We start from the raw sequence: 72,089 nt of genomic DNA on the forward strand, positions 1-72,089 counted from the left end.
ACACTGGTCCAGGCCAAGAAGAAAAATAAATAATGGCATACTCCTATTGCACCGTCCTCCCACCTATTGTTATTCTTCTCAATATTCTTTCTTAATTTTGTAATAAGTTATGTACCTATTGGGGCTGCCCCCAATAGGTACATAATTAATGCTTTGTTCGTAATTGTGCGCAGTCCTGTAATTTTTTTTAGCTTGTGACGAACCCTAATACATTAAAAAAGTAATAAAAAATTTAAAAGAAAACTCCCCGGAGTATAAACCTGGAACCCCTACCTTTTTCACCCCGAGCCAGTTTGCATGCCTGAGATCGGGGATTGCCTGATAGTCCACAGTAGAAACAGGCTCCTGCGCATATACGACGTTCCCTCTCCTCAGGGGAGAGATGTGTGGGTCCGATCTGCATCGGTTCGGGGGAAGGGGACTGCACATAGCGGGGAGGAACGGGAACCGGGGGGAGGGGCTGAGGTGCAGCTGGAGGCTCGAAAGGGGGAGTGGTGAACTAATGTGAACCCTTCTCTCTGCCGCATTCACGTAGGCGATTGTCCATGCGGATTGCGAGAGCAATCAGGTGATCCATTCCGAAGCCTCCTCCCAGGAGGTCAACCAGACCTTAAGTTTGCTGCTAAGCGCGTTCTGGAAAACCCCCTGGAGTGCCTCCTCATTCCAGCTGCTCTCGGCCGCAAGGGTCCGGAACTCGACCGCGAAGGAGGAGACGCTGCGGGATCCCAGGCGAAGCTGGAGAAGACGTTGGGATGCCTCTTTGCCCTGGACCGGATGATCGAATACCTTCCGCATCTCCTCAGTGAAGGCCTCATAATCATAACAGACTGCGGAACGGCATTCCCACACAGCCGCTGCCCATGCGAGAGCCTCGCATGGGGAGAGATCCAAGATCTATCGGTAGGGTAGGTCTGGGGCTGCATCTCAAACACAAGGGAACACTGGAGAAGGAACGACTGACAGGATCCCAGGTCCCCTTCGTAGCGTTCGGGGGCTGGAATGAACGGCTCCCGGGCGGAAGCCGACGAACCCGGAACTGGGACTGGTGGTTCTGGAGTGTCGGGGGGCTGAGAGGACAGCTAGGGTCAACTCACTGAGGGAGGAGGTGATCTCTTGCAGGATCTGGTCATGTTGGCCCAGGAGAACCCCTTGGCGGGAGATCAGTACTCTGAAAGCCTCTGCGTCAGCTGGGTCCATGTTGGCCAGTTCGTACTGTTAGGGAACAGAACGTGGGGACCCAAGTGCTGGACACAGGGAGGCGGAGACAGGGTAAGGGCAACGGGATTTATTGGTACAAGCAAGGCGGGTAGTCAGGCAGGCGGGGGGTCTGGTGCCGGGCAGGCGATTGGGTAGGCAAGGGCTCGACGATGGACGCGCAGTCAGGCAGGCGGGGGCCAGGTACCGGGCAGGCGATCGGGTAGGTAAGGGCTTGACGATGGACGGGCAGTCAGGCAGGCGGAGGTCCGATAACGGGTAGGCAGGCAGGCAGGAGGAGAACTAGAGAGGGGCAGAGGGGATTACTAAGGGAGCAAGGAATTGGAGCAAGACTTGACAAAGAGCTGGTTGGACGACACAAACTTGTTGTAGTAAACGACAAACTGGCGCCGGCAGGTTGGAAATCCCAGACCGAAGAAGGGAATGATGATTAGCATATTACCGTAGCAACAAGCCTTAATTAAACCCCTTCTCTTCTGTTTGCAGAAACTGGAAACTTCAGAGTATATTTTATCTGAAGTTAGAAAATCTTTTTTGTTTCCTCATCAAATCCCGGTCCATCATGCTCCTCTATTTGTCTGCCGTGCCACCATCATGCCTCATGCATCACCTCTCAGCGCCCTGCCCAGCTGCATCTTATTCCGTTACTCCATGTCTTTCCAACTCTCACAAAAGTGACAAACACGCTCCACCCAAGTGTTTTTAATCTTTTATTAATTGTGGCCTGAAAGGTGTCCATCAATAAAAGGCATTTTATGATTAGTTTTATTAATATAACATTATGGCTCCAACAAAAGCAATGTACACCTGCCATTTACAGTTATCATTTATACTATCCTAGACATCTTTAATCTTATTTACATAGGCCTACAGTAGGCCTGATTTCCTCTCCATGTCAGATCCCTGTCCATCATACTCCTGTTGTTGTCTTCCTGCACACCTGACTGCCTCCTCCATCGATTGCGGCCACAACCCTCTCCCTGTACAATATTTCATGTTCAATATATTTCAGGATCAAGTTTGAGAATCAATTTCGGAATTACTTGTTTTGGAAACCTGACGTGGGGCTGGCACCATCATATCTGTCTTATTTATTGCACCCACATAGGTCCATGATACCATGTGGGGTCATTTCAGACTCCTTTACTTCCTAACACCTTGTGAGTTCCCTGGGTACACCAGCTGATGGGTCTGTGTATATATTGTGCATTTTATTCTCGTTTCAGAAACAGAAATATATAAAAAAACGAGTGGTAATTATGATTTCTGTTTAAACATTCAAAAAGGTATATACAAGGTGCTTTTCTTCTAAAGTCAAAAAGGGGCAAACTAATCTAAAACGATAATTGTTAAACATATAGAGAATCATCCGGGGGATTAGTAACCTGTACTTCCATGGTCGGTAAACAATGCGACTGCGATCGCTCAGACCTCTCGCTTATGATGCTACAATGCTAACAATGCTAAATTGTTGGAATGCATCAGGTAGATCATGAAGTAGGGCTTGGCTAGGCTCCCAGGATGCGGAAGCATATCTCTCCAAGATGTTGCCCTGAGCCATTGAACAGTTTACATAGGAATGAATGGGCGCCATTTTGGAATCCGGTGTCCATTTTATAATATGTCCATTGGATATATGAGCGGCCCCACGTTTAATGGCATGACCCTAAAGACACGTCAGACAGAGAAAGCGAGCAAGTTCGTGGTTGGCTGCTTGTTGTGGCACTCATGGAAGGCAATAAGAGAAAGGAGAAAGGGAGGGCTGAAAAGGCCAGAATAAAGAAGAAGCGGATGCTGGAGGGGGATGCATCTAAGTGCTCAAAAATAACAGATTCATGTTTACATACAAATGTGTATGTGCTGGCTGGTATATTACAGACAAATTAATGACTTAACTGATCTTCATCTTTTAATGGATGGAGAATATGTTAACAGATTTGGAACATGTAGGCCTATCTGCCTAAGCCCACGTTGAAATAATTTTGATGTTGAATGTTGATGGCGCAGTGGTTGCAATAAACAGATTGATTTCATACAAATCATGAAAGACTCTCCCATCTTCATTGTGTGTGCGTGTTTAAGAGGTGCTTGCCAGGTTCTGGATTGACCGATTTTGACATTATTATACGAATATTGAATAGTATTTTTGCCAGAAATGCACATCCCCATTTAATACTAGTATAAATTCGATTTTTCATTGTTAAAGTTTGTTTTTGTTGCGTTTAAGATATAAGAAACAGAACATTGAACAGCACCTGAAATTCATTAGGCAATCAACATTCCAGCTCATTAGTTTCCAAGAATCTGACTGCCAAGACACAGTATGGCATTAAGGGGAACTTCATCGTTGACCATTTATCCTTCATAATATTCATCATTAATATTTCTTCGGTTAGTGTTCTTGACAACAAATGTTAAATTTTTCAGACTTTTCAGGTATTTGCTTTTAAGGAAGCCCTTAATTCATTTGAGAAATGTTTGCTTGGAGTTTTTCTGGATGGTGGTGCTTATCAATAGACATTTTCAACATCTGAATGAGGCTACTTTTCAAGTTTGCTCAATGGGATAATGCCTGGCACTGGTGATCCTTAGTTTGAGAGTTCGAATCCCGATTAGACAATTATGCTGAACATGACATTCGGCCGTTGTTCTGCAGCCCCTTCACCTGAAAGCCGAGGTACAGTATGGCATTAAGGGGAACATCAACATATTTCCTTCATAATTATATGTCATATTTATATATCTTCCATTAGTGTGTTTTTGAATTATCATTTTGCTTGGACCCCATTAATCACCGGTTGTGGTTATATTTACTTTTATAATTTGTAACGGACTAACTACTTAAATTATATAGTTAGCTTGCTGCTTACTATTTCAATTAGTAAAACTCTTCTAAAACCTTTCTAGCTGCTATGCTAATCATTACAACTCTTACAACTTACTCTTGTTCACATGAACATTAAAAAAAACGCATTGTAGGTCGCTCAGAATAAAAGCGTCAGCTAAACGCACTAAAATGTCAAACGCAAGCGGACGGCAGCCTTCAAAGTGCTGCCCAAGTATTTGGAGAAGGCTCTGATATCCAAATACAGGATCCCATTAGTCTGTTCCTTGAGATGATGGCGGGTGTTTTCTCAACTGGAGGGTTGACTCTGAGCATTCCTAGACTGAGGATTGGCTGGAGCTCTGACATAATGTTCTTTCATTTTATTCCTGGAATAACATGTTTGGACCAAGTGTGAATGTGGAGAAGAGGACTGCCTTGTCTGCTCCCTACTACCCAACCAGTGCAGCACAAAGGATCTCGTAGTGTTTAATAAAAACGGTAAGGACTGTGTAAAGAAATGGGAAACTGTCACATAGCCAACCAGCTTCAAATGGCGCGTTTCCACTGCAGGGTGCGTTACGGTTCGGTTCGCAAAGGTGCGGTACGGATTGCGTTTCCACCGCCAAAAGTGGGCGTGACCCGGACTGAGCCATACTCGTTTTGCCCTCGTCTTAAGTACTCCTCCGTTGGGGTACTGAGACGCCTGAAAGGGTGCCAGACAATTCGTGCTACACACCCCCTCCGTTGATTGGTCGACAGAATCGTCACTTCCGGGCGACGTGGGGATAAAAACAAACAAACAGTAGCCTCGAGGTATTATTCTTTCAACATGGTCTCACAGGAATCCGTGAAATGACTACGGTCGGACGCTTAACTCGAAATCCGTGGCCACATCACGGAAACACGCCAATATCCGTGTGTGAGCCACGGAATAACAGTGTCATTTACTTGCATTGGAGCAAATTCCGTGGCCACATCACAGACAATTGAAGTGATTCCGTCAGACCACCACGGATTTTGAGTTAAGCCCCCGCTGTGGTCAAATGTGGCACACACACAGATTGAAACGGGAGCACACACACAGATTGAAACGGGAATCTGTGTGTGTGCCACAGAATATCATTGTCATTTACTTGCATTGGAGCAACTTCCGTGGACACAACAAGGACAATTTAAGTGTTTCAGTGAGACCACCCCGGGTTTTGAGTTAAGCCCCCGTGGTCGACTCGCTCGTTGAAACGGGGATCCGTTTGTGAGCCACGGAACATCAGCGTCATTAACTTGCATTGGAGCGAATTCCGTGGCTCACACACGGATATTGGCGTGTTTCCGTGATGTGTCCACGGATTTCGAGTTATTCGTCCGTAGTCATTTCACGGATTCCTGTGAGACCAGGTTGTATTCTTTACAATGAACATGTCGCGTAAAACGCTTGCTTGGGAGGTGGAGACGTTCCTCTGCATTCTTGGGGAGGAAGACGTGCGTTCAACTTTTTCATAGTTTTTATTGAGCAGGCTAAACTGATTTCACGATGTTTACGTAGCTGCCGCGGCGATCGACATCCGACCTACCATAAAGGGTACTGTCAGCGGTGGAAACGCGACCTCCGAACTGAGCTGGGCTATACCCAAGGGCGTCAGTTTGTTTTTAGAAGTGGTGGGGACAATAACCATAAGCTTGAGTGTGGTTTGAAAAGTGCTGGGTACCCTTACGTCAGCTATTCATCCATTCCAGCATTACAATATGCTCTACAGGTGTATTGTCAGGTGTTGAAAATCCTATTCGAACAATAAAAGTTGAAAACCACAGTTTGTGTTTTGGCTTGTTTTGCAAAACGGCGTTGGAAACACCAGTATGGAAGCATATATGTAGCAAAATTCAAATGGCAATGCAATTTGCAATTACATTATGCAATTGTATAATGTAATTTGTAAATACGTTCATCAAAGTGTATTTTAATATGCAAAGTGACAATGCAATCCTCAATTACATTTGCAAAAGTTATAACAATAAAAATAGAATAACATTTTGTCAAATTCTTTGAGTTCCTTTATTCAAATTGAAAAGCTATAGCGTCCCCGTGATTGCAATCCACTTCGCCACGCTCCGTGTGTTGCGATATTCAAATGACATTTCAATCCGCAAAACGAACGCTTTGCAAAAGATTTGGCAAAACCTTTTCCAAAACGTAATCCAAAACGTTATCCAAAAAGTCAATATGCAGTGTCAAACGTATCAGCCAATCAGCGTCTGGGTGGGAACTACGTCACTTGCTCGTAATTTTCTTGTTTATTGATACGCTCCGAAGTTTGGCCGATGATGTGGAGAACAATCGTGTTGAAGACACAGATGCAGTAGATAGAGTGCGTGTTCTGGGAGATAGGATAGAATAGACGACTTATCCTCACTGTTACGTTTTGACGCCAGTGTGGTAAACACAAAGCTTTCCCAAGTGCTACAGGCACTGCGAAACATAGGGTCGGGAGACCCACCGTGGAGATACCCTTGGAGGCAATTCATAAGGTTCACGTGACGTCACTGTAGCTTTGCGCCACCATCTTGACGACCGATCCCACCCACTGACCTACTGATTTCAGTGGTAACTCAGCACCAACAACAACACCTACGACCACAATCAAACAATGAGGATGCGCTCTTTAGTGCAGGTAATGAAAGGTTCTGAAAGATGGCGTATCCATGTAGCTTACTAATGAATAAAATGCATACAAAAAACGTTGACATATGACCCACTATGTTCTGCTCCATATACCCAATGTTGACATCGTCCCAGCCAAAGAGTATTGGTATTAATACGTCATTCATTGTCCAAAATAATCCATAATAATTCAAATCGGGTTTTGCTGTGGGTACAAAATGAATCTTGAAGAAAACTAAGCGTCCCCGGCGAAATAATCGTCTATGATTTGATGACTGATTTCAACGATCAATGATAGTAACCCACCACAAACTGTTCACAAGAAGTCACAAATATATAGTACTTAACTTTGCCCTTATCAGATAAAGATTATTGGTGGCCAAGTGCCTCACTTTAGCGTCCTTCACCCATCCAGCCACAGCATATTGGTAGGCATCAGTGCTCTTGAACGCTTTCAAGATATCTCCACTGTATGGGGAGGGGTTGTGGACTAAATAAATATGTATGTCATGAAGATTGATTTGAGGCAAGCATACTAATGGACAAAAAAAAACTAGGGATAAAAAATAAGGATCGGAGCCTAAAATCGATAATATCTCTGTCTCTCTCTGACATTCAGATGAGCGGTGTGGGCGGCCATACTTGGCGAGATCGGTCATGCAAATGGCGGCGTTCCAGAAAACTTGACGTAGATGAACCGTATGAATAAAAAGTGATGTAGTTCCCGCCCAGACGCTGATTGGCTGATACGTTTGCCACTTTGCATATTGACTTTTTGGAAAACGTTTTGGATTATGTTTTGCCAAATCTTTTGCAAAGCGTTCGTTTTGCGGATTGAAATGTCATTTGAATATCGCAACACACGGAGCGTGGCGAAGTGGATTGCAATCACGGGGACGCTATAGCTTTTCAATTTGAATAAAGGAACTCAAAGAATTTGACAATGTTATTCTATTTTTATGGTTATAACTTTTGCAAATTTAATTGAGGATTGCATTGTCACTTTGCATATTAAAATACACTTTGAATAACGTATTTACAAATTGCATTATGAAATTGCATAATGCATTGTCAATTGCATAACGTAATTACTTATTGAATTGCAAATTGCATTGCCATTTGAATTTTGCTACATATATGCTTCCAAACACCAGGGTATTGGCTCGGGATATGTAATTCTAATACACACAGGACAAAGAACAGTGTTGGCAATTTAACACTTATCTTGACATCAACAAAGTTTACCAGACAAACAATGCCAGACTGTAAAGGGGGTACGAAATGAAACAAGGTACTGAGCATCAGCCTTTTGAAGACGCGCAAAGGCTGCTGGTAGCATATGTTATGCTGCAGTAAAAAAGTAGAAAAAAACAAGCGCCCAGAGGAGAATTGCATCTGCCAAATCCTGACCACCAGTAAACACTTGCGAAGGACCAATGTAGACTTCACTCGTTCCAACATCATAAGCAAATTGCCCGCAAATAAAATCCCCTACAGTTTAGGATAATCACACAGGTTATGCGAGAACATATTTATGTCAGGATAGGCCTACCAGGCTCCAAGTCGTCACATATCTCAATCAGACAAAACAACTATAACCATATTGGCATAGCAATCGCACCGTGTGTAGCTGCTACTAGCTGCAATCTATATATACAATGCATACTAGCTGGAGCACCAACCAGAATCAGATCACAATCGCTTAGGACCGTGGGTAATCTTTGGCCAGGTCATCACGAGCAAACAGAACCAGCAGCAAAGTTTACGTAAACCAATTTCTTACCTTATGTGGCCCTCCACATGCAGGCTAGATGATGTATCCATATCGTTATCCAGTATCACAAACATGCTTTTTATAGGAAGCAAAAGGACCGGCTATTTTCTGAATACAAATGTCAATTTTGGCTGTCTGTCTTGAAACTTCTCCAGTGCGTTCACACCAAACGCAACGGGGCGACAAGATCCCATACAAAGTGAACGTATATACGCGTATCGGGCGGATTTTTTTGATTTGTCGCGCCACACTTTCGCCGTGCACAGGCGAGCGCGTTCACAAGGATTTGTGGCGCGACAAATTCGCTCGAGTTGAAATATTTCAACTTTGACACGAATTTTGCGTGATGACAGCCAATCAGCGTTTAACAGCGTGGCCACTGAGTGACATGTGTAACGTAACAGCCAATCAGCGTTCAACCGTCAAACTCAGTGCAGTGCAGTCCGGGGTGAACTGCATCATGGAGAAGAAAGTGATTGTTGCCGTTTGCGACTCTCGGAGCTCTATATATAATAGTATATAATATAATATAATTGTATATATAATATCACGGCCAACAGCTCTGTGCGCCTCCGGATGGCCGTAGCGCGGGGAGCTCATAGGGATTGGGCTTCTCGGGAGTCGGGGTTTGTTTACCGGCGTTGCTATGGGTTCCGGTCTTGTGTGTTCCAACGGTTTATTAGGTAGGCCTATCTAATAAATGATGTCTTCGTGCGCACCTATCGCATGATTTTAGACTCAACGATTTCGGTTGAGTATGTGGGGATTTTTTCAGTCGCAATTTGTTTGTACATTTTTAAAAGTGGTGGGGACAAAATTCGTATTTCAAATAGTGGGGGGGACATGTCCCCCCCGTTCCCCTCGTAATCGACGCCTATGGCTATACCGCCCCCTCCCTACTGGACTGAGGCGAACAGAACCGTACCGCACCCTGCAGTGGAAACGCGGCAAAAGACATGAAAATAAGTAGAAGTTACATTCAATTACATCCATACTATTTATGTATCCCTTAATCACAGTTCCGCTGTCAAAGGGATTAACAGGAATATTGCCATTGAGCAATGGCACCCATTGCCCCCCCACTCACCTTCTCTCCCCTCTCTTTCTCCCCCTCTCCCACCTCCCTCTAACTCCCCACCACCTCTCAACCTTTCTCCCCCCCTCCCTGTCTCTCTCTCCCCCTCTCTCCTTCTCCTCTCTCTCCCATCACTCTCTCCATCTCTCTCCCCTCTCTGTGTCTCTCTCTCTCTACTTCTCTCCCCCCCTCTCCCTCTCTTCTCTCTCCTCTCTCCCTCCCCCTCCTTTCAATTCCCCTCCCTGTCTCTGTCTCCACCCCTTTCTCTCGCTCTCTCACTCCCCCCCTCCCCCTACCCCCTCTCCCATTCATCTGTTTTAGTCCTTCTGTACCCTCGCCAAATACGGTCCTAAGATCCTGAGCTCCGACCGCACTCCTGAGGAGAGGGGAGAGAGCATCTTCATCATCATCACCGAGAGGAGGAGGGGGAAGAAGTTTGAGGTTGAAAGAGAAAATTAGGTCGAGGAAGGAAAATAAAAAAACTGACACAGAAGGCTGTGCATCATGGGTGGGGTGTGTGTGTGTGTGTGTGTGTGTGTGTGCGTGTGCGTGTGTGTGTGTGTGCAAGAGAGATGATGAACAGGGTGTGTGGTACTAGGAGAGAGAGAGAGGGATAGAGAGGCAGATTGAGAGAGGGAGAGAGAGATGGAAGATAGATGGAGAGATGAGCAGGTAAATGGGTTTTCTCACTGTGATTAATTATGCAGGTGGCAATTCTTCTGACATGCCGCCTTGAGTTCTCCTCGCAACAAATGGAGCGCTCACAACCGCCCGACACCCCAACTGCTCTCTCTCTCTCTCTCTCTCTCTCTCTCTCTTGCTCTCTCTCTCTCTCTCTTGCTCTCTCTCCCTTTCTCAATCTCTCTCTCTCATCCAACTCCCTGCCAGTCTCTACTCCACGCTCCACAAATCACCCATCTTTCCTCCCATCTCTCCCTCTCTCTCCCCTTCTGTCTCTGTCCCTCTCTCCTCTCCCCCCCTCTCCCGCCCCTCTCTCTCTCTCTCCCCCTCTCCCCCTCTCTCTCTCTCGCTGCTTCATTTACCCCCTGCCGTTCACCTGAGATTGATGCGCACCGTCCCTGATTGTGGTAATTACCCTCCCCTATCTCCCCCCTTCCTCCCCCTCCCTCCCCCATTGTTAGGATGCATTATGTATGAACAGAAGCCCCCCCCCCTCCAAAACATGAGGACCAAGGCCGGCTCTGAGCCCACCATTCATCACGGCCCCCCAGTTGCATGCTGGGACACCACGGCGGCGGCGCGAGCAGCTAACAGAGGAGCCCTCCTTCCTGTTTGCTAACTTAGTGCTGGAACACTGACTGCTTACTGCTAGCACATTGCTAACTCCTGGTACGTATTTTAAGAATCTAAGCTACCCACACATAGACCCAATGAAGCAGGACCAAACATATAAGCCGTAAATACTATACATAGCCACAAGGGGAGCAAGACCTTATTGGAGGCTGCTCCAGCCACAGATAGCAGCACCTTTATATATACGAAGAAGCCGAAGCCATTACGGCACCCCGGCCACGCCCACTAGGCCACGCCCACTTGACGGTCTCTACCTGAGCACACGAGGTGGGGAGCGCCAGAGATCAATAGGTAGACGGCGCAGAAAGCCACCCGGGCCTAAGCCCGGGGGGCTTGAAGTAGATCACGGTATTTTCCTCTCACTCGTGTTAGATACAATTCCCTCCGTATAGCTTCAGTTACCATACCGAAACATGCCTACTTTATAATAAATGAAGTCAGTTAAAAGCAACCCGGGATTGGACAACTTTCTTCAAGAATATGCAACACTCCCTGCTAAATCAGAGCTAACTTACAGCAAGTACAATGCTAACTCCCTGCTAAATCACAGCTAACTTACTGCTAGCACATTGCTAACTCCCTGCTAATTCACAGCTGACTTACTGCTAGCATTGCTAACTCCCTGCTTAATCTAAGAGAAAGCTAAGAGAGAGAGAGAGAGAGCGAGAGAACGAAAGAGAGTGAAAGAGAGAGAGCGAGATAGAGCGAGCGAGAACAAGAGAGAGCCCGAGAACATGATAGAGCGAGAGAGAGCGAGAGCCAGCCAACAAATAAACAAACCCTCTGCTAATCTCCCCCACGTGACTGAGATCAAGCGCGCCTAGCATCTGTAGTGCTAATGCCTGTGTTTGACCCTAAAAGGCACCCTTAGTCGCAACACAAAACCTCCCACCTTGATCGCACAATTACAACCTTGGTTCCTTTTTTCATTTTTTTTTGCCACATTGCAATTTACTAAAGATCATTATCAGCACATTTAAAAAATTAATGTATGCGTTTCGTCTCCGGGGTGTAAGAGTGGAGGTTTCTGTGGCTAATTACCCTAGCGCATAGCTCTTTTCTTCTTCTTCTCCTTCTTCAGTTTTTTTTCTTTTTATTGCGGCAGGAAGTGAAAAAAAAAGGATGGAAAATCGACGACTCATCAGGATTTTCAAACGAGGGTCGAGGGGGGTGGGGTGAGTGGGGGTCGTTTAGAAACTTGAATCTTGTTAGCTAATGAGTTCTCCCCCGGGATGACCTTCACAGGGTTGCTGGTTTGCATCCTTGGGTTTCCCTACCCCCTACCCCCTCTACCCTTCCCCCTCCCCCGGGCGATGTTAAACACTGAGTGGTCCTTGAGCGAGACTCAATGCTAACTCAACACTTACTCACTCCCGACTCACTGGTATTTCAAAGCTATATGACTACTAGCACAATGCTAACTAAACACTTACTCACTCCTGACTCACTGGTATTTCAAAGCGAACTACCTGCTGAGTCACATATAACCTAGCCTACTGCTAGCACACTGCTAACTACCTGCTAAATCACAGATAACTTACTGCTAACTCACCCCTTACTCCTGATTCACTGCTAGCAAACTGCTAGCTCACAGCAAATTCACTGCTAGCAACCCGTTAAATCATAGCTAACTTACTGCTAAATCACAGCTAACCAACCGCTAACTCAGTGATACCGCACAGCTAACTCCCTGCTAAATCACAGCTAACTCACTGCTACTACACAGCTAACACACCGCTAACTCACCACTTACTCACTCCGGACTCCCTGCTAAATCACAGCTAACTTTGGTGAGGTGAGTTTTTCTCTTATATTTTCGCTCCTTCCTCTCTCCCCATCAAACCAACTCATCTAAAGAGGTCTCTTCCTCTCTTAAAGAGACAACAAATGTAAGTATTACTGTTTCATCGAAAGACTACAAACATTAGAATAAGAAGAAGTGCTGAACAGTTGATGAATCACAATCATTTTCTAAAACATTTCTTCATTGTGTGTATTGTTCATTAAACATACATACAACAATACATAAAACAAAATTAATTACAAATTGACACACTAAAAATTGTAATTGATTCAGCTCTGGTCTACAAAATACAGAGCCTATGTAACATTGTATCTTTAGAATTCTATAAACTTTATGTGGTCTGTGCTCCCCATTTACATTTACATTTAGGGCATTTAGCAGACGCTTTTATCCAAAGCGACTTACAATAAGTACATTTGTCATAAGAAGTGCATCAATATATCGCTGTCGGTACAGAAAGGATGTTCATAGAACCAAGTGCAAGTACCACAATCGCTAGGCTAATCAATAGGCCTATGTCACACTTCCTGCTTCCGGAACGCGTAGTAGGGTAATCCAACTTCCGGTCGCGTCTAGCAGCAACAACAATGGCAGCTCCCGTTCGCAGTTGTTCTTGTCCATCCATGGTACTAGCGGTCTGGTGCTTTTTACCTATGTATTCAGGCTAAAATTAATTGACTGTCTGGTGCCTCATCATTGCATACCAGCCATAGAGTATTAGTATTAATATCTCATTCATTGTCCAAGTCAGGCTGGCACATCATACAAAAATAATCCACTACGGTGCCGCAGAGGGGACATCTAGTCACGACTGAAAAAAGGCGAGATAGCGATACAACCAAAGCCCGACATTCTCTGATCCTACCTAGTTAATAATACAGCAAAATGTCAAAAAGGAGTGGACAGGACATCAGAGCTTTTTTTAAAGCCAAGCAATTGAAGCTGACATGCACAGTAAGTGTGCTAGTGTCTTATGAGCTCAGCTAAATTAATATTTATTCTAGAAATATATTGTAATTATTGAGGTTTTTTTAGCTAGCTAGCTAGCCTCTACCAGCGCGACACACTGTTGGCTAGCATGCCTGGTGCTACTGGAGTGTTTTGCCCTATGTGCTTTAACGTTTAGCTTTCCTATTTAAATTAATTTTGAATTTACAACAGTACAAATTATTTATTTTATTTTCACTTCAATGACGTTTCGTTAGCAGTTTTCAGACTCCCCACTAGATGGTCGTAAATCATCCATATTATTTGTACCAAGTAACAACCATGGTACCAGGCAACCGCACACTCCAAACCTATATTTTGTCAAAAACCAATGACAATATTGATAACATATACCACAACCAACATACCGTCATAGTGGTCATATCATTACAATAAAGGTTACAAGACTTTTGTTTGCACACCACATAAATCTCATAAAATAGAGGGCATAATCAATTGAGTTAACACATTTTTATTTATTTATAAGGAACAGGAACCAAGTGCATCAGAGCTTAAGGCAGGAACTGGTAGATGGCAATGAAGAGGCGAGTTGGCAGAAACAAGTTCCTAAAAGGAGAAAACACTGCATTTTAAAATAAATAAATAAGACAGAGCTAAATCAATTAAGTTATCAATCTTCTGTCTTTGTTTACATTTGATCAGGGAGAGGAACTAAGTCAATCAGAACTTAGTGAAGCTAATGTTGGCTATAGCTTCAACGTCAATGATAGAACTTAGAAACTATCAAGATAAATCGTTCGCTGCCCTCGGTCAAACTACGACAAAGGAGTTAGTACAGATTGTCATCATCATGAATAAATATAGATACGTTACGTTACCTCCTCCGGACCTCCTCAAATGCATGAGGCTGCAACCGCAGCAGATTGGAAGTGCGCAGGAAGCTGTCAGGTTCAGATTACACAGAGAAGGAGCCGCCCACCGTACCACCCACCCCTCCCCCATTCTAGAACTACTCATCCAAATGTTATAATTGTTGCAAATTGTTGACGGCTGTGTGCCGTATCCAGATGGATTGGTTCGCATCTGTCTCGCGCTATTAACATTCATTTTTAAAAAACTGCATTCAAATTTATTTATTTTTTTTTCTGGTGGGGACAAAATGAGTCTTTACGAAAACTGGTGGGGACGCGTCCCCGGCGTAATCGACGCCTATGCTTGTAGTGTACCGTGTTGCTCTACATCAGGACGTATACAGCCATACATCAGCTTCCACGCTTTCCCGAAGGACAAAATAAATCTTGGTTGAGATAATTTTTTGCCCAGTACTGTCCTAACGTGCGAGTGATTCTAGACTGCACAGAAATCAGGTGTGAGGCACCCTCATCACTCACCCTCCAGTCTGAAACATTCTCCCACTACAAGAATACCAACACCTTCAAAGGTCTGATTGGCATTGCTTCATGTGGAGTTATCACCTTAATTTCTAAGCTGTACACTGGTTCCATATCAGACAGAGAAATCACACAGCAGTCAGGAATCCTTAGTCTACTTCAGCCAGGAGATGCATGCATGGCTGACAAAGGCTTTGTCATCGACAAGATGCTTTCTGAAGTTGGGGCCACCCTCATAATGCCGCCATTTAAAAGAGGTTCACCAGTGAGTATCGCCCAATTTAGAATCTTGGTGGAGAGGGCCATCAGAAGGGTCAAAGAATATCATATCTGGGACACGACCATTCCTCTGACTCTTTCAGGCTCTGTCAATCAGCTGTGGGTAAATTGTTGCTTGATGTCTAACTATCAAGGTCCTTTAGATGTTAAGGGTGATGTCCCAGTGTTACACATTAAAACACACATGACGTCACATGACTATTTTCAAACGTTTATTAATGTTCTTTGTTTACATTTAGCAGAAAGAATTTAAAATGGTGTTTGTTTCCGTCCGTCCTTTTCAAATGTTTATTTAATGTTCGTTTCCAGTTATTTTTTTTAAATATAAATGTACATATATACATATTTACATTTAACAGAAAGAAATGACATGTTCTGTGTGTTAGGCAAGGCAACTTTATTTATATAGCACTTTTCATACACAAGGGCAGACTCAAAGTGCTTCACATACAAACATTGTCATACAATAAAATAGATAAGTAAAAGAAAAAATATGCAGAGAAATTAGTAAAATAGAAAGTTAAAGGCATTTTAGTATTAAAATAGAAAATAAAGGCAAAGTTAAAAAAGCTTTTTAGAAAGTGCAATGTATTTAAGATGTAGCTGAAAGCTAATGCAAACATAAAAGTCTTCAGGCTTGTTTTAAAGGTGCTCAGAGTGTGTTACCTTAAACAAATGTTCAGGAATGTTCGTTTCCAATTCTTTGATTGAAATATTTACATATATACATTTAACAGAAATAAATAAATTGAATGGGGTGCGTGTATCCCTCGGCCATATTTACTTGGCATTCAGGAGGTATGTGTCCATGCATGTGCTAAAATAAAACACCTAACCCAAACCTTGGGTTTCCTGACCACAAGTTGGTCAGTGGGTTCCGGGCGAATCCCCTGGAGCAAAAAGAAAAAATATGTCAGCACATAAATCATATTGTCAGTGTAGCAACACTTAAGTCAGTGTTAGTCGCGTCTGTCTATATACAAGAACTTCGAATACTATTATTGAGTAGACTATACAGGATGTTTGGCTAGGCCTGAGGTATACACATAAACCTGTGTCCTTGGTCCACGACTGCAGAACACTGGTGCACGACAGAGGTGTTGGCACGCTTTTCTCCCCTGTGAAGTGGTAGTCATGTGTCTGGAAGAGCACACTGTAAAAACTGGGACTGGTGTTAATTAATATTCAATAGATAAAAGATAGCAACCTTTATGTAATAAAAAAGACTTTGTGCAGTTTTGAATCACATTGAGTGGTTTTCAATACCTTTTGTGTTTTTATTAATTGTTTTTTACTATTTTTTGATGGAGTAAAATCAGCTGTAATTCCCTTAGTAGTATTTAATTGTATTTTATGAGGACGATCAAAGTTCCATAAAATCTATAAATTTGACCCATTCAGAGATCTTTGGTTTTAATCATTTTACACAGTAAAAAAAAAGGGAATAGGTTAATTCATATTTGATAAATAAACAGTAGCAACCTTTACATAATAAAAAAGACTTAAAGCAGTTTGGATACACATTTAGCTGAATTCAATCAATTTAATGTTTTTTATTAGGTAATTGTATTTTACTATTTATGTCCGAAAAAAATCTGCTGTGATCCCCTTAGTAGTATTTAATTATATTTTATCAGCACTGGTCTTTGGCTCTTATAACCTTACACTTCCGCCAAGCGGGCATTTTGCGCCACATGGACGTCTGTCAGCACATGCAGTCAGTACATTTCTGGGACTGCCACTTCCCAAAAGGTAAATAACTTTTCATTATATTCGTTAACAGATACTGTTAAACCAAGATGCAGTAGCATGTGAACATTGTTTCGCGTTTGTTACCAATAATGTCAACCTTACTCTGCTGTAACGTCAAAATTAAGCTTTGTTGCTGTGATTCGAAGTCAGTACTACGACTACGAGTATTAGGGCCACACGTGAAGAAAAAATATATTTTTGCCGTGACGAGATTAAAATTGACGCGTCGACTTTAAAGTCACGTCGACATTAAACTCGAAATGTCGAGAATAAAGTTGAAGCATCATATCGACTTTAATCTCGACGTGTCCATTTTTCGTTCCTCTGTCAGCACGCAGACGCTCCGGGCATCCTCCCAAGCGTGCAGCGGATGACACGAAGTAGTCGGCAATAACCCTGGGGTCATTGTTTGTGGTGTAGGCCTCCATCCAAACAATATAGCGACTAAAACCGTCAATGCAATTCGTGTCATCCGCTGCACGCTTGGGAGGATGCCCGGAGCGTCTGCGTGCGGACAGAGGAACGGAAAATGGACACGTCGAGATTAAAGTCGATATGATGTTTCAACTTTATTCTCGACATTTCGAGTTTAAAGTCGACACGTCGAGATTAAAGTCGACATGACATTTCAACTTTATTCTCGACATTTCGAGTTTAATGTCGACATGATGACTTTAAAGTCGACGTGTCGATTTTAATCTCGTCACGGCAAAAATATTTATTTTCTTCACGTGTGGCCCTAATACTCCGTCGTAGCCTACAATACAGAGGCCGGTTTGCCTCGACCAAAAGGACAAAGTGGTCTGCTCAATGCGACAATTATGTTGAGCTTTTGAACTATTTTCCTGTTATTTAATGCTCTTTTAAGACACGTCAAATGATCTACTTATACTAATTTTCCTTCCTCGCCCTTCCCTCTCGCTCACCCATGCCCTGTATCACGCAACAACCACGTTGGCTAGCTAGCTAGCAAGGAGCTAATCTCAGAGACCAAAGGATTCTTGCTTTCAGAGGTAAGCCATTTGCACGGTTTACTGTCATTGGGCCCTATTTTAACGGTCTGAAACGCAAGTGGAAAACGCAAAGCGCAAGTAGCTTTGTGGGCGGTTCTACGGCGCTATCGCTATTTTACAGGCGGATAAATGACACTTGCGTCGCGGCGCAAGTGTCAAAAGGGTTTGTCTGAAGCAGCCTAATTACCCGTAGGTGTGGTTTGGGCGTAACGTCCAACAAACCAATGAGAGTGCCAGCTCCCATCCCCTTTAAGAGCCATGACCGCATTTGAATCGGACGAGTTGATATTTTGACAGCGCGTCTGCAGTCTCCGATGAGACAGATGCACATGAATTTCAAACTGCAAATGGCTCAGTTTATTGCCAAATAATATGGCCTAATTCACACATGGAATAAGGGGTTTTCTTCCACAACTTCAGAAATACTGAGTCCTCAAATAAATTTCGCCAAAGAAAACGTAAATAATATAACATATGATATGCGGTAACTGATCTATTTAATGAAATACGCAATACATTATAAACATTGTTTCTTATCAGTATTGTATGCTATCCTAATATGCATGTGTCTCCGCGGTAATATACATTGCCATTTTTTGTATTATGCGTTACGTGTTTAGTTTGCGTGTGTTTAAACAGAGCACACACGCGCGCCCGCATTCATTCATTCTTTTTAACACTCACTCGCGGTAAAACAATGTTTTTCACGATCAAATACTCATCAATCCTAAAAGTTATGGGCATGTAGGCCTATACGATGTCTGTGTCAAGAAAATATGTGTTTGCTGTACGGTGTTTGCAGATGCATTGATTTAAAAGTACAACTTATTACCGCTGCATCAGCTGTTCTTTCCCAAATAATTTACCAAGAATGTGCGGCTAGGTAGATGAGAGAAGCAAAGTGTATGCGCGAGGTGCACAAGCAATCCGTATGCATCGCATGCGCATGTAGGCTATGCATCCGCCCTTAAAATAGCATCTGAACAACGCGCCACTGACTTTAAACCAGGTATTTCCTGGTCAGTAGCGCAATGGTATTCAGCAACGGCAAAATAGCGTTTGCGCCAGAACACGCCTCCTCCTTCCGCCGAACCGCCCCTTGGGGCGCATGATCAATCCCTAATTTACCGGCGAGTGGCGCTGGTGGGAAAAGAACGCTCTGCGCCAGTTGTAAACTAGCAACGACACATGCGCCAGTGACTAAGTCACTTGCGCCGGATGCAAGATAGGGCCCATTGTCTCTATTAATATTTTATTAAGGCCATGGATTTCGTTACATTTCAAAACAATGTTTGTCTGTTAGCTCGTTCTGTTTGATCAATTTGGCCTTATTTTTTTTATTGGAAATAGTTTTGTGTTTGGTGCATATTCAACAAGACAGAAACAGCCGTGTCCAGGATCAGAATACAATCATGGTTTTAGGTACGGGCGAACCAGGCAGCCGCCCGGGGCGGCATATTTGTGGGGGGCGCCAAGTCACATGGGGGGCGCTGTCACGTTAAAATTGTACCGGGGGCGAAAATTGTACCGGCCTACGTCATCGTTTGTTTACATCCTGACAACCTGCCCGGCAACAGACTACGCGATGCAGAAAACATGTTTCCAAACGACGAAATAACATAATACAGATAGCGGATTGCTATCTGTATTATGATAGATAGCGATAACAATTGTTTTTACTTTATATTTGTATTGTATTTAATTGTTTAATCGAAACAATACAAAAATTTGCCCGCGAAACGGGCGATCGCATCAAATGACAAATGTTTTGCCCGCGAAACGGGCGATCGCGTCAAATGACGTAGGAAGGTTCTTGAAACATAATACAGATAACGGATCGCTAGATAACACTTGTTTTTACTTTATTTACTAGCTAAATTCGATTAAACAATTCAATACAATGCAAATATAAAGTAAAAACAAGTGTTATCTAGCGATCCGTTATCTGTATTATGTTTCAAGAACCTTCCTACTTCATTTGACGCGATCGCCCGTTTCACGGGCAAAACATTTGTCATTTGACGCGTTCGGCAGTTTCGCGGGCAAATTTTTTTATTGTTTCGATTAAACAATTCAATACAATACAAATATAAAGTAAAAACAATTGTTATCGCTATCTATCATAATACAGATAGCGATCCGCTATCTGTATTATGTTATTTCGTCGTTTGGAAACATGTTTTCTGCATCGCGTAGTCTGTTGCCGGGCAGGTTGTCAGGATGTAAACAAACGATGACGTAGGCCGGTACAATTTTCGCCCCCGGTACAATTTTAACGTGACAGCGCCACGAGCAGTTAAAAAAAAATCGCGCTGCGTAGCGGTTATCAATGAAGTACTACATAACATTGTGTGGGGAATAGGTATTTTGGCGCCCCCTCTGGCTGCAGGCGCACATCTGCTCGTTGAGAAGGTGCCGTGCGCAGACGGAGTGAAACCCCCACTGAAGTCCGTAGCTTGACGATACAGTTAAACTGTATCGTCAAACCCCAATTCTTAACGTTCATTAACAATATGTCTTCATATTTATTTATAATAGAGATCAGCCAGAAAGGACATTTCCATTTTGTTTTAGGTCTCATTGCCGTGAGCGAAAAAATAAATGATCTGTGGTGCTTACAGTATGAAGTTGGGGATTATGCCCCAGTCTAGGGGTGCCTAGGGCCTAAGTAAGGAATAATCACAGAGAGGCCGGGCAATAAACAGTTTGATATGCCCGGCTCGTGGACGGCTTACCGGTAACCTTCCGCGAGCCGGGCATATCAAACTGTTTATTACCCTGCCTTGAGGTGATTATTCCGTTTCTTCGCGCCGGCCAACATAATAAAACAATTCAAATACTTTAATAATTAGCCTTTTTCGTATTCGTATTGCATGCTTATTAAATGTATACTCTGTTTAAGTTCATCTCCCTCGAAAAGTAGTTCCCTTTAGAACTACGGTGAATGACGTTAGCTCAGCTGTAGGTAACTCGTTTCTATAGCAACCACACTAGGCTGGATCTGATCACTAGTTTAATAACGTAGTTGCTACATTCGTATCAAGTCAGTTTTAATGACGATCGATCAAACATGCACTCCTTGGTTTATTTTTACTATGGACCTCATGTTGGAAATGTATGTGATAGAAAACGATGCAAGCGGCGTATTGATTTACTGTGCTCAGTCAGCAGCAAGTAGAACCGACAAGTCAGCGGGCAATATGCCGGATTAATGCACCCCTCCCAGCCAATCAGAATCGAGCATTCTTAAATGAAGTAGAATAATGCTTATTTTTTCATTTCAGGCTCCAAGCAATCGAAGCATCCACGTGACAAGAGATGTTGTCATTCGATGTTTGATGGTGTACCTTGGGGAATCGACAGATGAACTCTTAAAAGAGTATGATGTAAGTAAAAGTACATGTTGAAATACAACATGTAAATACACTTTGGCAATTTTAAATTACTACTGCAGAAATACGTTTTACTTAAAACTCCCTATCTCTTTATATTCTTCCTGAGAACTCACAAAACAGTTGAGAGACATTTTTACAGAGAGACTGAAGTAACCTCTAAAATAAGTTGCTTAGGATGACTTTAAGCTTCAAGAATGAGCTCACAGTGCTATATCATTTGTTAATAAGCTGGTTGGATCCTTTTTTAACTAATCTTGGATAACAATGTGACAAATGGCAAAATAGACGGACAGTCTTGCCTTTTAATTGTCAAAGGGTTTGAAGCATTTTAGGAGATGTTCAATTTGGTCATTAATATTTTGCTGTAATGTGTTTGCTATTTCAGGATGCTGATGAAGACGTTGTGTCACAGGACCTTGCTCTACAAAACATGAAAATCTACAATTTGAAGACTAGTACATCGGAAGATCCCAAATAACCATACTAATTTCAGGGGAGTGGCATAATGTTTTTTACTTAGAGTTGGCAAAGGCCGTTGTTCTTAATCTTTGTTCACTGTAAAGGAATGCAAATTGAAGCTGTTTGTAAAAGATATTGGTCCTGATGATTTCGTTTGGCGCATGTAAAAATACACTCTGCAGTTTGTTAAATTTCTGCCTTTTTCCAAATAACCCCTCTTTCAAAAAAAATAGATTTATTGCACCTGAAAAATGTTAGATAAACATGTTCAGACAAAGTTCCAGAAATAAATGTTAACATGCTTTTATGGTTATACATGTGTATCTTTTGACCCCTTCTTTAGTAAATGCATGATATTGAGTGGATTATGCATAGAAAAATTATGGCAACAAAGTGACAATTAATACTATTGAATAGATTTCTATTCCTGTGATGCCAATTGATAGTGGAATTAAAACATTTGGTTTAGGTATGGATCAGTAACTATAGCAGTGTAAATGTGTTGAATTGAGTAGAAATGTGCTCAAATATGAGTCGACATATTTTTTATTCAGTAAATATAAAAAGATTTCCACCAGATATTCAGTGAATATAAATCAATTTTAACCAAAAATATAGTAAATGTAGATCAATTAACACCAAATATATAGTAAATGTAAATCAATTTACACTAAATATATAGTAAATGTAGATCAATTTACACCAAATATATGGTAAATGTAGATCAATTTACCCCAAATATATAGTAAATGTAGATCGATTTACACCAAATATATAGTAAATGTAGATAAATCTACACCAAATATATAGTAAATGTAGATGGAAATTAATTTAGATTTACAAAATATTTTTGTGCTATATTGCTATGTATTTGGCAAGTTATTACTAAATCCAACAAATTTTTTGTTATCACAATTTACTTACTTATTTAGTTTGAATATAGTTAATTTATTCAATACTTATTAATTAAAATTGTAGCAATTAAAATCTATTCAATTGTTTTACGTGTCACTTTGTTGCCATAATTTTTTTAAGTAACCAATGGTCACATTTTTTAGAGTGCAGATATAAAACAAAACATGACAATCTGCAACAGCAGACATGAAACAAAACATTATCATCTGCAACAGCAGATCTGGAGAAAGAGAGAGCATTTTGGAACAGCAACAAGAAACAATAATAAATATAGCTGCGAGCAGCAATGTGGGTGTCAAGCATAATCGGACTCGGTAGGCTAATTCTGCCGGATGGACGCAATCGGCCAGGGGGCTACATGACGACCGTCTCGGAAATCGGCAATACCGACAGCCGGTGGGATGAGTAAATGGGAAAAGGACCCCACCTAGAGGTAAGGGCGCAATACAGTCTACCTGACAGAACAAATGTCACAAATACATAGGGGTATTCGGAAGAATATCCCTAAAAAAGACACAATGTAAACAAACATCCCCTCTGGAGGTGGTTCTTGAAGCATCTAATCCAATGGGAATTGCAGTTTATATTTTAAGTGGGCGGAATGGTAAATATAGTCATTGTTGCATTATACATTAAGTACCGCTTGTCGCCACACGAGTGCAGTGTCTACCCATTAATGAGCGCCACTCGAGTGCAGTGTCTACCCATTAATGAGCGCCGTCAAGTTTGATTGGCTGTAAAGGCCAAACGGTTTTTAATTTGAGATAGCTGTTTGACACATTTGTTCAGCTTGGTGTGAAGATCATATATGCCAAGTTTCATGAAGATTGGACATAATTTGTGGCCTGTGGAAATTTACAACTGATTTTGACAACTTTCAACATGGCGGCCAAGTTCTGATGTTGCCATGAGAAATGATTCATAAGCTATATAAGGAGATCTGGCAGTATCATCACACATTAAAAATAAGTTTGAAATGTACTCATGTGAAGAGAGAGGAGTTAAAACACGTCTTCATTAATTATAGCGCCCCCTAGAGGTCAATGGTCACAGAATTCAGTGAGTGTCCCCATGATGATGTTATGGGTCTATATATCAAGTTTGGTTATGATATGTCAAAGGGCTGCTGAGATATTGGCGTGTTTCCGGTTTGGGGGGTTCGCGGTCGAATATCATTGGCTTTCGCGGATATTTCTGCAAGAAGTAATATATGAGCTATATGGGGAGGTCTGATAGTATCACCAGACATTAAAAATAAGTTTTAAATGCACTCATGTGAGGAGAGATGAGTCAAAACACATCGACATTAATAACAGCGCCCCCTAGAGGTGAAAGGTCACCAAATTCATTCAGTGTCAGCTTTATGGGGGCATGGTCCTATATACCAAGGTTGTTTATGATATGTCAAAGGGCTGCTGAGATATGGGCTTACATCCGGTTTGGCGGCTTAGCCGCCAAATTTGATTGGCTTTAGCGGGCAAACGGTTTTGAATTTGACAAATCTATTCGATGTTTTTCATCAAGGATGGCCAGAAGATCATGTGTACCAAGTTTCGAGATGATTGGACAAGATTTGTGATAGAAGTAGCATTTTGAGGGTTTTTGACATAAACCAAGATGGCGGACATATACGTCATGGCGCAATGACGTCATAGGGTGTTTTGAACTGGGCTTGGTTCAAGGAATCCAATGATACCTGGTTTGTGAAAATTGGTCGAATAGGTCGAAAGTTATGAACATCAATGCATGCCCAACTTTGACCTGTTGGTGGCGCTAGAGCTGTTGGGCTAGCGCCCTGAGATTCGCTCAATAGGCTAATGGGGCTGTTCCGAATCAGTGTGCCAAATTTCACAACTTTTCGCCAAGCGGTTCTATGGGCTGCCATTGACTCCCATTGAAGGATAATAATAATAATAATAATAATAATAATAAATATAGCTGCGAGCAGCAATGTGGGTGTCAAGCATAATCGGACTCGGTAGGCTAATTCTGCCGGATGGACGCAATCGGCCAGGGGGCTACAAGACGACCGCCTCGGAAATCGGCAATACCGACAGCCGGTGGGATGAGTAAATGGGAAAAGGACCCCACCTAGAGGTAAGGGCGCAATACAGTCTACCTGACAGAACAAATGTCACAAATACATAGGGGTATTCGGAAGAATATCCCTAAAAAAGACACAATGTAAACAAACATCCCCTCTGGAGGTGGTTCGTGAAGCATCTAATCCAGCGGGAATTGCAGTTTATATTGTAGGTGGGCGGAATGGTAAATATAGTCATTGTTGCATTATACATTAAGTACCGCTTGTCGCCAAACGAGTGCAGTGTCTACCCATTAATGAGCGCCACTCGAGTTTGATTGGCTGTCACGGCCAAACGGTTTTGAATCTGAGAAAGCGGTTTGAGATATTTGTTCAGCTTGGACGGAAGATCATATATGCCAAGTTTCATGAAGATTGGACATAATTTGTGGCCTGTGGAAATTTTCAACTGATTTTGACAACTTTCAACATGGCGGCCAAGTTTTGATGTTGCAATGAGAAATAATTTATGATCTATACAAGGAGGTCTGGCAGTATCCTCAGACATTAAAAATAAGTTTGAAATGTACTCATGTGAAGAGAGAGGAGTTAAAACACGTCTTCATTAATTATAGCGCCCCCTAGAGGTCAATGGTCACCAAATTCAATGAGTGTCCCCATGATGATGTTATGGGTCTATGTATCAAGTTTGGTTATGATATGTCAAAGGGCTGCTGAGATATTGGCGTGTTTCCGGTTTGGGGGCTTCGCGGTCGAATATCATTGGCTGTCGCAGATATTTCTGCAAGAAATAATATATTAGCTATACGGGGAGGTCTGATAGTATCACTAGACATTGAAATAAGTTTTAAATGTACTCATGTGAAGAGAGAGGAGTCAAAACACATCGACATTAATAACAGCGCCCCCTAGAGGTCAAAGGTCACCAAATTCATTCAGTGTAACCTTTATGGGGTCATGGGTCTATGTAACAAGGGTGGTTATGATATGTCAAAGGGCTGCTGAGATATGGGCTTACATCCGGTTTGGCGGCTATGCCGCCAAATTTGATTGGCTGTAGCGGGCAAACGGTTTTGAATTTGACAAATCTATTCAATGTTCTGTATCAAGGATGGCCATAAGATCATGTGTACCAAGTTTCGAGATGATTGGACAAGATTTGTGATAGAAGTAGCATTTTGAGGGTTTTTGACATAAGCCAAGATGGCGGACATATACGTCATGGCGCAATGACGTCATAGGGTGTTTTGAACTGGGCTTGGTTCAAGGAATCCAATGGTACCTGGTTTGTGAAAATTGATCAAATAGGTCGAAAGTTATGAACATGAATGCATGCCCAACTTTGACCTGTTGGTGGCGCTAGAGCTGTTGGGCTAGCGACCTGAGATTGGGTTAATGTGCTAATGGGGCTGTCCTGAAGCTGTGTGCCAAATTTCACAACTTTTCGCCAAGCGGTTCTATGGGCTGCCATTGACTCCCATTGAAGGATAATAATAATAAATAATAATAGGAATTCGTACAATAACAATAGGTTGTCTCGCAACATAGTTGCTTGACACCCAATAATAGGAATTCGTACAATAACAATAGGTTGTCTCGCAACATAGTTGCTTGACACCCAAATATAGCTGCGAGCAGCAATGTGGGTGTCAAGCATAATCGGACTCGGTAGGCTAATTCTGCCGGATGGACGCAATCGGCCAGGGGGCTACATGACGACCGCCTCGTAAATCGGCAATACCGACAGCCGGTGGGATGAGTAAATGGGAAAAGGACCCCACCTAGAGGTAAGGACGCAATACAGTCTGCCTGACAGAACAAATGTCACAAATACATTGGGGTATTCGGAACAATATCCCTGAAAGAGACACAATGTAAACAAGCATCCGTTCTGGAGGTAGTTCGTGAAGCATCGAATCCAGTGGGAATTGCAGTTTATATTGTAGGTGGGCGGAATGGTAAATATAGTCATTGTTGCATTATACATTAAGTACCGCTTGTCGCCACACGAGTGCAGCGTCTACCCATTAATGAGCGCCACTCGAGTGCAGTGTCTACCCATTAATTAGCGCCGTCATGTTTGATTGGCTGTCACGGCCAAACGGTTTTGAATTTGAGAAAGCTGTTTAATACATTTGTTCAGCTTGGTCGGAAGATCATATATGCCAAGTTTCATGAAGATTGGACATAATATGTGGCCTGTGGAAATTTACAACTGATTTTGACAACTTTCAACATGGCAGCCAAGTTCTGATGTTGCAATGAGAAATAATTCATAAGCTATATAAGGAGATCTGGCAGTATCATCACACATTAAAAATAAGTTTGAAATGTACTCATGTGAAGAGAGAGGAGTTTAAACACGTCTTCATTAATTATAGCGCCCCCTAGAGGTCAATGGTCACCAAATTCATTGAGTGTCCCCATGATGATGTTATGGGTCTATGTATCAAGTTTGGTTATGATATGTCAAAGGGCTGCAGAGATATTGGCGTGTTTCCGGTTTGGCGGCATCGCGGTCGAATATCATTGGCTGTCGCAGATATTTCTGCAAGAAATAATGTGCTAGCCATACGGGGAGGTCTGATAGTATCACCAGACATTAATAATAAGTTTGAATTGTACTCATGTGAAGAGAGAGGAGTCAAAACACATCGACATTAATAACAGCGCCCCCTAGAGGTCAAAGGTCACCAAATTCATTCAGTGTAACCTTTATGGGGTCATGGGTCTATGTAACAAGGGTGGTTATGATATGTCAAAGGGCTGCTGAGATATGGGCTTACATCCGGTTTGGCGGCTATGCCGCCAAATTTGATTGGCTGTAGCGGGCAAACGGTTTTGAATTTGACAAATCTATTCAATGTTTTGTATCAAACATGGCCAGAAGATCATGTCTACCAAGTTTCGAGATGATTGGACAAGATTTGTGATAGAAGTAGCATTTAGAGGGTTTTTGACATAAACCAAGATGACGGACATATACGTCATGGCGCAATGACGTCATAGGGTGTTTTGAACTGGGCTTGGTTCAAGGAATCCAATGATACCTGGTTTGTGAAAATTGGTCGAATAGGTCGAAAGTTATGAACATGAATGCATGCCCAACTTTGACCTGTTGGTGGCGCTAGAGCTGTTGGGCTAGCGACCTGAGATTCGCTCAATTGTTTAATGGGGCTGTCCTGAACCAGTGTGCCAAATTTCACAACTTTTCGCCAAGCGGTTCTATGGGCTGCCATTGACTCCTATTGAAGGATAATAATAATAATAATAAATATAGCTGCGAGCAGCAATGTGGGTGTCAAGCATAATCGGACTCGGTAGGCTAATTCTGCCGGATGGACGCAATCGGCCAGGGGGCTACATGACGACCGCCTCGGAAATCGGCAATACCGACAGCCGGTGGGATGAGCATTATGTGGGAAAATGACCCCACCTAGAGGTAAGGGCGCAATACAGTCTGCCTGACAGAACAAATGTCACAAATACATAGGGGTAATCGGAACAATATCCCTAAAAGAGACACAATGTAAACAAGCATCCGTTCTGGAGGTGGTTCGTGAAGCATCTAATCCAGTGGGAATTGCAGTTTATATCGTAAGTGGGCGGAATGGTAAATATAGTCATTGTTGCATTATGCATTAAGTACCGCTTATCGCCACACGAGTGCAGTGTCTACCCATTAATGAGCGCCGTCAAGTTTGATTACCTGTCACGGCCAAACGGTTTTGAATTTGAGAAAGCTGTTTAACACATTTGTTCAGCTTGGTCTGAAGATCATATATGCAAAGTTTTATGAAGATTGGACATAATTTGTAGCCTGTGGAAATTTTCAACTGATTTTGACAACTTTCAACATGGCGGCCAAGTTCTGATGTTGCAATGAGAAATTATTTATAAGCTATATAAGGAGGTCTGGCAGTATCCTCAGACATTAAAAATAAGTTTGAAATGTACTCATGTGAAGAGAGAGGAGTTAAAACACGTCTTCATTAATTATAGCGCCCCCTACGGGTCAATGGTCACCAAATTCATTGAGTGTCCCCATGATGATGTTATGGGTCTATATATCAAGTTTGGTTATAATATGTCAAAGGGCTGCAGAGAAATTGGCATGTTTCCGGTTTGGCGGCTTCGCGGTCGAATATCATTGGCTGTCGCGGTTATTTCTGCAAGAAGTAATATATGAGCTATATGGGGAGGTCTGATAGTATCACTAGACATTGAAAATAAGTTTTAAATATACTCATGTGAAGAGAGAGGAGTCAAAACACATCGACATTAATAACAGCGCCCCCTAGAGGTCAAAGGTCACCAAATTCATTCAGTGTAACCTTTATGGGGTCATGGGTCTATATACCAAGGTTGGTTATGATATGTTAAAGCGCTGCTGAGATATGGGCTTACATCCGGTTTGGCGGCAACGCCGCCAAATTTGATTGGCTGTAGCGGGCAAACGGTTTTGAATTTGACAAATCCATTCGATGTTCTGTATCAAGCATGGCCATAAGATCATGTGTGCCAAGTTTCGAGATGATTGGACAAGATTTGTGATAGAAGTAGCATTTTGAGGGTTTTTGACATAAGCCAAGATGGCGGAAATATACGTCATGGCGCAATGACGTCATAGGGTTTGTTGAACTGGGCTTGGTTCAAGGAATCCAATGATACCTGGTTTGTGAAAATTGGTCGAATAGGTCGAAAGTTATGAACATGAATGCATGCCCAACTTTGACCTGTTGGTGGCGCTAGAGCTGTTGGGCTAGCGACCTGAGATTCGCTCAATGGGCTAATGGGGCTGTTCTGAACCAGTGTGCCAAATTTCACAACTTTTCGCCAAGCGGTTCTATGGGCTGCCATTGACTCCCATTGAAGGATAATAATAATAATAATAATAAATATAGCTGCGAGCAGCAATGTGGGTGTCAAGCATAATGGGACTCGGTAGGCTAATTCTGCCGGATGGACGTAATCGGCCAGAGGGTCATGACGACCGTCTCGGAAATCGGCAATACCGACAGCCGGTGGGTTGAGTAATTGGGAAAAGGACCCCACCTAGAGGTAAGGGCGCAATACGGTCTGCCTGACAGAACAAATGTCACAAATACATAGGGGTATTCGAAACAATATCCCTAAAAGAGACACAATGTAAACAAGCATCCGTTCTGGAGGTAGTTCGTGAAGCATCGAATCCAGTGGGAATTGCAGTTTATATTGTAAGTCGGCGTAATGGTAAATATAGTCATTGTTGTGGTATACATTAAGTACCGCTTGTCGCCACACGAGTGCAGTGTCTAACCATTAATGAGCGTTGTCAAGTTTGATTGGCTGTCACGGCCAAACGGTTTTGAATTTGAGAAAGCTGTTTGATACATTTGTTCAACTTGGTCTGAAGATCATATATGCCAAGTTCCATGAAGATTGGACATAATTTGCGGCCTGTGGAAATTTACAACTGATTTTGACAACTTTCAACATGGCGGCCAAGTTCTGATGTTGCAATGAGAAATAATTAATAAGCTATATAAGGAGGTCTGGCAGTATCCTCAGACATTAAAAATAAGTTTGAAATGTACTCATGTGAAGAGAGAGGAGTTAAAACACGTCTTCATTAATTATAGCGCCCCCTACGGGTCAATGGTCATTAAATTCATTGAGTGTCCCCATGATGATGTTATGGGTCTATGTATCAAGTTTGGTTATGATATGTCAAAGGGCTGCTGAGATATTGGTGTGTTTCCGGTTTGGGGGGTTCGCGGTCGAATATCATTGGCTTTCGCGGATATTTCTGCAAGAAGTAATATATGAGCTATATGGGGAGGTCTGATAGTATCACCAGAAATTAAAAATAAGTTTTAAATGCACTCATGTGAGGAGAGATGAGTCAAAACACATCGACATTAATAACAGCGCCCCCTAGAGGTCAAAGGTCACCAAATTCATTTAATGTCACCTTTATGGGGTCATAGGTCTAGGTACCAAGGTTGGTTATGATATGTCAAAGGGCTGCTGAGATATGGGCTTACATCCGGTTTGGCGGCTTTGCCGCCAAATTTGATTGGCTCTAGCGGGCAAACGGTTTTGAATTTGAAAAATCTATTCAATGTTTCTTATCAAGCATGGCCGGATGATCATGTTTGCCAAGTTTCGGGATGATTGGACAAGATTCGTGATAGAAGTAGCATTTTGAAGGTTTTTGACATAAACCAAGATGGCGGACATATACGTCATGGCGCAATGACGTCATAGGGTGTGTTGAACTGGGCTTGGTTCAAGGAATCCAATGGTACCTGCTTTGTGAAAATTGGTCAAATAGGTCGAAAGTTATGAACATGAATGCATGCCCAACTTTGACCTGTTGGTGGCGCTAGAGCTGTTGGGCTAGCGACCTGAGATTCGCTCAATGGGCTAATGGGGCTGTCCTGAACCAGTGTGCCAAATTTCACAACTTTTCGCCAAGCGGTTCTATGGGCTGCCATTGACTCCCATTGAAGGATAATAATAATAATAAATATAGCTGCGAGCAGCAATGTGGGTGTCAAGCATAATGGGACTCGGTAGGCTAATTATGCCGGATGGACGTAATCGGCAAGGGGGCTACATGAGGACCGTCTCGGAAATCGGCAATACCGACAGCCGGTGGGATGAGTAAATGGGAAAAGGACCCCACCTAGAGGTAAGGGCGCAATACAGTCTGCCTGACAGAACAAATGTCACAAATACATAGGGGTATTCGGAACAATATCCCTAAAAGAGACACAATGTAAACAAGCATCCGTTCTGGAGGTGGTTCGTGAAGCATCTAATCCAGTGGGAATTGCAGTTTATATCGTAAGTGGGCGGAATGGTAAATATAGTCATTGTTGCATTATGCATTAAGTACCGCTTGTCACCACACGAGTGCAGTGTCTACCCATTAATTAGCGCCGTCATGTTTGATTGGCTGTCACGGCCAAACGGTTTTGAATTTGAGAAAGCTGTTTAATACATTTGTTCAGCTTGGTCGGAAGATCATATATGCCAAGTTTCATGAAGATTGGACATAATATGTGGCCTGTGGAAATTTACAACTGATTTTGACAACTTTCAACATGGCGGCCAAGTTCTGATGTTGCAATGAGAAATAATTCATAAGCTATATAAGGAGATCTGGCAGTAACATCACACATTAAAAATAAGTTTGAAATGTACTCATGTGAAGAGAGAGGAGTTTAAACACGTCTTCATTAATTATAGCGCCCCCTAGAGGTCAATGGTCACCAAATTCATTGAGTGTCCCCATGATGATGTTATGGGTCTATGTATCAAGTTTGGTTATGATATGTCAAAGGGCTGCAGAGATATTGGCGTGTTTCCGGTTTGGCGGCATCGCGGTCGAATATCATTGGCTGTCGCAGATATTTCTGCAAGAAATAATGTGCTAGCCATACGGGGAGGTCTGATAGTATCACCAGACATTAATAATAAGTTTGAATTGTACTCATGTGAAGAGAGAGGAGTCAAAACACATCGACATTAATAACAGCGCCCCCTAGAGGTCAAAGGTCACCAAATTCATTCAGTGTAACCTTTATGGGGTCATGGGTCTATATACCAAGGTTGGTTATGATATGTTAAAGCGCTGCTGAGATATGGGCTTACATCCGGTTTGGCGGCAACGCCGCCAAATTTGATTGGCTGTAGCGGGCAAACGGTTTTGAATTTGACAAATCCATTCGATGTTCTGTATCAAGCATGGCCATAAGATCATGTGTGCCAAGTTTCGAGATGATTGGACAAGATTTGTGATAGAAGTAGCATTTTGAGGGTTTTTGACATAAGCCAAGATGGCGGAAATATACGTCATGGCGCAATGACGTCATAGGGTTTGTTGAACTGGGCTTGGTTCAAGGAATCCAATGATACCTGGTTTGTGAAAATTGGTCGAATAGGTCGAAAGTTATGAACATGAATGCATGCCCAACTTTGACCTGTTGGTGGCGCTAGAGCTGTTGGGCTAGCGACCTGAGATTCGCTCAATGGGCTATTGGGGCTGTTCTGAACCAGTGTGCCAAATTTCACAACTTTTCGCCAAGCGGTTCTATGGGCTGCCATTGACTCCCATTGAAGGATAATAATAATAAATATAGCTGCGAGCAGCAATGTGGGTGTCAAGCATAATCGGACTCGGTAGGCTAATTATGCCGGATAGACGCAATCGGCCAGGGGGCTACATGACGACCGCCTCGGAAATCGGCAATACCGACAGCCGGTGGGATGAGTAAATGGGAAAAGGACCCCACCTAGAGGTAAGGACGCAATACAGTCTGCCTGACAGAACAAATGTCACAAATACATTGGGGTATTCGGAACAATATCCCTGAAAGAGACACAATGTAAACAAGCATCCGTTCTGGAGGTAGTTCGTGAAGCATCGAATCCAGTGGGAATTGCAGTTTATATTGTAGGTGGGCGGAATGGTAAATATAGTCATTGTTGCATCATACATTAAGTCCCGCTTATCGCCACACGAGTGCAGTGTCTACCCATTAATGAGCGCCGTCATGTTTGATTGGCTGTCATGGCCAAACGGTTTTGAATTTGCGAAAGCTGTTTAATGCATTTGTTCAGCTTGGTCTGAAGATCATATATGACAAGTTTTATGAAGATTGGACATAATTTGTGGCCTGTGGAAATTTTCAACTGATTTTGACAACTTTCAACATGGCGGCCAAGTTCTGATGTTGCAATTTGAAATAATTTATAAGCTATATAAGGAGGTCTGGCAGTATCCTCAGACATGAAAAATAAGTTTGATATGTACTCATCTGAAGAGAGAGGAGTTAGAACACGTCTTTATTAATTATAGCGCCCCCTGGAGGTCAATAGTAACCAAATTCAGTGAGTGTCCCCATGATGTTGTTATGGGTCTATATATCAAGTTTGGTTATGATATGTCAAAGGGCTGCTGAGATATTGGCGTGTTTCCGGTTTGGGGGGTTCGCGGTCGAATATCATTGGCTTTCGCAGGTATTTCTGCCAGAAGTAATATATGAGCTATATAAGGAGGTCTGATAGTATCACCAGACATTGAAAATAAGTTTTAACTACACGCATGTGAAGAGAGAGGAGTCAAAACACATCGACATTAATAACAGCGCCCCCTAGAGGTCAATGGTCACCAAATTCAATCAGTGTCACCTTTATGAGGCCATGGGTCTATATACCAAGTCTGGTTATGATATGTCGAAGGGATGCTGAGAAATCGGCTCACTTCCTGTTTGGCGGCTACGCCGCCAAATTTGATTGGCTTTAGCGGGCAAACGGTTTTGAATTTGACCAATCTATTCGATGTTTTTTATCATGCATGGCCGGGAGATCATGTGTGCCAAGTTTCGAGTTGATTGGACAAGATTTGTGATAGGAGTAGCATTTTGAAGGTTTTTGACGTAAACCAAGATGGCGGAAAATCCATCATGGCGCGAAATGACATCATAGGGTTCGTTGAACTTGGCTTGGACCAAGGAATCCAATGATACCTAGTTTGTGAATATAGGACGAATGGGTCGAAAGTTATAAACATGAATGCATGTGCAACTTTGACCTGTTGGTGGCGCTAGAGCTGTTGGGCTAGCGATCTGACATTGGCTTAATGGGCTAATGGGGCTGTCTTGAACCAGTGTGCCAAATTTCACAACTTTTCGCCAAGCGGTTCTATGGGCTGCCATTGACTCCCACTGAAGGATAATAATAATAAATATAGCTGCGAGCAGCAATGTGGGTGTCAAGCATAATCGGACTCGGTAGGCTAATTATGCCGGATGGACGTAATCGGCCAGAGGGTCATGACGACCGCCTCGGAAATCGGCAATACCGACAGCCGGTGGGATGAGTAAATGGGAAAAGGACCCCACCTAGAGGTAAGGGCGCAATACAGTCTGCCTAACCGAACAAATGTCACAAATACATAGGGGTAATCGGAACAATATCCCTAAAAGAGACACAATGTAAACAAGCATCCGTTCTGGAGGTAGTTTGTGAAGCATCGAATCCAGTGGGAATTGCAGTTTATATTGTAGGTGGGCGGAATAGTAAATATAGTCATTGTTGCATTATACATTAAGTACCGCTTGTCGCCACACGAGTGCAGTGTCTACCCATTAATGAGCGCCACTCGAGTGCAGTGTCTACCCATTAATGAGCGCCGTCAAGTTTGATTGGCTGTAAAGGCCAAACGGTTTTTAATTTGAGATAGCTGTTTGACACATTTGTTCAGCTTGGTGTGAAGATCATATATGCCAAGTTTTATGAAGATTGGATATAATTTGTGGCCTGTGGAAATTTACAACTGATCTTGACAACTTTCAACATGGTGGCCAAGTTCTGATGTTGCCATGAGAAATACTTCATAGGCGATATGGGGAGGTCTGACAGTATCATCAGACATTGAAAATAAGTTTGAAATGTACTCATGTGAAGAGAGAGGAGTTAAAACATGTCTTCATTAATTATAGCGCCCCCTAGGGGTCAATGGTCACCAAATTCATTGAGTGTCCCCATGATGATGTTATGGGTCTATGTATCAAGTTTGGTTATGATATGTCAAAGGGCTGCAGAGATATTGGCGTGTTTCCGGTTTGGCGGCTTCGCGGTCAAATATCTTTGGCTGTCGCGGATATTTCTGCAATAAATAATATGCTAGCCATACGGGGAGGTCTGATAGTATCACCAGACATTAATAATAAGTTTGAAATGTACTCATGTAAAGAGAGAGGAGTCAAAACACATCGACATTAATAACAGCGCCCCCTAGAGGTCAAAGGTCACCAAATTCATTCAGTGTAACCTTTATGGGGTCATGGGTCTATGTAACAAGGGTGGTTATGATATGTCAAAGGGCTGCTGAGATATGGGCTTACATCCGGTTTGGCGGCTATGCCGCCAAATTTGATTGGCTGTAGCGGGCAAACGGTTTTGGATTTGACAAATCTATTCAATGTTTTGTATCAAACATGGCCAGAAGATCATGTCTACCAAGTTTCGAGATGATTGGACAAGATTTGTGATAGAAGTAGCATTTTGAGGGTTTTTGACATAAACCAAGATGGCGGACATATACGTCATGGCGCAATGACGTCATAGGGTTTTTTGAACTGGGCTTGGTTCAAGGAATCCAATGATACCTGGTTTGTGAAAATTGGTCGAATAGGTCGAAAGTTATGAACATGAATGCATGCCCAACTTTGACCTGTTGGTGGCGCTAGAGCTGTTGGGCTAGCGACCTGAGATTCGCTCAATGGGCTAATGGGGCTATCCTGAACCAGTGTGCCAAATTTCACAACTTTTCGCCAAGCGGTTCTATGGGCTGCCATTGACTCCCATTGAAGGATAATAATAATAATAATAATAATAATAATAATAATAATAGGAATTCGTACAATAACAATAGGTTGTCTCGCAACAAAGTTGCTTGACACCCAATAATAATAATAATAATAGGAATTCGTACAATAACAATAGGTTGTCTCGCAACATAGTTGCTTGACACCCAATAATAGGAATTCGTACAATAACAATAGGTTGTCTCGCAACAAAGTTGCTTGACACCCAATAATAATAGGAATTCGTACAATAACAATAGGTTGTCTCGCAACAAAGTTGCTTGACACCCAATAAAAACACACACAGACTGAACATGCAACTGGATCTGTGAAGGTCTGAAACCATGCTCTAGGTCTAGGCTATCCATTATGCTACATATTACGAGGTGGGCCTGTTGTTTGAATCACAAAATGTAAATCTAATTAAAGTGGTCAGAAAGGTAGGCCTAAGTAACAGTCCCATTGATTCACAAAAGACTATGAAAAGCGAGATAGAGTTTGATTTCAGACTCAGGCCTGACTTCCTAGCACTATAGCCTGCAGGGTGTGAGGCTCATCGTTTTTCTTCTGGGAACAGTAGCAGTTCGCCCGAACTGCTACTTCCAAATTAACTAAATCTGACACTGCAGTAAGAGAGGGAAAGATTAACACACCATACAGCAAAATGTATGGGCATTGGTAGCTTATGACAGCCACCCAGCCACTATGTTCTGACAGTAGCCTGGAGCTAATCTGACATACTATCGACACTTACATGTACGGTAGGCAGTGGCTACCTACCTATACCAAACCTCTTGGGGTTTGTCAGGCAAAGTTTCAGAGACACTCAAACTAAATATGTATTCCTACCAGTGTAAATAATATTTTGTGATTAATTAAAAAGGATACGTTTTAACTGACATGTATTACACTTAGTGCTATCTGTCACAGTCAAGCTAAACAGTGTCAACGATTTGAAACACTTACCTATGTAATTAAAAATGTACTTCTCCCAGAATAACTTATATCCTTTGCGTAGTTTAGATGTTTCGACACGTAAGTGCTGATTTACTATCCTTAGGACGTCGTCGTAGGACAATTTAGGTAGGTTGGAGAGACTTGGTCCAAAGGTATCGATCTGCCTCCGCCATGGTAAACAGCTTAGCTAAGCTAAGCGGAAGAGCAGTTACCCTACTCCGCGAGCTTCTTCCGGTCTTCAATTGTTCCGTGACATAGGCCTATTCCCCGTGTAACAGCCATGATAGCAGCTACTGCAGTTGCTACAAAGTACTACAAAGTACTACAATACAATACAATACAATACAATACAATACAGTGTACAATGGTGGCCAGAAGGGGGAGGGTGGCTATGCAGTGTCGAGGTGGACTCTGAACAGGTGAGTTTTGAGTCTTTTTCGGAAGATAGTGAGCGACTCTGCGGTCCTGAGAGCGGCAGGGAGCTCGTTCCACCACTGAGGTCCCAAAACCGAGAAAAGTTGTGACTTTGCTGAACGGCCTTTGCTAGCTCTTAGCGATGGCGGTTCCAGACATCCAGCTGAGGTATCGAGCTGGGGTGTGTGGCTTTAGCAATGCTTGGAGGTAGGCAGGGGCAGTTCCATCGACTGCCTTGTATGCCAGTACCATCGTCTTAAATTTGATGCGAGCTACTACAGGGAGGCAGTGGAAGTCCCGGAAGAGGGGACACATGGGAGAACTTTGGTAGGTTGAACACGAGGCGCGCTGCCGCATTCTGGATGCGCTGCAAAGGTTTAATCGCAGAGGCAGGAAGTCCAGCCTGGAGTGAGTTGCAGTAGTCGAGGCGGGAGATGACAAGTGATTGGACTAGAAGCTGAGCTGCTTCCCTTGTGAGGAAGTGCCGGATTCTGCGGATGTTGTAAAGTGCAAATCTGCAGGATCGGGCGACCGCAGTGATGTTCTGGCAGTTGGAGAGGGAGATACAGTGATGTTCTCGACGGTGACCAGTAAGTCCATGTGTGGGCAATCTCCCCCCCGGAGTTTCTAGTCATGCGTTCACACCAAACGCGAAAGGGCGACACGATTCCATACAAAGTCAACGTAGAGACGTGAATCGGGCAAATTTTTCGCTAGAGGAAACCCGCGACAAGATTTGATTTGCAGCGCTAATATATAATATAATATAATTGTATATATAATATCACGGCCAAAAGCTCTGTGTGCCTCCGGATGGCCGTAGCGCAGGTGAGCTCTCGTAGGGATTGGGCTTCATGGGGTTTGTTTACCGGCGTTGCTATGGTTACTGGTCTTGTGCGTTCCAATGGTTTATTAGCTATCTAATAAATCACTGTCTAATCAATACTTCATTCACTGCCTCTTCCGTGGTCATTACAATATGATGAATAGACTGCGTCGGGTTCACCAACGTCTCTCCCTCTTCCACAACAGGTAAACCATGCAATGGTGGTTATCTCGGCCATGGTTGAGAATGAATTGGCATGAAGCACAGTTGGCAGGCAAAAGATGTGGCACGACAAATTTGCCTGATCAATTTTGCACAGCAACAGATTATGATTCATCCTGCGACAAAACTTGGGCGACAACGCGAACGGGCGACAAATGTGTCTTCTGGTATGAACGCAGGATCGACTCGTCTCCTCCTCTATAGCTATGGAATCGCAACAATGTTGCAACCTTGGGAGGGTGCTTGCTTACGTGTACGCTTGTATTACAGTCAACGAAGATAATGTGCTTATCAAAATACTCATTTTAATGAAGGCACAATGGAAAATGGAAATGAGTAAAGAGTAGAATTCTAGATGAAATATTTACTCGAGTGGAGTAAAAAATAAATAATTTGCGTTACTTGTAACGTGTTACTACCCACCACTGGAATCTGTGTTATGAATATATTACCTCTATTCGAGGGCACAACATACGCTGCCAAATATCCTCAAAAGCCATGGGATGGAATTTCACAGTATAGCAGATGATATACATCTGTACAAGTTCCTATCGGCCTATCTCAACCTCCCTATTGATTTATACCATCACTCATATTAACAGTGGACGTCGGAAAACAAATTAATATAAAGAGAAGAGGTCTTAAGGATTCGGAGCCAAGAGAAATAACCAGCGTGTGCTCACCTTGCAGTTTTTCTAAACTATAGCTCAATTTCTCAAAACTCTAAACACAAACCTGAGAAGAGTTAATCACTTTGTCAAAACTACACATTCTTTTCAGAACTGATTTTTTCCACCAAACAGTAAGCACAGCTATCAAATGAATATCTCTTAGAGAGCATCAATCAAACACTGTTGTGATCAATTCCAAACACTTTCATCAAAATACTATTTACATATGTTTTGGCTTTATGAGGCCATGTTAAATATTCCAATTCATACAATTGTTTAGAAATAGCTTGATTTTTTAAAGTTGCAATTAGGTGGTACATATAGTATAAAGACTGTTGCCATATTGTAATGCAATACTGTGAATATATCATATAAATATTGCATTGACACAATCATATCAGAATAGGATACAATGCTTATTTTTCTATCCAATGAGCTCCAATGGGCTAAACTCACAATCCCAGCTTCCCAGAGTCATACTAGTTGATGCTGCAACATTGTTCTGACAGTACACCAATGTTACCTATTTTGGTAAATTACAGTACAATAATTGCACTGATAAGTAAAATGAAAAACACTACAGCAAGAAAAGGTTTAGACTGTCTTTCGGGGGATGTAATGATGAAATCAGTGCAAGTACATGTACAAAAAGGTAATAAAGCAAATATATATTTTTTTTACTGTCATACAGTAAAATGTTCAGCTGAACCGACTGCAAAAAAAAAAGAAGCTTTTCGTTGGCCAACAGAAAATAAAATAAGAATATAAATGAGGTGAAACCGATCTACATGTGAATCAGTATGTATCCCACCTCCTATCCTGATCAGGCCAAAGGACCATATCTACAACACAGTAGAGCTCACTGAGTCCTCTTTTATGCTCTGACACATGAATGAAGTGTTTTGCCAGTTGAGTTTGAACTGATTCAAGATTCAAGAAAACTTTATTTATCCCGTGGGGGCAATTAAGGATTTTTAGACTTATTGGTAATTAGTTGTTGCGTTTTGAAGGCCAGTGTGATCCAGGTCAACCAAGTGTGCTAAATGGTGAGATTTGTGCTTAGAGTTTAGCAAAAATGTGAAAAAAGTGGAATCATGCTTAGAGTTTAGCAGTCTGGGTGTGTGCATAGTTCCATTTTTTGTGTGTATACAATCGAGAAACTGTAAATCCTCCTGCAGAATCGTCAGGCTTCTGGCCAAACGTTCAGCTTCTCTTTCAGACCGTGACTCGAGATCTGAATACGAAATCAGTGATGAAACAGAAGCAGAATTTAGGTTGCCCTAGAACAGGGATGGGAAACTACAGCAAACTCGATCAAGAAAACTGTACCTTTCAGTCATGATGAGAAGCTAAGTATCTGTTCATAGAATTCAAAGGCAAACCCATGCGTCTAGTTTGCTTAAGCCCAGTTCAGACCAAAGATTTGTGACGCAACTGCTTGCAACTCGCAACTCGTTGCTACTCCTTGCGAGGAGACAGGCTGAGACTCTAATAACTGGGCAGTTCACACTTCTGCACCGGGCGGCGACAGTCAGGTGGTTTCCCTAGCAGCTGTGAACGCTCTGGCACAGCTGAGAGCCGCAACAGCATCACGCTAAAAAGCCTAACTTAGGTTTGCAATTAGGTTTGTATTACTCTAGGCGTCTTTAATCTGCCAATTATGCCCTCTTATGCCCACCTTTTTCGCGGCACGTTCCGCGTGTTTACATTGCCCGAGGTAAATAGCCTGCTTAAGCTAGCACCCCATTTTACCCTCCCGGACCCTACACACATTGGTAGTTTATTGGGTTTCATTCTGATGTAAATGCGACGGCTCCGCGGTTCCGTGGGGTGACTTGGGTAGAGGTGTTGCTGCGCTGTCTCCACAGAGTGTCATGGTCTGTCTGTTTCCTTGTCTTGTTTTGGTGTGTTACCTGAGAGGTGTTCCACGAACGGAGGTTTAACAAACACCGAGTTAACGCTGAACTCTAGGTAGGTTGATTTACCCTGTGCCGACTAACCCAGAGTTTTCAGTTCCACAGCAGCGGTTATGCATTAGTTCAATCAACTCGGGGTTGGTTAACACAGGGTTGTGCGCGTCCACGCCAAACCTAAAAAGACGTGATGTATTGATCATGGAAACCCTGATCGAAATGGCGAAACGGGCCGCTTATTTCAATGAAATGGAACTTCAGGTTCTCTTGGAGAGCTATGTCGAGGAGAAGGACATTGTCACAAGAAAAGGGAACGCTAAAGCCTCTGCAACCCGGAGAACCAAAGCCTGGCAGCGGATTGCTGACCGCGTAAATGCGTTAGTTACACGTCAAAAGCATGATCCTTAATATTTGAGCCATGAATATATAAATATCCCAGTTAAGTATTCTTAAAGATCCTATCACATAACCCCTTTCTTCTAAAAAAATATGTACACCGATGGCTTCCAAGCGGTCAGCGGATCAAGTATAAAAAACATACAAACTGGTAAGCTTTTCCCACCATCGTATTGGTATAAATTTAAATAAGCCATTTTTTTAAGCCAATCGTGAAAAGGTCGGCAGACTGGATCTGGCCCTCAAATTGTCTTGACCCCGGTGGAGGAGCTGTTAATAAACATAAATTCAGGGCGCCCTGGCATGGAGGGGGTACCTGGAGGTACCTACCTCCTCAGAGAGTCAGGGGCCATACCCCACTGGTTGAATGTAGGTTTTTGTGTTTTCTTGTATTTTCGATTTTTTTTGCCTTCAAAGTAACCAACCCGGTATCACGCGATTGCGTGCTCATGCGCACGAACGTTAATCTATTGAAGCGTGTTCCAGAGTACGATAGTCCGACTTTTTGCGTGCTACACAGAACGAAATGTAAACCAATGCTTTCTGAATGGCAGTGTTGTCAGACAATGAAGGTGCTCCACAAAACGGTACGAGAGGGAGAGAAAGAGAGAGAGGGAGGGACAGAGAGAGAGAGAGAGAGCGAGAGAGAGGCTTCAGAAAGGGTGTGCTCAGATAGTACAGTGAACCCTACTTATGTTTATGCCAAAACCACAAATGCTATATCTAGATATATATATTGCCTAATTATATATATTGCCTATATATATATATAGGCTATATATATAATTAGGCTATAATTATATTATTTAGCGTGTAATGAGACAATCTATAGCCAAATTGTCGAAGATGCCCGAGAATCTCCGGAAATCTCAGCATGGGAAATCGGCGCATCAGACCCATGAACCGATAAAGAAAGACGTCATCTCAAGCGGCCCGTTTCTACTTAAAATTGTCTGTGATAACTAACAATATGACAGCTTTTGGCCGCCCGTTTCTACTTTCACCTTTGATTCTGAGAAATTGTGAAAATTCACGGATATATTAAATGCAGGTGCGCTGCTCTGTAGGCAAACCGCGAAGGAAAAAAGGGTAGCTGCTTCATCTGTTCTTTTAAGGATTGTATGTAGTGATGTTTATTTTATCTTGTTTTTGGCTATGTGAATGAAAGTTCGATGCCTCGCAAGTCCAGTGTCGCAAGCGGACGCTGCCATGACATCTAGAAATCATACCGTATGGGTTATCATTATTATATTATTGATGTGTAGGGGTTGATTATAACTCGCGAATAATATTGTTTATACCACGGTCTGGGGGAATACTCGTATTCTGATTGGCTGCAGGGCGTGCATTAACTCCTGATATAGGCCTACAGACACCTGCTAAGTAGTTCCAGTCAGTGTTTAGATTCTCTGCCCGAGCCCGACGCGGGCCGGGTCGGGTCGATATTTCCCACCACTATCTTCGGGCCGGGCCTTTGATCGAGCATTTTTATTTTTATATTATCATTGGTTTATTGGCCTAATCTGAGGAGAAATCTATGCCATAAACAGAAATATTATAGGCCTTTATTACACGGGTCTTCTCAATGCCGTGGAACGCTCCGTTCACTTGCATGGGTAGTAGTCCGGTGACTTGTCTACCCCAGCGTCTTCCGTTGCTAAGCGACGTCACCGTCTTTGCGGACAATTTATTTCTCTGCTGATCAACACTACGAATGACCAAAAGACTTGTATGCCCCCCCCCCCCCCCCTTAAATAAATACTATGGCAGAAGTATTATTATTATTCTCATTCAACTTGAACATGTGTTTTTACAGTAGCGTGGTGGAGGGATGACGTATGTTGGCCAACCCGGAAGTGAGCGTCGCCCCTGGAAAAAAAAAGCCAACGGGGTTTTCCATGGGATTTTGGATTATTGCAGTCAATTGTCTTGTTTTTGTCGTAAACTAGGGTCCGATGGTTAAAAAATAGACAGATATGCCAAGGTATCCTTAAAAGGCAGCTTGGATGTTTTTATTTTCTGCAGTTTAGACCTCTTCTATAACCTATTTTGAAAGCAAAACACCAAGCTCATTGATTTAACGAGGCAGGGTTATTTAAAACAATTTATTAAATAAATATCTGTGATAGGTCATTCCTTCTCCTGAGTTTGCTTCCTATTTATGTCTAGTGTACAGCCCTACTGTCCTCAAGCATTTAATTTTAATATTTAATTAATTCAATAGGCCTATTAAACCAATGCATTTCAAGCGGGAGATTTTTTTAGACTTCAGAAGGGCGGCGCAGTGCACGCCCTATATCGAACCCTTGTTCTATTTTCCACAGTTTAGACTTGGAATTAGTAAGTTTCTTTTGTAATCAACGTAACTCGTTTAACGTTTTTTATCACTGTCTGGTGGCTTGTAGGCCTATACTGCGCAGAACGAAATGTTTTATTATATATTTAGGATATTTTATATCTTGGGAGTGTTTCTCAGAATATAAAGAGGTGTATATATGTATATATATATATATATATATATATATATATATATATATATATATATATTTATATTGAATCGCATTCCACAGACAGAGCATTCCACAGCATTTAGAAGAGCCGTGTCCGAAGGCGTAGTGATAGTTCACGTGTGATAGGCTTTAGGCCTATACTAAAACTATATATAGCCTATATATACTACACGTAAACTTAAATTATACACGTCACATACATACATGTGATCTAACGAGAATTTATATCGATATAACGAGAAAGGATGCCATTATAACGCCAAGAAAATAAAGTCTATATGGGGTACTTATAATCCTATTATTATAACGAAATAATATAGGCCATATGTAATCATATAGCCATATTTGTTATTTATCCTTGTTGCCCTGGATACACTGCGTTGTCACCGCAATAGAGTGGCGAAGTCACGCCCCTTCCGGTAGTTGTTGTTTGTGGATTTAAATTATAATTTTTCATGCAAAGAAAACCAAAAAAAAAAATTACTTTCTCTCCATTGAAACTCATTCATATTTTTCGATCTCATAGGTCCCATGTGCCCTACCGGAAGGGGTGTGACTTCGTCACTCTATAGAGCTCGTAAGTCAGCCCCTTCCGGTGGTCCCCATGGGTCCTATGAGATCGAAAAATATGAATGGGTTTCAATGGAGATAAAGTAATTATTTTCTGGTCCCAGTCTTTATATGCCCTGGATTACACATATGTTGTTTGTGGATTTAAATGATAATTTTTCATGCCAAGAGTTTGACCGTTTATTGTGCAATTGTTCAGTTTAAGGCTGAAGAGAAAAATTATAATGGTTTTCACCTCTTTCGATGCCTTTATCTTCCCCTTGGAAAAAAGTGGTGAAGTGGAGCAGAGTGGTCGCCATGTCTGTGGCAGAGTGGTGGTGACGTATATCATTCACGTCGAGAGCAGCGAGGGGCTGTAGTTCAAAAAGCGACCTCACAAAAACCTAACATTATCAAACTTCCTCTCAATTTTCTTTTGTTTTCTTTGCATGAAAATTTTTAATTTAAGGTTTACAATCTCGTACCGTTTTGTGGAGCACCTAACAACATATGTGTAATCCAGCACATATAAAGACGGGGACCAGAAAATAATTACTTTCTCTCCATTGAAACCCATTCATATTTTTCAATCTCAGAGGTCCCATGAGGGGCCTACCGGAAGGGGCGGACTTACGAGCTCTATGACGCTGCTCTCGAGCGACATATAGCTAGGACTGCTAATCTTACAAGCATTCTCAAGATCGATTGTCGGCAGTTGATCTAGTCATTCTATCGCTGTAACTTTTCTCTCATGTTGCAATGGACAAGTTGTTTGACCTGGATCTCCGTGACCCCCGCACAGAAGGAAGACACCTTGCCATTGGGTTGATGCATGACCAATTCCTTGCTGAAGCCATGGTAACAACCTTTTGTACATTAACTGAACTTGAACTTGTACATGAAATGAATGTTTCACTACCTCAGAAACTCCGTCTAACAAGATGTTGGACTTAAACACACAGGAGGCTGCGGAGAATGTCAATCGGGCAAGATCTGGAGGGGATTCACCACGGAGCTCAACCAAACGGAGCGGACGCGGCAAGGCCAGAGGGAGACGTGAAGGCCGTGCGGGCCATACAGGCCGTGCAGACCGATGGAGTGGCCTAACTACAGGTTTGTTTACGTGCAAATTCAGATTAGTTTAATTTGGTGACAAACAATTACCCATGGCAATCAGGGATGGGTCAGAATTTTCTATTATTCGATTTTTCGTTCCCGAGGGTCAAAGTCGATTTGTAACATTTGGACCGTTAAAGGTAGGGTATGGGATTTGCGAAACGCCAGCAGATTTTGAAAATACACAACTCAAATGGTCCTACCCCCTCTCCTTCAACGCTGACTCTGACTCCACCCATTCCAAGTACAAGTACATGGGAGCGGGGGAGAGGGAGTGCAGTACGACCGTTTGATTGACGTACTTACTGTCAAATGCCACTTGGTGGTTCTGGAAATCATTGGCTGGAGTTTCTTGCAGCAGTGCAAGCACTTGAGTGTCTGCCGTAGAGATATATTAATCTGTCATGTACTGTTTAACAGGCATGGACACTGAGGTGTTGGCACTTCCTTCAGAGGATTCCTTGCCCTTACCCAGAGCACAGCAAAATCCTCAAGAGATTTTTGGTAAATATAATAATAATAATAATATAAAAAAAAAAATCCTGCTGAGCCTGAGAGAAGCGCAGCATCATCGTGGTCTGTTAGGCAGCAGAAAGCCTCCGACCGTTGGGAGGAAGCACGGCCATACCACCTCAGATGCCTTTTGGAATCTGAGGCTGTTGGCAAGCCATTGTGTTGCTTCTGCCACAAGCCTGCTGTTATAAGGTTGGATGTTCATCAATCAAATAATAGAATGTATCTATGTACATTAAAAAAAGTATATCATATAAATTGAGTGACTTGACAGTGTTTTGTCTGCTTAGGTGCAGAGAGTGCCTTCCGGAGCAGTGGTTTTGTGGGGCCTGCGACATGCATAACCACAGCAAACGGCCACTCCACAACAGGGACAGCGTGGTGGATGGCTTCTTTAAAGCCATTCCCCCATCCACATGTATCTCAAGAGGAGAGACTGGAATATATGCCACACATGAGCAAGGTAAGGTCTGACAAATCTACCTGTCTAGACTTCCTGATCCTTATCTTGTTTATTCAGTCTGCTGCCATATACAGAATGTTCACTTTTCTTTTTGACAGATCGCATTTTACCCACAATGCCAGCACAGCACTGCACCTGCCAGGTCCCTAGCTTCACAGTGGAAGCTTGATTACCATCAATGGTAGAAACCAGTTCTCTATTTAGACTTCTGTTAGTCTAATATACAATATGTGTCAATGATTATGACTAATGTTGTTTTGGTTAGGGCGTTATGATTTGCATTTGCCACGTTATGTGTGCCAAACATGCCTGCAGCAGTGGGCCCCTGATGTGAGAGACCTAGTCAGGAGTGGATATTGGCCAGCTTCTGCAAATGCTTCCACAATCTACACGGTGGACCTCCTCAACACCTTTCAGGAGCTGAAGTTGATCTCACCTGGATTCTCCAGGCAAGCCTTTGCAAAGCTGCTAGAACATCGCACACTGTGTGCAGGAAGAGTAAGTGACATCAGCAATACTATTTATTATGCTCACCAATATTTTCAGCAATTTTTTTCTTTTTTCTTTGACTATCTCAAAAATGTTTTTTCATATTCTGATATACTTTCTAGTCTGGACAGATCAACGGGGATGCCCTGCAGAGGAGCTTTCTTGAGTTTGCATACGCCTCCTTTGAGAAAGACCAGGGGCCTCATGTACTAAGGTTGCGTACGCACAAAAACGTGGTGTACGTCCTTTTCCACGCTTACGTTCAGATGTACAAAACGTGAAATGACCGTAAAAATGTGCGGTCCCCACGCCAGCTCCAGAGCTGTCGTACGCACGTTTCTACAGCTATTGTTCCTTTGGCGACACTTAGGTGACGCTGGGAAACTGGGAAAAAAGGTGAAAACAATGACTCATCAGAGTGATTTGCACATCAGAGACACACTAATGAACAATTAACACACCTTGCAATTATATGGGTGGCTATAAAAGCATGCGCAATGGATAAAGAAAATTGTTTTAAAAATGGCTGCGTTAGCGTTGTTAGAGGACATCGCAAATGGTCAAATCCGAAGGGCGCTGGAGACGCCGGGGCCGACGGAGCAATCCGTGCCCTCTCCTTGCTTGTCTATTCAAAAATAAAAAAATTAAGTTAATAAACACGAGTCAAATTCTTTAATATCCTGGCATCTTTACGCACGACTTATGTGTATTGCAAGCAGCCAATTGTATGACCAGTATAATTACAGCATTTATGACTTCAGCATATTTACCTTGGGGATGATCGGTGTCCCCTTGATGGGCTCCCACCACTCCGGTGAGAGCTGTGTCACCGATCAAAGCGGCCACTCTCAAATCGAAGGGGGAGAGTTCCCCCACTCCCGTCCCCCCACCTGTTGCGGTCACGCTTCGGCGTTGGGCAGAAACCCTCCGCTTCACCTCCACCTTGAGGTCTGACCACTTTTTTTTAATTTCAGAGTGTGTGCGCTGCTGAGACCCCACTGCATTGACGGCCTCGCAAACACGCTCCCACTCACTTCTCTTTTGTTTTGCATTTATCCCTGTTGACAGGGTTCCAAATAGCATATGCTTGCGCATTTCTACCTCGTGGAGCAAAATCTCGAGCTCAGACTCCGGTGATCGGATTAAGAGGTGAATCTCAGGTCCAGAGGCCTATTTAAATGAAATTGCATATTTAAATGAGGGCGTGGACAGGGAGGAGTTTGGCACCTCGGCATGTGCGCTCAATTCCACGTTGATCGAGATGTACAAAAGAAACGTGCTTGGATCCATGCGTTCGCACACTTTGATACATCTGAATTTATTTGTGCGTAAGACAGTTTCTGGGTTTTGGCGTACGCCAAGTTTCAGTATGAAATCCACGCAAGTCTTAGTACATGAGGCCCCAGCTCTGCTGTGATACCCCTTTCACCTGCCCTGCCTGCACACCTGAAATGGTAGCAGTGTCAGCAGATGGCAACAGGAAGCTTTATCGCTTTGGCCATACTGGAAGGTGCACTTTAAGTTCTCTTTGGTAATTGAGTCGTGACTGTAAGTGACAACAAGAGTAGGTAATGGATGTTATATATTTTTCCCCTAGATCTAATGACACTCCCTTTTTTGATGGGCTATTTCTAGCCAAAGACAGTGAGGTGTCTGATTTTGTCAACACAATACAGATGGCGGTGAATAATCTAAGTTTAAGCTAAGTTTAAACACTCAAATAGTTCTGTTACTAAAGGAATCATTGCATTTCCTGGACTTCTAGAAGTATTCCATACTCCCTACTCTTTTGTCGTGAATTACATTAACAATATGTGTATGCACTATATTCACAGATAAAGGGGAGAGGCACATGTGGAGACTCTCAATGGGCAGCAGCAAGGGAGACCTCTAGGCGGGCCTCTAAACTGGATGAGGAAGGCGTTGAGGTTGCGGTGTGTCGGCATGGCTTCCTTTTAAAAGCCCTTAACATGTACCGAGGAGAGATTTGTGCGTATCCTATGTATCTCCAAAAGGAGCTTCTCCCAAGCAAGGCACAGTTTTTTGCTATGGATGTGGCATGCAAATACTGGCCATGCCTACAAAAAGTTGCTTCAGTCATTCCAGCTCTCAAGAGCCTCACAGAAATGAAGCCCTTCCTGAGCATCATGCATGCAAGAGCTCATGCTACCAAGTGTGAGGTATGTCTGTTATCTGTTATTTTCAAATGAATATGCCATGTGTTACTATAGCAATGGACAGCTTTAAGCTGAATTCCTTTTCCATAATATTTGTCCACGTTTTCCAACTGCTTCATTGGCTCTAATGAACCCCAAATCCACCCATCCTTGCAACAGATAAAATGGAGTGGTCGGAATCAGAAGGGAGCAGGCACAACAGCCGGTGAGGAGGTGGAGCAAATAAACAGCTACCTCTCCCGTTGTGCCCTGACAACAAAGTACATGTCAAAAGCAGGTAAGTCACTTTGGTCTGAGTTTATGCTATCATCTAATATTGCTCATAGATTGCAGACCATAATGTAATTCTCCTTATACCAGCACGTGTGGACATGCTCACTGTGCATGCAATGGGTTGGAACCATCACAAAGCAGAGACGCTACACAAGGCCCTCTCCACAAGATATGTGAAGGTATGTTTCATATTCATGTATGTTTTTGTGCCAGTTGTTAGGCAGACTGAGTTCCTATTGTAATTATTGTAAATATTTAGACATCTAAAAGGGCAGAAGAAGAGGCAGAGAGGCTGTCACAACTGCAGAAGGACCTGCAGTGCTCAAATGCAATGGCTGTACAGTGGATTGCTGAAGTCAAGGAATGGGCAGAGAGCGGTGAGGACAGAACAATATACATGCCTTTTTCAGACATTTGTGTTCAAAAGGTAATCAAAATAATACACAATCAGTGAAGCATTAGTGCTGCAAAAATCTAGAAATCTCAGTTGCATTGTATAGAATACAGTACACTGAGCTTAATTTCACCCTAACGGATATCTACAGAGACCCCAGTAACGGGTCTGCACGTTCTCCAGCAGTCCATTGAGGGTCTCCATCTGGGTCTAAAGCAGCAGAAACAAACCCTCTACCGTCAGAATGGTATGTAGGCTTTTTCTTGAGTTATCCGGTATATCTAACAATGTATCTATATTGTTTTTAATATAACCTATACAAAGTTTATGTGTCTGCATATTAAGTTTCTCCTAAACAATCTAGACAGCAACAAGCTTAGCCATCGTCTCCGAAGAAAGTTGACGGCAGACAAAAAGCGCCTTCTCCAGGAGATTGAGAAATACAACAGTCTTGTTGCAGACCTCTCCAAAAGGATTGATGTGGCCTTGGTTGACCACTCTTTGGCTGGACAGAGCACTGGCGCAATATGGCCATGGGAGGACTATGGCAGTGGTATGCATTTTTCAATGCTTTTAAAGGCACCCAGTGCAACTTTCGAGGCTTAAAAATAAACAATAAAACGTCTTTTTTACACGTAGTAAGTTTCAATAACTCCATACCATTACATACCGACATTCAAGCAGCAAAGATGAGACGTCGTTGTGTGGTGAGAACTGATAGAAAATCGATAACAACAACAATGCCGCCATTTTCTTTATTTTTTGTTACCTACAATAAATAAAGCAGGCTTCCAGTCAATGGAAAAATGGCTTCTCCCCACCGGCGATTGTTGTTGTTTACGATTTTCTATCAGTTCTCAAGGTGGGTAGACACCTTGAGGTGGGTAGACTCTCTCTCTCTCTCTCTCTCTCTCTCTCTCTCTCTCTCTCTCTCTCTCTCTCTCTCTCTCTCTCTCGAGACGCTAGTTACGTTAATACTGTAGTTACGTTAACAGCACAGCCGGTAGATCCGACTGAAAATTTGGCAGATATAGAAGGCGATGACACCAATATAAGATTGGTCTCAATAAGCCAAACTTTGACACACAGATCACCCAATTAAACAAAACAAAATACTACCACACAACAGCCAAGAGTCAAAACACATCTCCAACTAATTTAACATGCTAATCAAGAAACAAGACAGCAGCAAGGAAGGGACATCATGCGGACAACACGCAAAACGTCACTAAAGTTTCCAAAAACAATATTGAAACTCACCAGGTTGAGATTTTCAAATGAGTACAATCCGCCGGTTTTTGTGATTGGAGGCAAAGATGTCGATGATGCGCTGAACATCCAAAGTCTTTGTCCTTTGTTTGTTGATGGACAGCAGCGCCAAGTTGCTGTTTCGGGTATCACCGCTGCTGTTCCGTAGATAGTTCTTAATCCGACGGAGGCAGGAGAAACTGTGTTTGCACGAAGCAGAGGTCACGGGCAGGGTCAGTGAAATACAGATGAGTCTGTATAAATCCACAAAAGCATCCCGGTAAGGTCGCATTAAAGCGAGAAATTCCAAAGTGTCATCCACTACATGTCCCTGTGCTTTCTTTCTTTCCAGCAGACGCTGAATTTGGTGTAGCTCTGCTGTCAGGTTTTCCTCAGTCACTCCATAGAACTGCGCCATGGGCTGCAGACATTTCTTGTCTAGGAAAGACGCATGTTTGGGGCTGAGTGCCGAGACTCCAGTTAAAACACCTCCGGCCTCGGTTGAGAAACGTCTTCTCATTTCACCCACAAGTCTGTCAATTACTGGGTAATACAAATGTGTGCGCTGCGCATCTGAAGTTGTAACAGGTGTGCGCTCAACTGGGGCCTCGACAACAAACTCCTGAAGAATTCGAGGAGGCTGTGTCCGTCTCTTTTCGCATGTCCCATCCTGGCTCACACCGGCTTTGGTGCACAGGTCCGCTGCTCTGTCCCGAATGTCAATCCACGACTCTTCTGCGCGTTTGTCTGACAATGTCGCTATGACTGACTCTGATAAGTCTATTGTGGACGAAAGCTCAAGAGTGGGAGATTGGAGCTGGTCAGACATGAATTTTGTGACCCGGAATAGCTCCTCGAAAAGCGTGAGACGCAGGACAAACTGTTCATCAACAAGTCCATTCACAGCCCTGGCCTCAGTTTTCCTCCGTGCATTAGGCTGAGACATGATATCCAGAAGTGTCGCCCGTATTGCAGGCAGTGACTTTCGGATTGCCACCAATGCCGCATATTGACATGCCCAGCGTGTGTCGGATAGGCTCTTCAGTTCAACGGGCTGTGTCACTGATTCAATCTCTCTCTGTTTCTTGATGAACAGATCATGGGCGACAGAGTTGGAGAAAAAGTTGTACAACATTTGTATAGTTTCAAAAAACTCTGCTGCCGCTTCAACATTGCGGACCACATCAACCAAAACGAGGTTTAACCTGTGCGCATGACAATGAATGTACAGTGCTTGTGGCACATCCTTTTTGAATTTCTGCTGAACGCCACTTTTGGAGCCCGACATAACTGCAGCGCCATCATAACACTGTCCGACACACATGTTTTTGTCAATATTACACTGTGAAAGAGTCTGTTGTATGCTTCTCAGGAGCGAGTCGGCGTCCAGGCCATCTGCATGCGCGAAGTGCAGGAATTCCTCACGCAAATTGTCTCCTTTTAAATACCGCACAACAATGGAAATCTGTTCATTTTTACGGATATCTTTGCTTTCGTCAACCATTAGGGCGAAATGTTCTGCTTCTCGGGTTTCTTCACTTATTTCGTTTCTGACCATGTCAGCCATAATCTCAAAAATCTCGTTTTGAATGTCTTTATGTGTGTATTTAGCATTTCTTGGATTATCCTTCAGTTTCTTTGCTACTGTCTGATCAAATTCACCAATTACGTTCAGCAGCTCCACAAAGTTGCCCTTATTTTCTGACTCTGCATCCTCTCGGTGACCTCGCTGAGCAATACTTTGGCATGCAGTATAACGTAGGGACATAACCACAGCCCTCATATACTCTCTGTTTTCCTTTACGATTTTTGAATGACCCGCATCTATCATGTTTCCTAATCTCGAGCCATCTGTCGTTGCCAGTTTAAATTCAGCCCATGCCTCCATGGCGAACTTGTGTGCCGCACTTGCGTTGTGTTTTTTAAGGGCTGCTGTTGCGTGTTTCCAGTTCTTGTATCCATTAGAAAAGGCCGGCTCTGAATGGAATCGGTGCCCACCACCACCCAAAAAATGTCGGCAGGCGAAGCAGAAAGTTGTGTCCATCTCAACTGAATATTCAAGCCAGCTGTATATGTCAAACCAGGTAGCATTGAAAGATCTCTGCTGGTTACCTATTAGCCTTGAAGGGTAATTTTTCCTGATGGGGCGCTGCGGTCCATCTCCAGGTCGTTTGCTAATGTCAGTGGTAGCATTAGCATCATGGCCAGTGTCCATGCCGGCAGTGGTTGGCTGTGGCTGACCATGCCAGCCCCTTTCCTCGTCCTCTTCCTCCTGCTGCTCCATCTCCTCTTCTTCTTGCTCATCTTTGTCTGGCCGAGCCTGGCACATGGGAGACGCGGGACCTGAGTGGTCGTCTTCCCCCGCAGGTGTCAACGGTGTGTCCGTAGTTTTATCCAAAACGCCCGCCACCGCCATCTGTTCTTCCGTCCGACGACGTTCAAAAACTAATTTATCCATGATAAATTTTGACCAGCTTACTAACGTTAACTTAATAATGTGACTGTAAGTCACTAACTCTAACTACTACAGCCAGGTAGCTTCTAACAAAGATGATTCAAATTTCAACCAAACTGTCTGTGTCGAGCATACACTAAAAGCGCGCCCACAGGAGTGACTGACAGGTTCCCCACTGATCTCAGGACAGCACAGTCCATGTTGATTAATAATAACGGCAGATGCTGGAGGCCGACTCTTAATGAACCCAGATCAGTGACAGTTGTCATTGCAGCTGCCTGAATGCCGTTACGACGTGGGGGCGCTGTTGGACTCCGCACTTTTCTTGGTTGTTTTATGGTAGGGCTAACGGTAGGGCTAACACAATTCTTGATTGGGCTATAGCCCAACCAAGCCCTACCCTGGCGCCGCTTCTGGCAAAGACAATGGTTTTATATCCATGCTTTAAACGGCATTCGGGCTGCTAGTTTCAGCGTCCATAGCAACCATCATAGGCTTAGCCACCATGTTTTTCTGTCGAGACAAAATACGTTTTCAGACAAACGTAATTGAGAATGCCGAATAGTTCTCTGGGAACGTAATTTTCATGAGACAGGGTTGTCCTTTAGGGCTTCGGCCTCCTAATTGATCATTGATCAAAACTCTGCCCAATCCTCACCTTCTCTGACTCAGAGAAACTCGTCCACGCCTTAATCCCCTCCAGGCTTGATTACTGTAACAGCCTTCTCATCGGTACACCCTATAACACCTATGGTTCTTAGATTATTATTATTTATTTTATTGTGTTATTGCCCTTCGTGTTTTGTTGTAGCACTTTGAGATTATTTTTATGAAAAGTGATTTACAAATAAAATGTATTATTATTATTGTAGTAGGCTATATTTGAATGCCCTTTCACATATATGAAACCTCTCCTGGAACCGTCACCTTATCGTGGTGGAGAGGTTTGCGTGTCCCTGTGAACCTGAGAGCTGTGTTGTCTGGAGCCTTGTGCTCCTGGTAGGGTCTCTCATGGCAGAGTGGTCTCAGGTGAGGGGCCAGACTAAGAATGGTTCATAAAACTCCAATGAATAACGGAAAAAGAGGAGATGTGACCCGGCCCGGAGGAAGCCCGGGGCCCCCGTCTGGAGCCAGGCCCAGACGGAGGGCTCGATGGCGAGCGCCTGGTGGCCGGGTTTGCCACGGAGCCCGGTCGGGCACAGCCCGAACAAACTACGTGGCACCCCCCCTCTCTTCATCCCATGGGCCCACCACCTGTGGGAAGACCCGTTGGGGTCGGGTGCGCAGCCACATGGGTGGCAGCGAAGGTCAGGGGTCTCGACGGACCAGACCCGGGCGGCAGAAGCTGGCTCTGGGGACGTGGAACGTCACCTCGCTGTGGGGAAAGGAACCGGAGCTTGTGAGGGAGGTGGAGCGCTATCAGTTAGATCTGGTGGGGCTTACCTCCACGCACAGTCTCAGCTCTGGTACCGTACTCCTGGATAAGGGTTGGACTCTATTCTTCTCCGGAGTTGCCAAGGGCGTGAGGCGCCGGGCGGGTGTGGGGATACTCATAAATCCCCGGCTAAGCGCCGCGGTGTTGGAGTTTACCCCGGTAGACGAGAGGGTCGCCTCCCTGCGCCTAAGGGTTGTAGGGGGGAAAACTCTGACTGTTGTTTGTGCGTATGCACCAAACAGCAGCTCAGAGTACTCGGCCTTCTTGGAGACCCTGAATGGAGTCCTGTATGGGGCTCCAGTAGGGGACTCCGTAGTTCTGCTGGGAGACTTCAACGCCCACGTGGGCAACGATGGAGACACCTGGAGAGGCGTGGTGGGGAGGAACGGCCTCCCTGATCTAAACCCGAGCGGTCGTTTGTTATTGGACTTCTGTGCTAGTCATGGATTATCCATAACAAACACCATGTTCGAACATAAGGGTGCTCATAAGTGTACCTGGTACCAGAGTACCCTAGGCCGAAGATCGATGATCGATTTCGTGATCGTGTCATCTGATCTGAGGCCGCATGTTTTGGACACTCGGGTAAAGAGAGGGGCGGAACTGTCAACCGACCACCATCTGGTTGTGAGTTGGATCAGGGAATGGGGGAAATTTCCGGATAGACCGGGTAAGCCCAAACGAGTAGTGCGGGTGAACTGGGAACGTCTGGAGGAGGCCCCCGTCCTAGGTATCTTCAACTCACACCTCCGGCGGAGCTTTTCTGGCATTCCTGTGGAGGTTGGGGGCATTGAGCCGGAGTGGGCGGTGTTCAAAGCCTCCATTGCTGAAGCTGCGGTGGCTAGCTGTGGCCTCAGGGTCTTAGGCTCCTCAAGGGGCGGTAACCCTCGGACACCGTGGTGGACTACGGTGGTCAGGGAAGCCGTCCGACTGAAGAAGGAGGCCTTCCGGGATATGATATCCTGGAGGACTCCTGACTCGGTTGCAGGGTACCGACAGGCTCGAAGGGCTGCAGCGGCTGCCGTGTCGGAGGCTAAGCAGCGGGTGTGGGAGAAGTTCGGAGAGGCCATGGAGAAGGACTTTCGGTCGGCACCAAAGTGTTTCTGGAAGACTATCCGGCACCTCAGGAGGGGGAAACGGGGAACCATCCAAGCTGTGTACAGTAAGGATGGGACTCTGTTGACCTCAACTGAGGAGGTCGTCGGACGTTGGAAGGAACACTTTGAGGAACTCCTGAATCCGAATAACACGCCCTCTATGTTGGAGGCAGAGCTCGAGGTTGATGGTGTTTCGTCGTCAATTTCCCTGGTGGAGGTCACTGAGGTAGTCAAACATCTCCGCAGTGGCAAAGCCCCAGGGATTGATGAGATCCAGCCAGAAATGCTAAAGGCTCTGGGTGTTGAGGGGCTGTCATGGTTGACACGCCTATTCAACATCGCGTGGGAGTCGGGTACAGTGCCAAAGGAGTGGCAAACCGGGGTGGTGGTTCCCCTGTTCAAAAAGGGGGACCAGAGAGTGTGTGCCAATTACCGGGGTATCACACTTCTCAGCCTCCCTGGTAAAGTCTACTCCAAGGTGCTGGAAAGGAGGGTTCGGCCGATCGTCGAACCTCAGATTGAAGAGGAACAATGCGGTTTTCGCCCCGGACGTGGAACTACGGACCAGCTCTTCACTCTCGCAAGGATCCTGGAGGGGGCCTGGGAGTATGCCCATCCGGTCTACATGTGTTTTGTGGATCTGGAGAAGGCGTATGACCGGGTCCCCCGGGAGAAACTGTGGGAGGTGCTGCGGGAGTATGGGGTAAGGGGGTCTATCCTCCGGGCCATCCAATCTTTGTACTCCCAAAGCGAGAGCTGTGTTCGTGTTCTCGGCAGCCAGTCAGTTTCGTTCTCAGTGGGTGCTGGTCTCCGCCAGGGCTGCGCCTTGTCACCAATCCTGTTTGTGATATACATGGACAGGATATCGAGGCGTAGTCGTGGTGGGGAGGGGTTGCAGTTCGGTGGTCTGAGGATCTCGTCACTGCTTTTTGCAGATGATGTGGTCCTCATTGGATCATCGGCCTGTGACCTTCAGCACTCACTGGATCGGCTGGCGGCCGAGTGTGAATCGGCTGGGATGAGGATCAGCACCGCTAAATCTGAGGCCATGACTCTTAGCAGGAAACCGGTGGATTGCTTACTCCGGGTAGGAAATGAGTCCTTAGCCCAAGTGAAGGAGTTCAAGTACCTCGGGGTCTTGTTCGCGAGTGAGGGTACTATGGAGCGTGAGATTGGCCGGAGAATCGGAGCAGCGGGGGCGGTATTGCGTTCGCTTTACCGCACCGTTGTAACGAAAAGAGAGCTGAGCCGCAAGGCAAAGCTCTCGATCTACCGGTCGATCTTCGTTCCTATCCTCACCTATGGTCATGAGGGCTGGGTGATGACCGAAAGGACGAGATCGCGGGTACAAGCGGCCGAGATGAGTTTTCTCAGAAGGGTGGCTGGCGTCTCCCTTAGGGATAGGGTGAGAAGCTCAGCCATCCGTGAGGAACTCGGATTAGAGCCGCTGCTCCTTTACTTAGAAAGGAGTCAGCTGAGGTGGTTCGGGCATCTGGTAAGGATGTCCACTGGGCGCCTTCCTTGGGAGGTGTTTCAGGCACGTCCAGTGGGGAGGAGACCTCGGGGAAGACCCAGGACTAGGTGGAGAGATTATATCTCAACACTGGCCTGGGAACGCCTCGGGATCCCCCCGTCAGAGCTGGTCAATGTGGCCCGGGAAAGGGAAGTCTGGGGCCCCCTGCTTGAGCTGCTCCCCCCGCGACCCGACCCCGGATAAGCGGTCGAAAATGAGATGAGATATATGAAACCACCACCACCACACACCATGGTTGGTTTGACGTAGCAGCTAACTTAATCATCCAAGAGAATCTGGTGTTTTGGTGTTGAATAAAGATCTATCAGCACTATATTTTAATAATCTGTTGTGACTAAATTGACATTCAGTAGGCCCTACTTGCACTTGTATGCTTAAAATCAATATTATCTATACAATATAGCCATTTGCAATTATACCTGGATGCATATTTTAAATACATTGAATGGATTAAATACTCAATTAATTGCTGCTACTACTCTATTACCTAGAGACCCTTCAGCCCACAACTTTTGAGTTACTTGAACTTTACCCACCATGTACTGCATACAGACTGGAATTCATATTTATATTAACTGTTGTGTCCAGGCACGTGCACAGATAGACCCCAAGTGGTGCTCAAGCACCAGCCCTTGTGCCCTGGTTGAGAAAAAGTGCCCTTTTTTTCTTGAGCCCAATTTTTTTTTTCATTCATCAATATTTTTAGAATACAAATTAGTTTCTCTGTCATCAATTTCCCCAAATGTGTTTTGATATCTGAGGGGTTATTTATTTGAGTTCTTGTGAGAATTTCGCCCCGACATGCGTATTCTACATAGACGTAGAATACGTATTCTATGCCTATGCTCCCGGGTGCTCACAAGCCCCCGCCGCGCCTCTCCCTCCTCATCCCCCACATCAGTGCTGAGCGCAAGGCCACACCGGTGCAGACTACGTCTTCACTGACCTGCAGCATCAGACTAACAGGTAATGACAGTGTTTTTGCAATCCCCCGACGTTGTTTTTTATAAATTAACAACAACATTACGAAAAAAACATTACGTCTGAAAACATAACTGGTCCGACGTTTCCTAAAAAAATAAACAAACAACAAACTTGATTTCAAAGCATTGCCCAGCTGTTTACTGACGTTTGTCATGTTAAATGACATTATTTGTCTGAAAGTGCATATTTTGTGTTGTATAAATGCCGTTTAGACAATTTGAAAGTATGTTGAATTTATGTTTATAAATGTCACGAAAATTCACAGCTAGAAAATAGCAGGTAAACTATGCTAGCTCTCGGTGTCATGCTATCCTTGTCCCACAATTGTTTAACGTGATATTTATGTATCTCTTCGTTTTGCCTGTTTTACAACGATCAAACTTGTATGAGTAATTGCAGAGGGTGAAAAAGAGTAAAATAAGGGAAATGTAAGCTAGCTGTCTAATCCTGCCAAGAGGAAACACAGGTTGAGAAGAGCATAATTAGTGTAATGCTGCTTATGCTTTAACCTTCAGAAAACAGTACAATTATTATCCACAACATTCATTTATCTCTTTTACAAAATTTGCAGCATAATGCCAAAAAAAGACAGAGTCAAAAAGCAGAAGGACAGGGAACTGCAGCAAGCAGCTCAGAGTAGCCGCTCCCTTTTGACTTGGATCAGGCCATCAACGAGCCAATTAAATGAGGGAGAATCAGTTACCCTACCTGGTCCAGGGGAGCCCATCACAGATGAGGAAGGACAGACTCAGTTATGTTCAGGGGCAGCAACAGAAACAGTGATGCCTGAGGAGATGAGTGAAGGAGAGGGTGAAGTGACAGCAGCCCCCTCTACATCACAGCTAGGGCATGTGGAGGAAAGAGCTGAAAATGAGGATGCAATTTCCAAAATAGCCACCATGCCATACCCTACTGATCCGTCCCATGTTGACGCATTTAATATCAGGTGCAATGAGAGCTACAAAGCTATGTGCTGCAGTGTAGGGCCCTGTCAACCAGAATTCTTTTTCCCCAAAAATGATGAAGGGCGGTCATTCCAAAGGCAATGGTTTTCTGGAAATGGGTGGCTGAAGTATTCCCCAAGTTCAGATTCAATGCACTGTTTCAGTTGTCGGCTTTTTCTACCTGAAGATAAGTATAAAAGCAGAAAGGAGTGGAGAAATGGTATCAGAAAGTGGAATACTGCTTTTGAAAAAATCCAGCAGCACTCTGTCACAGAGGTCCACATGACAAGCATGGTGAGGTGGACCAATTATAGAAAAAAGGCACTCCAGACATCATTTGATGTATCAGACGTTAAGGGAGTGGAAGCCAGAGAGCAAGAGAGGCAGACAAACAGAGAGATACTGACCAGGTTAGTAGATCTCGAACTCATCACCACTCTTAAAATTCTCGACTTCTCCTCCGTCCCCGTTACATTCATCGAGGGTCCCGCCGCAAGTTTATGTACAGTTCCACCGCTAAAAACTTCATCCCAGCGCTGTGGTCTGACCGCAGCTCACCCACCGGCTCCCGCGCTTCCTCTCCGCGTCATCACAACAACACACGTCATCAGAACGCAACCAGAGTGAACACCTTCAACCTCCGTCCAATTCATACTTCCGCCCCATCAATTCCAAAACAAAAGCACCTAAAAATCGCCCTCCTCAACACAAGATCCCTCAACAATAAAAGTCTCATTCTCAATGAATTCATCATTGACCAACAACTTGACCTCCTGTGCCTTAATGAAACATGGCAAAAACCCCTGGATTATTTTTCACTAAACCAAACCACCTCTGCTGGATATTCCTACCTGGACAACCCACGCTCTGAGGGCAGAGGAGGGGGCATTGCTGCCATCTACCAACAAGACCTCCAACCTCGCCCTCTCACCATCCCTGCTGCTCCATCTTTTGAACACCTGGCTTTTAAATTACCCGGCCCAAAACCTCTCATCATTGCAATCATCTACCGCCCCCCCAAACCCAATCCATCATTTCTACCAGAACTCTCTGAATTCATCACCGCACTCTCCTCAATCTCACCATCTGTTTTACTTTTCGGTGATACACATTGACTCCCCGGACTGTAAAAATGCCATGGACTTTCTGGACCTTATCAACTGCCTCGGCTTCACACAACACATCAACTTTCCCACCCACAACCGTGGATACATCTTGGACCTGGTTTGCTCCATTGGCCTCCACGTCCACAATATCTCCAGCACTGACCTCTCCATATCTGACCACCTGGCCATCACACTTGTCGTTGACATTCCCGCCCCCCAACTCAAACCGGTCCGCACAATCACTTTCCGCAACATTAAATCCATCTGCCCAGTCTCTCTCTCCACCTGCATATCAAACACTCTTTCAAGCCTCACCTTTCCTGCAAGTCCAACCCCCATGGACCTCGTCAACATCTACAACAGCACACTGTCTTCATCCCTCAACAAACTGGCCCCCCTAAAAACCAAAACTGTCACCTTTACTCACTCGGCTCCCTGGTTCACCCCGGAACTTCACAAATTAAAAAAAACAACTGCGACAACTAGAACGTCTCCACAAGAAAACCCGTCTCACAGTACACGCCCTCGCATACAAAGAGCACACAAACCTCTACAAATCAGCACTAAACAAAGCCCGTTCAGTATACTACTCTGGCATCATTCACTCTGGATCCTCTAACCCACGAACCCTGTTTTCCACCATAAATAAACTCCTCAAGCCCCCCGACAACATTTCATCCTCATTCACCCCGGAGAAATGCAACAATCTCATTTCATTTTTCAACTCCAAAATAGAAAACATCCACAACCAGCTTGCAACCTCCTCTGCCTCCACCCCGGTCCCCGAACCCACACCTCCTTCATCCTCAGACCACCGGCTCTCTACCTTCTCACCGATAACCACTGCTGACCTCTCCAAAATACTCTCCACCATGAAATCATCCACCTCCCCCCTGGACCCCATGCCCTCTCAACTCGTCAAAGCCTGTTTTACCTCTCTCGCCCCACTGATCACTGACATCATCAACTCCTCCCTTACCTCTGGCACTGTCCCCCCACCTCTTAAACTTGCTGCCATCACCCCTCTCCTTAAAAAACCTGGTCTTGACTCTGACGACCCCAACAATTTCAGACCCATCTCCAACCTCACATTCATCTCAAAATTACTGGAAAGAGCCATCGCAACTCAACTCAAGACTTACCTCCTCTCCAATAACCTATATGAAACATTCCAATCCTGCTTTAGAACCCACCACAGCACTGAAACAGCACTAATCAAAGTCACAAACGATCTCCTACTCTCCTCTGATTCCGGCTCCCTCACCATTCTCCTCCTCCTGGACCTCAGTGCTGCCTTCGACACCGTCAACCACTCCATCCTCCTCAGCCGCCTGAAATCCTTAGGCATCACCGACTCCGCCCTCTCCTGGTTCAACTCATACCTGTCAGAAAGATTTCACTATATCGCCATAAACAACCACAAATCCCACACCACCCCTGTCTCACACGGAGTCCCCCAAGGCTCAGTGCTTGGCCCCATCCTCTTCATCCTCTATATGCTCCCACTTGGCCACATCATCCGCCGCCATGGACTTCAGTTTCACTGCTATGCCGATGACACTCAACTCTTCATCACCACCAAAACCATCACTCCAGCTATTCTCTCCACCCTCACCAACTGCCTCACCGACATAAAAACCTGGATGAACCACAACTTCCTCAAACTCAACAGCAATAAAACTGAAATTATAATCTTTGGCCCAAAATCCACACTCCCCACCTCCCAGAACTACTCACTCTGCATTGATGGTCACTCTGTCACTCCCTCCGCCCTGGTCAGAAACCTTGGCATCTACATGGACCCTGCACTCTCCTTCAAGTCACACATAAACCACGTCACTAAAATATCCTTCTTCCACCTCCGGAACATAGCACGCCTTCGACCCACTCTCTCCTTCTCAACTGCTGAAACACTAATTCATGCCTTCATCACCTCCAGACTCGACTACTGCAATAGCATCCTGTATGGTCTCCCCTCCACTGTTCTTCAAAAACTGCAATATGTTCAAAACTCCGCTGCTAGACTGCTCACCCACACTCCCTCCAGAGAACACATCACGCCCGTCCTACGTCAACTTCATTGGCTTCCAGTAAAACAACGCATACATTTCAAGATCCTCCTCACCACCTACAAAGCCCTAAACAACCTTGCCCCCTCATACCTGACAGATCTCCTCCAACGCCCCATTGACCCACACCGAACACGCTCCACTGTTGCCAACACCCTCATCCCCATCACCAGGACCAAATACCGCACCATAGGGGACAGAGCCTTTGCCATCGCCGCCCCTACCCTCTGGAACTCCATCCCCCTGGCCATCCGTAACTCTGATTCACTGCAGTCTTTCAAAAGTCAACTCAAAACACATCTCTTCAACATCACTTACAACACCTGACAAAATTTTTTCACTCTCTCTCTTTCTCATTGTCCTATCTTTCTCTGTATTGTTGTTTTGGGAGTATTTGTATGTATTAATGTATGTACTGTACTGTTCATTTGTATCCTTTTTGTTTTGTGTTTTTTGTAAAGCGTCTTTGGGTACTGAGAAAAGCGCTATATAAAACCAATGTATTATTATTTGTATTATTATCTCACAGTGTATCTCGCAAGGCAGGGACTAGCATTCAGAGGTGATAATGAGAGTCACTCGAGTAACAACCGTGGGAACTTTCTGGAACTTGTTAATCTGTATTCCCGCTATGACAGTGTGCTGAAGATGCATACAGAAAACATTGCAAAAGTGAAAGTCACCAAGAAAAGGCCCCAGGTGTCACTGCTGTCAAACAGAAGCCAAAATGACCTGATCACAGCACTGGGTACTTACATCAGGAGGGAAATCCAAAGAGAAATACAAGAAGCTCAAATGTACTCCATTCTCTTTGATGAAACCACAGATGTTTCACACAAAGAACAGGTGTAATTTGTACTGCGATACCTACATCAAAAGCAAATTAAAGAGAGATTCATTGAAGTTTGCAACATCGACACGACAACAGGGCAGGAGCTGGAGAAAACTGTAGTCTCCCTTCTACAGAAGAATGGTCTGGAGGTGAAAAATATGTATGGCCAGGGCTATGATGGAGCAGCCAACATGAGTGGCATGTACAATGGCCTTCAAGCCAGAATACGCACACTGAATGAGAAGGCCCTCTATGTGCACTGCAAAGCACACTGCCTGAACTTGGTCCTGGTGGAAGCCTCAAAGTCAAACAAGCACTTTGTGACCTTCAACCTGGTTGAGAAGCTGTATGCCTTTTGCAGTGGCTCCTCAAAGCGCCATGCTGCTTTAGTCAGATTGCAGCAGTCCCTGCATCCAAAGGGACATATTGTGGAGCTCAAGAGGCTTTCAGATACCCGTTGGGCTTGCAGAGAACAAGCACTGAAGGCCCTTCAGAAAAATCTGGAGGCTATTATGATGCTCCTCAATGAGATCTGTGAAAGAATTCCACCTGACCTGGCCCTAGGGGATGCAAAAATGTACAGTAATGCGATTAACTTCGCATTCATCCTCTGCATGGAAATCACCACCCCAGCATTTGAAGTCACTGCTCTTGCATCAAACGCTCTGCAAGAAGAAGGACTGGACCACTCCACAGCCTACAAGCTAATTGATGGTGTTATTCACACAATACAAGCATTGAGGTCTGAGGAGAAGTTTGCCGAGATATTTCAAGGTGCGTCAGAGAAGGCAGAGGCTCTCAACATTCCTTTACCTACCGTTGTGCCTGGCCAGGAGAGGAAACGGAAAGTGCCAGTGCGTTTCAACCAAAGCACAACTGCATCACAAGTGAGTGATGAGATTGACTCTTTGGAGTCATACTACAGGAAGAATGTGTACTACACATTTATTGATACCTTGACTGCAGAGCTCAACAGGAGATTCCATAGGAGCATCACTGGAAGTCCAACTGGCTCAATCATACGGTCCTTCCACTCTCTAACAGTGTGTGCCAACTGGACAAGCACCCCAAACCCAGAGGCAGAGGAAGCTGTCCATGTTCTTTGTGACTTCTATGAGGAAAATGAGGACCAGCTGAAGACAGAGGTAAAGGTGTTCCACTCCAGCTTTCCCTCGAAGAACCTGCAAGAAATCCTTGCCATTGTGAGGAGAACTCTGGCCAGCTCATCTTTCCAACATTTGTGAAGATGGTAAGGATCTATGCAACACTGCCAGTGACAACAGCTTCAGTGGAAAGATCCTTTTCAAAACTGAAGATTATAAAAAACAGGCTCAGGAGTCTCTGTGGGGAAGAAAGACTCTCTGACCTTCTCCTGCTTGCCATTGAGCAAGACATTGAAATAAATCACAGTGAAGTGATACAAATCTTCCAAGACATGGCACCAAGGAGGATGCTCCCGTGAAGATCCTTTTATTTATGCAGAGCAGAGTTTTGATAAGTTTTAAGTTAGAATATTGTTCGATTATTTAACATACTATTTGCTTATACAATATGGCCTTGTTTTGTCTGTTTATGCCTGTTATTCATTTATTTATTCAATTTGATCATTTGATCTAGTTTGTTAACACAAATAAATATATAAGTTGAAAACCTCCTTCTGTGTTTTTTTTATTTATTATTATTATTTTTAATTTCATAAATAATTTTGGCGATGGGTGCCCTTTTTTTTTTTTTGAGCACCTGCCCCCCAAAATGTCTGTGCACGTATATATATATATATATATATATATATATATATATATATATATATATATATATATATGTGTGTGTGTGTCATTAAGCTCTTAGTGACCACATTTGAATGGCAGGGCAATCATGTATCAGGAGTAGCACCACATTCTAGAAAGACTGAAAATATGTTTTATTTGAAGAGGGCAGGGGGACTAATTCAAATCTTTTGACTGCCAGGACCTGGCCCACTCCTTCCCACTGAAAAGAGAACAAATAATATATCAATGAACCGTTTTGTGATGATTGGTCGAACTCCACTTACATAACACACAGTATATACCTACTTTATATTGATTCTCATCTATAAAGGCAATTACAAATCAAGCCCAATCTTTGCACATTTTTGTTCTTGAGCAATACCACACTTTCAAGTCATTTTCTAATAATTCAAGATCTAATGTAATAGTGTATGACACATAAGAAAGGGAATGATGAAACCACTTGATAGGAAATCTGGTTGGCAAGTGTGTTTGGTGGAAGAACTACTGTTAAACGTTAAAATAGCAGCAGCTATTTTGCACCAAGATGGTGCAAAATAATATGGTATAATATAGAATACTCGGAAAAGCAATGAAGTGGTTTAAAAAAACCCAGTGAAACAGAAAGAAACCAAATTAAATACATACCAAACTGGGCCAGGCTGCCAATCAACAAGGACTTCTTTAATGCCCTATCAAGGAAAGGAACCATAAATTCAGTAGTAAGATAATAAATTCAGTGTTAGCCTATGAGTTTGATAGACAAAATGCATTGACGGTACTATTCCAAAATATTTATGCAAATTACTTGTATACATGAGTAAATTACATTTACAGTATGCACTTAATATGCATGCTTTACATGATCAATCAGCGAGAATGTCATTCCTACAGTTAATCACACATGTGTTTTTGCTGGGTCTTTATGGGTCTGTCAAACCTTTCTCATCCTCTCCTTCCCGTAACTCCTTATTTCGAAGGAGTCACGACCAATATGGTAGGGGCAATCTGAAAATATAAAAAACATGTTTTTCACAACAAAACCATCTATGCTTATCCACTGGCAAATATAAAATACCGCAAATATAAAATCAATAACAGTAATTATTACTACTGTATTAATGCTGTAATCGCTGCTATGAATACACAGGAGAATAATTTACAATTCCATAATTATAAATTGTGTAAAGGGTTTGTCAGTGCTCTGATCATTACAAACTATTTCATCTTACTCTTCGGTAAAGTCTTATTCCTTTTTTCAAGCCCCTTCTGGCTGTGATGCTCTGTAGGAAAGAAATGTTGAGGTATTCAAACAAAGACTCAAATGGTCATAACCAACATTCTTAATACAGTCCTTTTTCCAAAATAACTACAATAAATGTAATGCTATGGTGAAAAGAATAGTAGTCAATTAGCAATTCGATCTGTACAGACATTCTGAACATACCTTTTCTCCTCCGCTTCCTCTGCACAGTAGAGACCGCTGTTGGAATGGAAAATAAAATATTACTCATTCAGGCAATGATGTTTATTTGTATGACACTTAGTACCTTCTCATGCATGCTTTAATTGAAAAATCCATACCTGGTCCTTCCGTGTCCGGGTGGGCCACCTCCTCTACCTGCAGGGCCCCCTCCTCCACCTGCAGGGCCCCCTCCTCCACCTGCAGGGCCCCCTCCTCCACCTGCAGGGCCCCCTCCTCCACCTGCAGGGCCACCTCCTCCACCTGCAGGGCCACCTCCTCCACCTGCAGGGCCACCTCCTCCACATCCTCCACCTGCAGGGCCACCTCCTCCAACTGCAGGGCCACCTCCTCCAACTGCAGGGCCACCTCCCCCCCCTCCTCCACCTGCAGGGCCACCTCCTCCCCCTCCTCCACCTGCACAGCCCTGTCCTCCACCTCTCCCATGTCCATGTCCATCTAAGATGACATAAGATAACACTCACTCAAAGTCCAACAGTGGAACTTCAACAGTGCAAGTGTAAATGCAGTTTTAAAAAATATGAAATTCAGACCATACAGATCTATACACATATATACACATAAATAACCATAAACAAACATGAAAAGAGGTTAGCACTTATACAGCTGACTTAGTATATTGTAATTTGTAGCATAATATATTGGAATATATATGCAGTATATAACACTGTAGGATTAGCCTCTTTAATTGTCATAGATATTCCTGTATGTCTTCACCTGAGTGGTCCCCCTGCCCTCTTCTGGCCCCTCTGCAGTCCCACTTGCAAAAGGGGTCCATCCTGTGCAAGTTTGAAAAGTGTTGCAAAGGGTTATTAAATTGCAAATGGCAACCAAAAAAATTGTAGCAATAGTTCCATGATAAAAATGAATGTGGTGGACAAATAACAAGATGCAGTTAGTATTTTGGTAAACAAAGCTGAGGGTGTGTGGAATTTATAAAAATAAAGAATCGTCAAGAATCATTTTTTTGAGGGACTCCTCCGCAAATGTGGCCAAGGTGCAACGAGGTGTGAACACCTTGACCACATGGCTCTTTTTAGTGGCTTTCCCAAGCAGCAGGACAGTTTTATATCCTGCTGCTTGAAGCTTTTCGAGCTGTAAGGAAATCACAGCATGTTAATGTATTGCCTGTAGTAATCAAAAAAGACCTACTATTCAAAGCAATAGTGATTCAGACAGTTAAAGGTAGAACATAATTAATCTGAATTGTTTACATACCAGGAGGACCATTTCCTGCTTGATAACAGCCATGTTGTGGTTCTTCTTGCGGGAAGACGACAAAACAACCGACTACATTGTGTAAATTACGTTTTAAAATGATTGTGCAATATGATGCTGTGTAGAGTACTTATCTAAGCCTTTCTCATTGTTCAATTTAAATTACTAACATGATGCCGTATGGTACTTATCTAAGCCTTTCTCATTGTTCAATTTCAATTACTAACGAACTAGCTAGCCTACCCGAGGGACAGGTGGCGACGTACATTAGCCTATGAAGCAACGCTTTTGTTATCTGTTATTAGCTGTTAATACCTACCTGTAAAATTATTTGCACTATCAACTCCATAATCTTAGTATTTCAAGCATTCAACCGTTTTTAAATAGCAGTCAATCACCTAGTTGTACTTACGTCACACAAACCAGCACCGCAAATTTTCGGTCACTCCAGAGTTGACGTCTTTCTTTATAGGTTCATGGCAGTGTTCCAATACCCGTACTGTCCGTACTTACTAGCCACATTTTAGATTCCAATTCAGATCTGGCGAAAATAAGTATACTTCAAGATCCCGGATGTCGTACTCAAAACGGGCTAATCGTGACGTGTGGATCGAAGGACACTTTCCGGAATCAACGACAGCCATCTTAGCTACGTAGCGGAAGAGTCGGAGCCAGGCTTAGCCAAAGTCGGCGCATTTTCCACATAGCCTGCATTAATAGAGTCATTTTTTAGTTTTTTATAGTTTTTTATAGCTGCTAGGCGTAAAGAGTTCACCTTTCAAAGCGGGATGTTTATTGCGGGGGAGGAGCCACGGCGGCAGTCGTGATCGTAATTTCCGGTTAGTGCACCACGGAGTACTTGATTTGGAACAGCACTCACATCTGAAAAATTAACGTAGTAGATAGTACGGATAGTATACTTCCTTTAAGTATACTCATGGAAGTACAGGTATTGGAACACGGCAGCCTTAACAGCATAGCCTATTTGTATAATAAGGGAAATAATTACTTTTCCAAAGCCAAAACTTCCTTTATTTTTCAAGTTTTACAAAGAAGAAATCTAAAAATCCTTGCACAAGATACACCTTTGTGTGTGTGTGTGTGTGTGTGTGTGTGTGTTTAGAGAGAGAGAGAGAGAGAGAGAGAGAGAGAGAGAGAGAGAGAGAGAGAGAGAGAGAGAGAGCTGATATAGAGCAACAATGTTACGACCTCGAGTGTGATATTGCTTTTATACAACAGTTATACTATTAAAATGTACTGTAAGCGTCTTAGAGTACCATATTAAGCGCTATATAAATTTCATTTATTATTATTATTATTACTGTTAACAGTAATAATTGACAATAGATTGTGATTTGTTTTTTGTTTTTCGGGGGGGATGCTTGAGGACAGTAGGGGTGTACACTAGACATAAATAGGATGCAAACTCAGGAGAAGGAATGACCTATCACAAATATTTATTTAATAAATTGTTTTAAATAACCCTGCCTCGTTAAATCAATGAGCTTGGTGTTTTGCTTTCAAAAATAGGTTATAGAAGAGGTCTAAACTGCAGAAAATAAAAACATCCAAGCTGCCTTTTAAGGATACCTTGGAATATCTGTCTATTTTTTAACCATCGGACCCTAGTTTACGACAAAAACAAGACAATTGACTGCAATAATCCAAAATCCCATGGAAAACCCCGTTGGCTTTTTTTTTCCAGGGAATCCGGGGCGACGCTCACTTCCGGGTTGCCAAGATGTCGAGCCGTGGTCTTATCAATCGCTCCCAGTGGATTGCACGTATAATTTGCGCTCCGTTATCAACAGTTCTCTCATCAAAAGGGCATGCCATTGTCAACACATGAAATCGGCGGTGAACGCAGGTTTAAATACCCAAAACCGGGTTATGTTTCAAACTTAACCTTTAAGCCCTTGTCTTTCCTTTGTTCCTTGTCGGATCATTTTGGTTTCCTGTGTGTTACCTGTGTTCCCTGTGTTACCCGCGTCACCCGTGTTCCTTGCCTTTTGAGCAAATAAATTATCCTTTTACCTGAACTGTCTGCGATTGGGTCCTACCTGCCTGCCTGCCACCCGCTAACCGTAACAGAATGATCCGACCATCATTGGACCCAGCGGACGCTTTTTTTTGTTGGAGGCTGTGTTGGGGCGTACGTGAAGCGCTGTAGCTTCAAGTCGTGTCGCCTTACGGACTATCAGAGTGAGGGCGCTGAGTTTGGAGTGCCATCCGGTTCAACATTTCTTTCCAGCCCCTTAGCTGACTCCAGTCCCCGAGCCCTGTCCGGTTCCTGAACCCTACTCCTTCCCGAGGGTGCCCCTCTTCTAGACCTTCCGGAAGGGGCCCACCCTCTACCTTGCCTTCCAGAGGGGTGCCGCCTTCTAAACCTTCCAGAAGGGGCCCGCCTTCTAAACCTTCCAGAAGGGGCCCGCCCTCTACCTTGCCTTCCCGAGGGGTTCCGCCTTCCAGACCTTCCAGAAGGGGTCCGCCACCTTGTCTTCGCCGATGCCGGTCACCTGTGGGTCTTCGCAGTTGCAGGCCTCCAGAGGGGGGGGGGGTACTGTCATGGTCTGTCTGTTTCCTTGTCTTGTTTTGGTGTGTTACCTGTTTTACTTTGGTATCGGTCTCGTTTCTCCCCATGTCAGGTTTCCCTCCTGTGTGATTACTGCTCCCTCCCTAATGTGTCTCAGCTGTTACTCGTTGTGTAACATGTGTGTGTTTGGTATTTAAGCCCTTGTCTTTCCTTTGTTTCTTGTCGGATCATTTAAGTTTGTGGTGAGTTGTGTCCTGTGTGTTCCCTGTGTTCCCCGCGTCACCCGTGTCACCCGTGTTCCTTGCCTTTTGAGTAAATAAATTATTCTTTTACCTGAACTGTCTGCGATTGGGTCCTCCCTGCCTGCCTGCCACCCGCTAACCGTGACACAGAGACAACGCAGTGATATCATGAGCAGTTCTAACTGGAGAGAGACTGAAACCGCGAGCTGCTGATCATGTAAGAAGATGATGCAGTCGCATTAAACAAAGACTTAAAGACGGTGCGATCTAGGAGAGAGACGCAGAGGAACTGTCCTTAGGAGGCTTTTGTTGGGATAGAAAAACAAGTGATCAGCAAAATAAAGAATAAGTTGCACTTTTTGTACTTGTAAATAGTTAATCGCGTTCGTAGCCTACACTAATTTCTTGCATGCAGGTGTCTTCATTCATAAAAAATAACATTTGGGAGTATTCAAATTATTCTGAAGAGGTCTAGGCTCTGTGCGCAACCCTCCTCCTCCAGTGAACCAAGAAAGCCAAAGCCGTGATTTTAGCCTCGGTTTTATACAGGAAACTTGATAAGACTGTGAAATCGCCAGGCGTGCCATGGCGCGACCGAACCGGCTTGGCAATATAAAAAGGCCTAATGGAAAGGATAAGACGGCGAGTTAGAAAGCCAAGAATATGGAGCCGCAGTTGGGTAGGCCTACTTCAGCGGCAGAAACAGGGTGCCTACGCCAACCTTTGTAGAGAGCCTTCTATGGGCAAAAACTGTTGGTTTATTGGGTGTCAAGCAACGAAGTTGCAATACAACCTATTGTTTTTGTATCAATTCCTATCATTATTATTATTTACCTGCCATGGGAGTCTATGGCAGCCCATAGAACGCCTTGGTGAAAAGTTGAGAAATTGGTTCAGGACTGTCCCATTAGCCCATGAAGCAAATTTGCAGAGCTGCCAACTTTTCAAAAAACCTTGGAGTGAGATCTTGTCGGGGGTACCTCTGACAACGCAAGCTCAGATTTGAGAGAATTTTATTTAATTGGATGTTGAACCC

General features: G+C 43.7%; 2 protein-coding genes and 3 long non-coding RNA genes across 6 annotated transcripts; 3 read left to right on the forward strand and 2 right to left on the reverse strand.

Moving 5' to 3' along the window:
* Positions 1–15,610: 15,610 nt before the first annotated feature.
* On the reverse strand, positions 15,611–37,447 carry LOC132461228 (uncharacterized). Its single transcript, XR_009526559.1, has 2 exons — positions 37,188–37,447; positions 15,611–16,423 (listed from the first exon to the last, which is right to left on the reverse strand). It is a non-coding gene; the product is annotated as an uncharacterized LOC132461228 (long non-coding RNA).
* A 7,744-nt stretch (positions 37,448–45,191) lies between these two features.
* On the forward strand, positions 45,192–46,299 carry LOC132461099 (uncharacterized). Its single transcript, XR_009526524.1, has 3 exons — positions 45,192–45,537; positions 45,642–45,792; positions 46,216–46,299. It is a non-coding gene; the product is annotated as an uncharacterized LOC132461099 (long non-coding RNA).
* Positions 46,300–46,341: 42 nt separating this feature from the next.
* Positions 46,342–47,457, forward strand: LOC132461230 (uncharacterized). The gene is made up of 5 exons (XR_009526560.1): positions 46,342–46,500; positions 46,599–46,771; positions 46,870–46,952; positions 47,037–47,269; positions 47,383–47,457. It is a non-coding gene; the product is annotated as an uncharacterized LOC132461230 (long non-coding RNA).
* A 1,210-nt stretch (positions 47,458–48,667) lies between these two features.
* Positions 48,668–50,651, forward strand: LOC132461229 (uncharacterized). Of its 2 annotated transcripts, XM_060056277.1 has the most exons (6): positions 48,668–48,770; positions 48,858–49,440; positions 49,597–49,714; positions 49,798–49,889; positions 49,970–50,087; positions 50,256–50,651. In XM_060056277.1, the coding sequence occupies exons 2-6, from the start codon at positions 49,231–49,233 to the stop codon at positions 50,357–50,359; spliced, it is 642 nt and encodes a 213-aa protein (XP_059912260.1). In that variant the 5' UTR covers positions 48,668–48,770; positions 48,858–49,230; the 3' UTR covers positions 50,360–50,651. The 2 variants fall into 2 exon arrangements, with proteins under 2 accessions (XP_059912260.1, XP_059912261.1); XM_060056278.1 differs by having other exon boundaries at positions 48,668–49,440.
* A 536-nt stretch (positions 50,652–51,187) lies between these two features.
* Positions 51,188–54,226, reverse strand: LOC132461118 (zinc finger MYM-type protein 1-like). The gene has a single exon (XM_060056163.1). The coding sequence runs from the start codon at positions 53,808–53,810 to the stop codon at positions 51,378–51,380; it is 2,433 nt and encodes an 810-aa protein (XP_059912146.1). The 5' UTR covers positions 53,811–54,226; the 3' UTR covers positions 51,188–51,377.
* Between the last annotated feature and the right edge of the window lie 17,863 nt (positions 54,227–72,089).

This window comes from Gadus macrocephalus, chromosome 7 (genome assembly GCF_031168955.1).
Source record: "Gadus macrocephalus chromosome 7, ASM3116895v1".
Classification (NCBI taxonomy): domain Eukaryota; kingdom Metazoa; phylum Chordata; class Actinopteri; order Gadiformes; family Gadidae; genus Gadus; species Gadus macrocephalus.

What these genes read in the sequence shown, in the direction of transcription:
- LOC132461229 (XM_060056278.1), top strand. Translation starts at nt 49,231, where the DNA reads ATGTACCGAGGAGAGATTTGTGCGTATCCTATGTATCTCCAAAAGGAG. An exon ending in AAAGTACATGTCAAAAGCAG is followed by an intron (nt 49,715 to 49,797) that starts GTAAGTCACTTT and finishes TCCTTATACCAG; the next exon opens with CACGTGTGGACATGCTCACT. An exon ending in TCTCCACAAGATATGTGAAG is followed by an intron (nt 49,890 to 49,969) that starts GTATGTTTCATA and finishes GTAAATATTTAG; the next exon opens with ACATCTAAAAGGGCAGAAGA.
- LOC132461118 (XM_060056163.1), bottom strand. Translation starts at nt 53,810, where the DNA reads ATGGATAAATTAGTTTTTGAACGTCGTCGGACGGAAGAACAGATGGCG.